The 72089-nt window shown below is 39.6% G+C and overlaps 1 protein-coding gene across 1 annotated transcript; it reads right to left on the bottom strand.

Moving 5' to 3' along the window:
* Nucleotides 1-53568: 53568 nt before the first annotated feature.
* On the bottom strand, nucleotides 53569-71869 carry LOC107805455 (uncharacterized). Its single transcript, XM_075225055.1, has 7 exons — nucleotides 71447-71869; nucleotides 68175-68260; nucleotides 67172-67318; nucleotides 66955-67063; nucleotides 54906-55029; nucleotides 54129-54402; nucleotides 53569-53918 (listed from the first exon to the last, which is right to left on the bottom strand). The coding sequence occupies exons 1-7, from the start codon at nucleotides 71574-71576 to the stop codon at nucleotides 53811-53813; spliced, it is 978 nt and encodes a 325-aa protein (XP_075081156.1). The 5' UTR covers nucleotides 71577-71869; the 3' UTR covers nucleotides 53569-53810.
* Nucleotides 71870-72089: the final 220 nt, after the last annotated feature.

Raw genomic sequence — 72089 nt, 5'->3', positions numbered from 1 at the left:
TGTCGGGGTGATATTATTTGTTGGGGATGATATTCTTGCCGGGGATGGTTTTTCTTTTCTCTTCCTTCCCCGCTCTGTGTTGTCCAATCATTGTGGAACTTGGTCGATAATCTGTCGGAGTTGTTCCTGCATCTCGCAAATTTGCTGGGGATCCTCTTGGAATTCGATCCATAACCTTTCAACCGTTGTTTTTCTGTTTTTCTCCCACTTCCCCTGGAAATTCAGTCCTCTCGGAATCTAAACCCCTTCATCATTTGGTCTTGCGACAAACTTCTTTTGTTGTGTCGCCTTATCTTTGGCTTGTCCTATTCGCATTTTGCTTCGCACCGCTTTGGCAACTGGTAGTAAGCTCTGAAAATCTTTTTCAAAAACAAACTGCTGGGAGGATAAAGTCTTTAGACCAAGAAATGAAAAAGTGATGATTTCAAAAGATAGAAAAAGAGGAAATCTTTCTGAACAAATGCTGGGGAAACGGAAAGAAAAGAACTTATCTGAATGATATAACCGATCCCAACGATCATATCGTGCATTCCGGATTAAACAACCCAGTTATTTGTATCAATCAATCTTTCGGACGGCTTCATCTTGCTGGGGATAAACAAACACTCAACTATTTGCCAAATGCGGATCCTTTCCACAAATCTTGTCTTGTCGCCTCATAGTGCCCTTCGAGGGGTTTTCACTAATAAGACTCTCTCGTTTCTCTCGATTCCTGTCGTCTTATGATGCCTGTGAAGGTTTTCACCGATAAGACTCTCTCATTTTATTTCTCTCATCTTCTGTCGCCTTATGGTTCCTGTGAAGGTTTTCACTGATAAGACTCTCTTATTTTATTTTATTTTTCAGCTGAGGATTGGAGTGCTGCCGATATAACTCTCTCTGCTGGGGATTCTTTTTGGCTATCAATTCATTTCCAGTTCATGATCCTCTTCTCTGCTGGGGATCGGGGTGTTATTCCCGACTTCCGTTTGCATGACTTGGCACTTCTCGGATACTGATCGGGAGGTCTTTTTTGGACATCAATATGGGTTTTCGTGTATGGCTAAAAAAAGGGTATCAATAGTTCAAAATAATTTCGACGGGTAAAACAGTACAACTCTTGGAATCAAACTTTCTTTCCAAAATTACAAACACAAACTTTTGCCCCAGTTTTTCTTGCTTGGGGATTTTTATTTTTTGTTATACTATGACTGAGCCGTAAGGTGCCTACGTATCCTTCTTTGAGGAATCAGGTCAAACGTAGTTCCCAATTCCTTTGTTTCTCTTGTGACTTTTCTTTTGTCTTTATTATCATTATCTTTCTCTTCTCTTTTTCTTTCATTTTCATTACTGATTCCAAAAGAGGGGTATGAAAGAATAAATAAGGCTCAAAAGGGGAAGCAAAGGTTGAAGTGTTTGGATGAAAGAACAAATTGCCTCCGTCATTTCATTCTCTGAAACCATGCCAAGTGCAAACAAACAACAATTACAATCAAAAGAAAGTATACATAATATCTCTTAACTGCGTCAGAATTGATAGCCATGTCGACGCATTTCCCTTCAATATCTGTTAAACATAAAGCGCCATTGGACAACACTCTGGTTATAATGAATGACCCTTGCCAATTCAGGGCGAACTTGCGCTTTGCTTCGGCCTGATGTGGCAAGATTCGTTTCAGCACCTGCTGTCCTACTTCAAATTTCCTGGGACGCACCTTCTTATTATATGCTCTTGTCATCCTCTTCTGATACAACTGGCCATGGCATACTTCTGCCAATCTATTTTCATCAATCAAGTTCAACTGCTCCAATCGGGCTTTGACCCATTCATCGTCATCAATCCCAGCCTCAGCGATAATCCGAAGGGACGGAATTTCAACTTCCGCCGGTATTACTGCTTCAGTTACATATACCAACAAATAAGGAGTTGCCCCTACTGAAGTTCGGACAGTAGTGCGATAACCCAACAATGCAAATGGTAATTTTTCATGCCATTGCCTTGAACCTTCTACCATCTTCCGAAGTATTTTCTTTATGTTTTTGTTGGCTGCCTCAACGGCTCCATTCGCCTTGGGACGAAATGGGGTGGAATTGCGGTGTGTAATCTTAAACTGTTGACATACCTCTTTCATCAAATTGTTGTTAAGATTAGCACCATTATCCGTGATGATCACCTTTGGGATCCCGAATCTACAGATGATATGGGAGTGAACAAAATCTACCACTACCTTCTTGGTTACCGACTTGAAAGTCTTAGCTTCAACCCACTTAGTGAAATAATCAATGGTCACCAGAATGAACCTATGACCGTTGGTAGCTGACGGCTCAATAGGTCCAATGACATCCATGCCCCAGGCAACAAATGGACATGGTGCTAACATTGTATGCAATTCTGATAGTGGAGAATGAATCAGATCTCCGTGTATCTGGCATTGATGACATTTGCGCACAAAACTGATACAATCTCGCTCCATGGTGAGCCAATAATAACCTGCTCGGAGAATTTTCTTTGCCAACACATATCCGCTCAGATGTGGTCCGCAGACTCCTGAATGTACTTCGGACATGACAGCCATAGCCTGTCTAGCATCTATGCATCTTAACAGTCCCAGGTCTGGTGTTCTCTTATACAAAACTCCTCCACTCAAGAAAAATCCACTTGCCAATCGTCGAATTGTTCTCTTTTGATCCCTCGTGGCTTGCACTGGGTATATCCCCATTTTGATGTATTCCTTGATATCGTGAAACCATGGTTCGCCATCCAGTTCTTCTTCAATCATGTTATAATAAGCATGCTGATCTCGGACTTGAATATGCAAAGGATCGACATAAGCTTTGTCCGGATGGTGCAACATCGATGCTAAAGTGGCCAAAGCATCGGCGACCTCATTATGAACTCTTGGGATGTGTCTGAACTCCACTGATCGAAATCGTTTACTCAGATCAAGCAAGCATTGTCGATATGGTATGAGCTTCAAATCCCTTGTTTCCCATTCACCCTGAATCTGATGCACCAGGAGGTCCGAGTCTTCCAAGACCAAGACGTCCTGGACATCCATGTCTGCAGCTAATCTTAAACCCAAAATGCATGCTTCGTACTCAGCCATATTGTTGGTATAATAAAAACGAAGCTGAGCCGTAACAGGGTAGTGATGCCCTGTTTCAGAAATGAGCACAGCTCCTATTCCGACTCCTTTCATGTTAGCATCCCCATCAAAGAAAAGTTTCCAGCTTGGTTTTTTGGCTTGTTCTAGTTCATCAATATGCATCACCTTTTCATCAGGAAAATAAGTCCTTAGTGGCTCATACTCTTCATCGACCGGATTCTCGGCCAAATGATCGGTCAATGCCTGAGCTTTCATCGCAGTCTGAGTCACATAGATTATGTCAAACTCTGTGAGCAAAATCTATCATTTTGCAAGTCTGCCCGTCGGCATAGGCTTTTGAAAGATATACTTCAATGGATCCAAGCGTGAAATGAGGTAAGTAGTGTAGGATGACAAATAATGTTTTAACTTCTGTGCCCCCCAAGTTAAGGCGCAACATGTCCTTTCCAGGTGAGTGTACTTAACCTTATAAGCTGTGAACTTCTTGCTAAGATAATAGATGGCCTGCTCCTTCCTGCCGGTGACGTAATGCTGCCCCAGTACACATCCAAATGAATTTTCCAAAACTATCAAGTAAAGAATCAAAGGTCTCCCTGGTTCTGGCGGAACCAGCACAGGTGGTTTGTCAAGTAACCCTTTATCTTGTCGAATGCTTCTTGGCACTCGTCAGTCCACTTGATCGTAGCGTCCTTCCTTAACAACTTGAAAATAGGCTCACAAGTTGTCGTGAGCTGAGCAATAAACCTGCTGATGTAGTTCAGCCTTCCTAACAGACTCATCACTTCAGTCTTGTTCCTCGGAGGGGGAAAATCTTGTATGGCTTTGATCTTTGATGGGTCCAACTCGATGCCTCGCCGACTGACTATGAATCCTAACAGCTTTCCGGATGGAACACCAAATGCACACTTGGCGGGGTTAAGCTTGAGGTTGTACCTGCGAAGCCTCCGGAAGAATTTCCTCAAATCCTTGACGTGGTCAGCCTGATGCTTTGATTTTATGATCACATCATCTACATATACCTAAATCTCCTTGTGTATCATATCATGAAACACAGTAGTCATTGCCCTCATATAAGTTGCCCCAGTATTCTTTAAACCAAATGGCATTACCCGGTAGCAATAAGTTCCCCAGGGTATGATGAATGTCGTCTTCTTTGCATCCTCTTCATCCATTAGAATCTGATGATACCCGGCATAGCAATCCATAAAAGATCCGATCTCATGCTTGGCACAATTATCGATCATAATGTGGATGTTGGGTAGTGGGAAGTTATCCTTCGGACTTGCTTTGTTGAGATTGCGGTAATCGACGCATACTCTGATCTTGCCATCCTTCTTCGGCACAGGCACAACATTAGCCAACCAAACAGGATATCGGGTGACCCGGATAACCTTTGCATCTAACTGTTTGGTAACCTCTTCTTTAATCTTCACACTCATATCAGTTTTGAATTTCCTCAACTTTTGCTTGACGGGAGGGAATGCTGGATCAGTGGGCAATTTGTGGACCACTAAATCAGTGCTTAACCCTGGCATGTCGTCATATGACCACGCAAAAACATCTTTGTACTCAATGAGTGTTTTGATTAACTCCTCCCGGATTTTTGGCTCGAGGTGGACACTTATTTTAGTCACTCGGACGTTGTCTGTGTCCCCTAAATTGACGGCTTCTGTGTCATTCAAATTGGGTTTGGGTTTTTCTTCGAAGTAAATTAACTCCTTACTAACTTCTTCGAACGCTTCATCCTCATCATCATATTCTGATTCGTAATCGCAATCTACTTCTTGAACTATCATTTCAGAATCAGATTGATTTTTAAGACTGGGCTGAGAATTCCTTATGCACACCATGTCATTAAGACCAGTATAAAGAGAACTGTACAGAAAAAGAAAAGAAGAAAACAAAATTAAAATGAAATAAGGAATGAAGAAGAAACTTTTTATTTTATTGAATTACGGGATAACAAGGTTTCACACTTCGATGAACACAACAAAATGAAAGAAATCTGGACTACAACCCTGGAATAATCCAGAAAACGGGAAGGAAATCAAAGCCAACTACCAAGACTCCCTCCGAATGGGAAAAGGAGTAGCCATCCAATTGTTGATTTTTGCCTTTGGCCCCACAAACTGCACATCCGCCTTGCTGGACCCCTCCCCAACTTCTACCATGTTGATTTAGGTGAATAATCTTTCAAAGCCTTCATTTAAGTCTCCATCTGCACCAATCCAAGGCCCTGTAACTTTGGATAGCAATTGCTTTTTGATGCTTGGCCTGACAAAAGATCTGGACAGGCGCGAGACTGGCTTGGGAAGGACCTAGACTCTTTTCTTCAATTTGCGGGCCCGTCTCACATCCGCCACTGTAGGCTTGAACCCCAAACCAAAGGTATCCAGATTTTTGGGCAAAGAAACCGGTTGAACAATACCTTGAAGATCAGCCCCTAAACCTTTACCTGGCACAAACCCATTTTTCAACATCTCCGAGGCTACCATGACAGTTGCAGCTGCTATTTTGGGAAGTGGGATGCTTTCACCCTCGGGAACTTTGTCCACTAAAACTGTATCGAAAACCTGGTAGACCCACGGCCCCTTGTCATCGTCAGTCTCTATGAAGGGTACGATGGCATCACTCGCGGCGCTTGTATTCTCTTCCCCATGTACTACAATCTCTTGCCTATCCCATTCAAATTTGACCATCTGATGTAATGTAGAAGGCACTGCTTTGGCGGAGTGGATCTAGGGTCGCCCTAACAGAAGATTATATGACACTGCCATGTCCAACACTTGAAACTCCATGGTGAACTCGACCGGACCAATTGTTAGTTCAAGCACGATGTCACCCACTGTGTCTGTACCACCACCATCAAACCCTCGAACATAGATGTTGTTCTTGTGAATTCTGTCACCATCGACCTTCAGTTTGTTCAAGGTGGTCAACGGACAGATATTGGCACTGGAGCCATTATCAATCAGTACTCGAGTGACTACCGAGTCTTCACACTTCACAGTCAAATAGAGGGCCCTATTATGTTCTGTACCTTCCACGGGCAACTCATCGTCTGAAAAAGTGACCCTATTGACCTCAAAAATCTTGTTTGCTATTTTCTCTAGATGGTTCACAGAGATCTTATCTAGAACGTAGGCTTCGTTCAGAATTTTCATCAATACCTGGCGATGCTCATCTGAATTGATCAACAAGGATAATAATGAGATCTGTGCCGGGGTCTTCCTCAACTGCTCCACAATGGAGTAATCTTGCGCCTTCATTTTCTTTAAAAATTCTTCCGCCTCTTCCTTGGTAACTGGATTCTTTGTTGCTAGTGGATTGGCCCTTCTTAACTCTGCGGGAGCAAAACACCTCCCCGATCGAGTTAGACCTTGGGCTTCACACACTTCTCCTTTGACTTCTTTCCCTTTGTATATCACCGTCGCTCGTTCATAATTCCAAGGAACAGCTTTGTTGTTGATCACTAGAAGCTGAGTTACCGGTTTTATAATGACAGGCTCTGTGCGAGCACCCTTCACAACCACAACAGGTTTACTTGCAACCCCTGGCACTACCACTTTAGCTTTCTCTGGTTTCACTGCAACAATGCTTGACGCCCCTCTCTCGACTACCACAGCTGGCTTATCATCTACCCCTCTCAACTGGACCACGGACTTCCAACTGGGTACTTTTTCTTTTGAGCTGGTTTCGCTGGAACGGATCATCATTACCGTCTGTGAGGGCTTCCTGGGTTCCCCCTCTTTGTGTATCAACTCAATCATGTGTGTCTCATAGTGAGCTGGCAGTAGATTCTGATTAATATTTGGTACTTCTGGTGCTTGAACCTCGATCCGATGAGTATCGATAAGCTCTTGCACAGCTGTTTTCAGCTTCCAACATTTCTCTGTATCATGCCCTGGGGCCCCTGAACAGTACTCACAACTCACCGAATGGTCGAGATTTCTAGGATGAGGATTTGGCATTTTGGGCTTAACTGGACTTAACATGCCCAATTGCCTCAATCTGTGGAAAAGACTGGTATATGATTCCCCCAGTGGAGTGAAAGTCTTTTGCTTCTGTAACCTCTCATTCTTGAGGGCTGGGTTTGGTCGAAAACCTATCCTGGGGGGATTTCTTTAGGCCCTTGGGGGTGGATATGTGTTTTGTGGAGCTGAGTATGGATTTTGTGGAACCGGCATACGCCATGGAGCATGTGCTGGAGTTTGGGTATAGGTTTGTGCATGATGGACGGAAAAATGGGGATCTGGCGGTGGGTAGTGATGTTGTGGAGGGCTATATGGAGTATGGGGGTAATTTTGGTGGTAGGGTCGTGGTTGGCTATAGTAGGGTGACGGGCCTCTGGATCCGAACCAGGCTCCGGACTCAACAGTCGTGACATCTTCTTTCCTCTTCTTCCCAAGTACATCCCCAGTGCCGCTTTGGATGGCCTGAGTGGTTTCATTGATCGCTGAATAACTCATGATTTTGTTGGACTTAAGCCCCTCCTCGACCATGCCTCCCATTTTCACAACCTCATTAAAAGATTTGCCAATTGCGGACACCAAATGACCAAAGTAAGTCGGCTCCAGAGCCTGCAAAAAGTAATCGACCATCCCGCTCTCTTTCGTTGGGGGATCTACCCTTGCTGCTTGCTCCCTCCACCGGAAACCATACTCTCTAAAGCTTTCACTGTGCTTCTTTTCCAGTTTGGTCAGGGTCAGTCAGTCCGTAATGATCTCAAGATTATATTGAAAGTGACAAGCGAATGCTTGGGCCAAATCGTCTCATGTGTACCACCTGTTATGATCTTGCTTGGTGTACCATTCTAGCGACGATCCACTCAAACTTTGGCTGATATACACCATTAGTAATTCATCTCTTCCGCCCGCTCCCCTCATCTTGCTACAAAAACCTCTCAGATGAGCCACCGGATCGCCGTGTCCGTTGTACAAGTCGAACTTGGGCATTTTGAACCCTACCGGTAGTTGTACATTCGGGAATAAACACAGATCTTTGTAAGCCACACTTACCTGACCTCCTAGCCCTCTCATGTCCCTGAAGGATTGCTCTATGCTTTTCATTTTTCTGAACATCTCTTCCTGTTCAGGATTTCTGGCCGGTTTCTCTGCTTTCTCCGGTAGGTCAGAATGTGGATCATGTGGATAGGCTCCACGCGCTTTGAAGGTAAGCTCCGAGGGATAATACTGGTTGTCCTGTGCTTGGAACAAAGGTTCACTCGGGGATTTATGGAGTGCAGTTGGTGGAGATGTCACAAAGACAGGGGTGATTGGCGGAGGAGGGTATGGAACTGATTTTAGTGGTGGAGCTTGTGGCGTATGAGAAGTAGTGCCATGGTAGTGTTGATAAATGGGAAAACCTGGATCGGTGGCGGGAGGATCCTAAAACTGAGCTAATGGTGGGGTAAGAGCCGGGTTGGCAGGGTAAGCCGATGGTGATTGCCCTTTGGACCAGGCCTGGTACATCTCGGCCATCTGTTGCTTGAGCTTGAGCATCTCCTCTTTCATTTTGTAGACGTCCAACTCTTCTACTTCAACACTAGTGTCGACATCTGGAATAGACATGATTTCCGGTATTGGTCCCTTCGATCTGGTTTGGTAATAGTAATGTGTCAGTATCCTCTAAATAAACTAACTGCTTGAATTCTCTGGAAATCAACAAACTTGTTAGTTTTCAGAGTTTAACACATATGCGATTACACGTTGGGATGCAATGCATCTAGGCAATTAACCATTTCTATCATGTATTTGCTTCGGTTGCATGCATCATTCCAGCCTCTCATAATTGTGCCCCTTTTTTAGCTTCCTTTATTCTATCCTTCTTTATTCATTTTCATTTTCCCTTCTTTTTCTTTTTTAGTGGTGGTCGAATCCTATAGAGATTGCCTACGTATCATGTCCCCGCATGAATTAGACCGGGCGTAGTTCTGCCCTATAAGTGTGAGAAGCAAAGATAATAACTTCGATTTTTCATTAATAAACATTCTATTACAAACCCGTCGCTTTCTTCTTTTTTATTTTTTTTGGAAAGGAAAATAATAGACTCGAAACCAAACCAAGTACGAACTCGATAACTACTAACAGACTCTGACGCGAAAGAAAGACAGACTCTAACAGACAACAGACTCTAGGAAAGAAAGAAAAATGCAGATTCAAACTATGAACACATTAAAGCTTTAAATTTGGGTGCCCGCGGGGCATCATTCGGCCTCGCCGCGGGTTTAGGGGTGAGGTTCTTTTCCAGCTGTTCCAATTGATACATGATTTGCTTCACAAATATCATCACCGTTGAGAAGAAGGTAGTACGGGTCATATTTTCACATTCCCGACATTTCCGGGTAATAGCACGAGCAATAGTCAGAATCTTGCTCCTGGTTCGGTCCTTTCCTAGGAGTAGGCGTTCTATATGATCCCCTCTAGCCTTCAAAACCCGAGAATCATGCAGATGTTGTTTTCGTAACTGCTGTATTTCATCCTTCATTGAAGCCATCAGATTATAACAGTGTTTACTCTCGGTTTCAAAAGCCTTGGCTTGTTTAGCCGCCTTGCTCTCTAGGGTGATTACCTTTCTTTTTAGACCGGCAATGATCTTTTCATAATCCTTTCTCGTCTGCTGTAAGTACCGTGTGCGCTCTTCGGTTCTTCTTTCCCATTGCGCCTGGAGCTGTTCTATGGTACCATCCGATTGCTTCAAGTCATTCCAGCACTCACTGATTTCTTTTTTCAACCCTTTTATTAATCGCTCATCCGATCGACTCCTTTGTTGGTTGTCGGCATCTATCCTCATTTGTCGGATTTGGGCTTTCAGCACCTCATTTTCTTGGGCCAATTTGTTCTTTTCTCCCTGATCGGCGTCAACTTGCAGACTATTTTCAAATCCCAGGTTTTTAATCTGTTGCTTTAGCTGGCCTATTTCTGCCCTGTAACTCTCTTCTTTTGCCAACCAATCCCACTGTTCTTGCGACGCCTGGACGAACTCCTGGAGATGAGGCCTTTTGGCCGGTCTTCCAAACTCGATTTCTTTCCTAAACCAAGCAAGGTATTCCGGCGAAACTTCACCTTTGGACCAATCACGTACACATGTATTGACCGTTAAGTATTGACACTCGCTCCAAATTTGTCGGACTACTACTTCAGGAAATTGTCCGTTGGGCCCGATCTCGACTACTTGGCCACTAAGATCTTCATCTCTCAGAACTATTTGGCATCTCCCCAACTGTCTCAAGACTCGATACGGGGCATATGGCTAAATACTTCGGAGTCCCATCAAAAGGAAATGGGGCCCAGTGGCTGGCATATATATGATTTCATCCACAGGCAACCACCCTAGTGTCCACTGTATTTGGCTGGCGGTGAGGGTTCAAAAGAATAATGTCCACGCCGTAATTCCCTCGGGTAGACTGACTCCCTTGATTCTTGTGTAGAACTCTTCTATGCAAGTTTTCTTCAAAGAACCATAACTCAAAAGCTGGGAACAGTGGAAGAGATGCTCAGTCATCCATATTTGTAACAACAAGTTACACCCCTCAAAAAAGTTCCCTCTAGCTTTGCAGGCTGTGAGAGCTCGGAAGATATCAGATACTATCATAGGCGCAAGAGAGCTTTTATCTTGAGTGAGCAAGGTACTGACGACCCCGGCTATTTTCAGATCAATATTTCCGTCTTTCCTTGGAAATACCAAAAGGCCCAAAAAGGTTATCATAAACGCCACTCGTCTATGCTCGTACCATTTCTGACGGTTACTTTTGCTGCATAACTTGTTACCCGGGTTGTTGAATCCTCCGACATGACCGTATCTGTCGTATATGAAGCGCGGATTACAAAAACCTGCGGCCAAATCTGAGTTATGGACCGTCCTGGGTATCTTTAACGAATCTAAAAACCGATGCACAGTGACAGCTCTTGGAGCAACCAGGTATTTTTGCCTCACTGGAACTTCAGCATTTCCGATGTACCCGGCTATTTCCTCCAAAGTCGGAGTAAGTTCGAAATCGGAGAAGTGGAAGACATTGTGTGCCGGGTCCCAGCAGGTGACCAAAGCTCTTATGACATCCCCCCGAGGCTGGATTTCCAACAAACCCGTAAGACCTTTTAGATATTTCTTGACCTCATCTTGCCCTTCACCACCTAGATCATCCCACCATAGCCGCAACTTGAAAGGAATTTTAGTCATTATTGAAAAAGGTTCATTTTGCATCGTGCTCATCCTTCACATTTATTAAGGTGATTAAGAAATAAAATTTATTTGACTCAACAAATTAACTATATTTTTTTTATTTTTTTATTTTCACAGATTAAAAGGAAGACCCGGTTCCGCACACGGCTTTTCAGCACTTCGGGAACGAAGAGTTTAAAGCTGGGTGAGTCAACCGGTCAAAAATCAAAAAATGACTAAAAGTGGCCGTTTATGCAAAGTCAGCCTTCCGGCGTCCCTTTCGAGAACATTCGGCTATTCTTGCCAAAAACGGCATCACCCGACTTATTTATGTTGACAATTAACATTTGACATTTTTTGGCTATTTTTGTAAAAGGGGAGGTTGGACCCGATGAGGGTTGCCTATATATCTCGCACTCTGTGAGAATCAAACCGGCGTAGTTCGGGCCGATAAAACAAACTTTTTTTTTTTTGAAAAACAGACTCTTTTCATTGGCAAATAAAACTATATATATTTTTTCTTTTTCTTTTTCTTTTTTCCACTTTCTCAAAAAAAAATCGGTAGAGTTTCGACACTATTTGGACATTGGTTTTCTTTTTCTTTTTCTTTTTTTTCTTTTTTTTTTTCAAAAACAGGCGATTAACCCTCATACTGCTATTTCGCTTTCCTTAAAAAGTCGGTCAGCATGCAAGTCCGAAGCAAATAAATGCATAAGTAGAAGCAAGTAAGATGCATCAAGATGGTCATTTTCATTTTTTGGTACACCTGTCCTAGACAGACCCAACCCCTGTGTTGAGCCTCCAAAGTCAAATGCACGTGATGCAAACAAACGTTCCTACTAGGGATCCGGCATGAAGCTGAGTTATTCTAGATTCATAACCTGGGTATTTGTTCTAGACTGTGTACCCGAGCGGACAACTCGAGTCGAGGAGGGGGCTACGTATCGGGAACCAAAAGGCCATCCGGCTTAGTAACTTGTCCGGCCTCTTTCTTATTTCAGGTATTGACACTAACAGAATAGGGAGCCTCGACCAGCAAGCTCATCCCCGGAGGTAAGAAGAGAAGGGTTTCAGCACAGTTTATATACAGTTAAGATAATATCAAAACGGTAAAAGCATCATTTAGCACATTAGGCCCAAACATGTAACAAAATCAGATAAATCCAAATATAACAATTTATCTAAGCTCGAATTTTGAACCCTGAACCAGAGATTCTGGGTTCCTTTTCCCCAGCAGAGTCGCCAGAGCTGTCACACCTCCTTTTTCACCTACACCCCGCGGGGGGAGTAAAAGGGAGTTTTTCCAATTAAAGGACAATCGAAACGGGATTTTACTTAAAGATTCAGAGTCGCCACTTGGGAGATTTGTGGTGTCCAAAGTCACCGGTTGAATCCCGAATCGAGGAAAAGAATGACTCTGTTTAACAGTATGTGCACCAGAAATCCGGATAAGGAATTCTGTTAACCCGGGAGAAGGTGTTAGGCATTCCCGAGTTCCGTGGTTCTAGCACGGTCGCTCAACTATCATATTCGGCTTATTTATCTGATTTTAATACATGTTGAGCCTATGTGCAGATTTTAACTGTGTAACGCTTTTATTATTATTATTCAAAGAATTGCAACGTCGTGAGAATGCATCTCGAATTGCGCCACATAAATGTACCCGCAATTTTCGATATGTTCCAACTTCGTTGAGATTTGGATTTGGGTCACATAAATGTGCACCCGAGTTTAGGAAGATAACATTATTAAATACGCGCCTAAAGATACTAACGCGTTGTTATTTTGAGAAAAGTCGTAAAGTTCGCTATGCGGCCTGTCTCGAAATCTAAGCATTTGAAATAACTGTCCGTTGAGGGCCCCGCAGTTTGTGTATTCTTGTTTGTCGAGGCTCATCTCATTCATTATTTTTTAAAGGAATTTGCAATGTCATGGAAATGCATCTCAAATCACGTCACAATCAATGTACCAGTGATTAACGACACATTTCGACTGCGTTGAGATTTGGATTTGGGTCACATAAATGTGCACCCGAGTTTAAGAAAGTAAATTATTAAAAGTACGTGCCTAAAGCAATTTCGTGTTTTGCGACTTTGCGAGGGCCATGAAATTCACTAAACGGCACGCCTCGGTTTCTAAGGTTAAACAAAATTAATTGGACGAGGGCCATGCAATTGTCATTTTTGTTTGGCATGGCGCACCTCAGCTTGCTCTAATTGGAGCATTTCTAAATTAATACATGAGGGCCATAAGCTATTCTTGTTTAATATGGCACACCTCCACTAACTAGATTAACCAAATGAAATTTGAAGAAACTATGGCTATTTTTAAGTCAATGCTCAAACCCAACTTATTAATTATAAAGCTATCTACAATCCAACTTTCAAAACTTGGGCCTAGATTGAGGCCCAAGGGTCAATGGAGACAGTAAGAGTCCAGAAAGAGCATACGTTAGGATTGCAAGACGTCCAAACAAGAAAAAGGATGTTCCCTTGCTGGGCTTACTTAAGCCCAGATTTCAGACATACCAAATCGTCAATGGCATAAGCATCATCAGACTGTAAATCTAATCGAGACATGCTATTGTATTAACGATCTCACCTCTAAATTTCAATATTCAAATACAAGTTATTAACATGAACTTGCAATTTTATCTCAGCCTGCATTTTGAATCAAATTTACTAAGTGAAGGGCCTTACGATAACAACCCAAGTTATGGGGCTCATGAGACAAGCCCAAAAACCTCTAACTTATTACCCTCTTTATTGAAACCATGTTGATTCCATAATTAACGAAATGTTCATGCTTGTATTTTAATTTTTCTTAAGCTAACTTCCCACAAACCAACATATGGAATTGGAACTGATCAACCATTAAAAAGACTTTTTAACTAAAGCAATATTGTGATGCTTTTCAAAGTACAAAGCAGGGTCATGGACACCACTCAATACAACAAGCCTCGATGTCAAACCAAAAAAAATAATGACACCTTCAAGCAGTTTTCCCTTACAAAATATTTGATAGTTCATTCACACGAATAGAATTCGAACACTATCCCAATATCCCATACTCTGAAATTACACACTTAATCTAAATGACTAAGCCACCATAAGCTATTAGCATGAACCAACAACCCAACATGAACCAGAAACTGAATTACCACAAAACCAAAGCATTTAATCACACATAATGGTAGTAATTAATAGTAATTACATCAAAATTTTAATGTCTCCATTTAAACTTCGACTTTAGTTTCCAGATCTTCATACATGCTAGTCAATATTCAATTCCATGACAAGTTTTGAAGATATACATCAAGGAAATTCGAAGCATGCACCTGGTATTGACAATACAAGAAGAAGAAGAAGAGAGTCAGCAGCAGCAGTAGTAGCAAACAGAAGTTGCAACAGCAGTGCAGCAACAAATAACCAGTAGCTATAAATTTCCCCAAGTATAGAGCAGAAGTAAAAGGAAGAAAGTTCTAGCTATTTCAGATCCTAAACCAGGCAATAAAAAAAACAGTAGCTATTCTTTTTCAACTTCACAAGCTCTTTTTCCCTTTTTTTATACAGACCTGATTCTACCCTCTTATACAGGCCTGCCCTCCCTTTCCAACTTACTGCCTTACCCCCCTTTTTCCACTAAAAATATGAATTTTTTCACTTTAAATCCCACTAAGGAAAACTTTTCCTTATTTTCAGCCCCCCATTCCCTTTTGTTCCCCAATACCATATTAATTTAAAGACACTAATATCCCACTAATCAAAACACTAACATTAAAATATTATCCTAACTGTTTCATTCCCAAATCACCCCTGAAACCCCTTAATATTACTGCCCCAATACAAACCATTCATCAGCATTAAAACCTTTAACTCTAAAATCTTGTTCAAACTAACAATTATCTAAAACTAATTCTGATTAACAGCTATAACCAATTCTCCTAACAACTGAATGACTAAGGTTGAGTTCCCATTGAAACAAAAATGAACTGAATTTAAATTACAGCACAGAACTCAATAGAATCATTAAAACTGAAATTGGAACTGGATCAAAATCAATCATAAATGCAGGGATTCTAAGTCAAACCTATACAAGAATGCAGGATCAATGTCAGCATATTGACAATGCCTTGAAGCTAAGTGTCTACAGATCAGAATACATAACACGACATTAAACCATTTGATGGACTTACTGGTCTACAAACAGGAACGAACTAATCGACGAAACTATTTATAACCTATGTTATTAATCGACAGAACATAAACTGATGGAGAAGGGGGGAAATAACGAACAAAAGACGAATTACAATGAACCTAATTTAGGTAAACGAAGAATTGACTGAACTACTCAAACAAACATTGGAATATTTAATCCAACCAGAATCAGAAAAAGAAACAGAATATATATACTGGATTAACTTAAACTAAAAACCCTAAAGAAACGACTAGTTACACAGACAAACAAACACATAGAAAAAAAAAAGAAAAAAAAGTTAAGAAGAACTCACTGTTCTCTTCTCGGATTTCAACCATATGCCCTTTCGAACTTGAGTTCCAGTTAGTATTATACATCTATTTCATCAGAAATAGACTTATAATACTAACCAGAAACCGTTCGACCCTGACAGCTTTGAAACAATCTCGAACTGTCGAGCCCTAGATCCGCCATTCGATGAGCTTTTTACTCGGATTCGAACCAATCTGGTTAGGGATTAGCGACGAGGAGGTCAAGGGGATTATTGGGTGTGATTTTGGGGTTAAGTGGACAAGCTAGGGTTTGGGACGGGGTCTTTGATCAAAGATTCGAGAAGCTGGGGTATGATTCGAGGTTAATGGAGTATGGAATCGTGTTGAGGGTGGTTAGGAGGTTCAGGGGTGTTATTTTCACGGCCATCGGAGCCGGTGCCGCCGGGTTTATATTGAAGGGATGGGGTGGCGGCTATTAGGATTCCTCGTCTCTGAAAGAGACGAGGTTTGGGAGAGAATGAGAGGGGAGGCTTGGTTTGGGGGCGGGGTTCGTTTGGAGGCCTTATATACGTACGTGGGGATTGGATCCAAGCTGTTCGATCTGATGAGATCAACGGCCTGGATTGCTTCATTTAAGAGGAACGGCGTCGCTTCGTTTACCCTTGAGACCGGATCGGTCTTGGATGGGAACGGGTCGGGTGACGGAGGAGTTGATCTGGACCGTTGATCAGCTGAGTTCAACGGCCCAAATTGAGCGCTACTAAACGACGTCGTTTGGTTCGTCCCTGAGATGGACTGGATTTGGGGCGGGTATGGGCTGGTTTTTGGCCAGGTTTGGCTGCAAGGATTTGGGCTTGGCCAAATTGGCCCAATTGAATTTTCCTCTTATTATTATTATTATTATTATTATTATTTAAATTTTTTTTCTTTTCAACAATAAAACTAAAAATCCTAATTAAATTATAAAATTGGCAATTAACTAAGAATATTGACATTTAATAATAACTATCACACGAAAAACATCAATAACGATAAAAATCACCCAATTCGGACATTAAATGCAAAAGATGCAAAGTACATATTTTTGTGATTTTTCCATTTTGTAAAACAAACTTGTTAATTCCTAAATTGTAAAATTAAATTCTAAATGCACATGCAACACATATTTTTTGTATTTTTCTTAATTAAAGAAGAAATAAACTTTTCACAGACAAAAATACAAAATAAATCACAAACAACACCAAGCCATTTTATTTTGAATTTTTGGGAGTAGTTTTTATAGGGCAAAAATCACGTGCTCACAAAGTTCTCATATTTATTATGGGGCATTTGTAAACATGTAAAATTTATTGGATTTGAATCCAATAAATAATTTGGATTATATTTTAAATGTACTAGTCCAAATAAATATATGGGCCAATATAATTGGATTAATTATATAAGTTCAATATATATGGATTAAATAAATAAGTCTTAATCCATTGGGCTAGCCCATTTACTTGGGCTAAAGTGATGAGTCCACTTCATTAAGCCCAAGATGTCATCTTCCTAGAGGCCCAGTTTGGTGCCACGTGTCAAATGACGTGGTGCGCCAAGTCAAACGGAAGAGCCAATAGGACCATGCCACGTGTCAACATGACAAGGCATGTCCAGTCACGCTAAAAGGCCAATGAAATCGCGCCACGTGTGCTAGTGACATGTTCTGGCCAATCAAATGCAGTCATGTCATACTTCAATTTGATTGGTCGAAAAGAGTTTGTTCTTATCACAACTCTTCCCTTCCACAACTATAAATAGGGGTCTTCATAACTCAGAAAAGGGACCAGAAGTTACAACAAGAAGCAAGAAAGAGCTCGTGGATCAAACGCTGCAAATTCCTCCACAAGTTTCAAGCTTCAAGTTCAAGTTCAAGAAATCAAGTGCAAGTTCAAGAACGAAGAACAAATCAAGGTCAAGTTCAAGCAATCAAGCTCAAGCTCAAGAACAAGATCATCGTTCGTGGCAACAAACATAGATTCAAGATCAAGCTCAAAGGCCCTTGATTTATTTACTATTGAAAAGAAGAATCAGAGGATTCATAGAGATTGTACACTCAAATATTCGAAATAAAATACTACGATTGTTGCGATATTTTCGGTCTTGATTTTATTTTCTCGACGCAAAATTATTGTCTACAAATTCTGCATTTGTAAACATGTAAAATTTATTGGATTTGAATCCAATAAATAATTTGGATTATATTTTAAATGTACTAGTCCAAATAAATATATGGGCCAATATAATTGGATTAATTATATAAGTTCAATATATATGGATTAAATAAATAAGTCTTAATCCATTGGGCTAGCCCATTTAATTGGGCTAAAGTGATGAGCCCACTTCATTAAGCTCAAGATGTCATTTCCTAGAGGCCCAGTTTGGTGCCACGTGTCAAATGACGTGGCGCGCCAAGTCAAGCGGAAGAGCCAATAGGACCATGCCACGTGTCAACATGACAAGGCATGTCTAGTCACGCTAAAAGGCCAATGAAACCGCGCCACCTGTGCTAGTGACATGTTCTGGCCAATCAAATGCAGTCATATCATACTTCAATTTGATTGGTCGAAAAAAGTTTGTTCTTATCACAACTCTTCCCTTCCACAACTATAAATAGGGGTCTTCATAACTCAGAAAAGATACCAGAAATTACAACAAGAAGCAAGAAAGAGCTCGTGGATCAAACGCTGCAAATTCCTCCACAAGTTTCAAGCTTCAAGTTCAAGTTCAAGAAATCAAGTGCAAGTTCAAGAACGAAGAACAAATCAAGGTCACGTTCAAGCAATCAAGCTCAAGCTCAAGAACAAGATCATCGTTTGTGGCAACAAATATAGATTCAAGATCAACCTCAAAGGCCCTTGATTTATTTACTATTGAAAAGAAGAATCAGAGGATTCATAGAGATTGTACACTCAAATATTCGAAATAAAATACTACAATTGTTGCGATATTTTCGGTCTTGATTTTATTTTCTCGACGCAAAATTATTGTCTACAAATTGGCACGCCCAGTGGGACCAGTTCTGCCCTTTATCTCTTCCTCCTGCAAATCAAAAACTTCAAGTTTCAAGATTATTTGTTGCGATTGTCAGGTACTTCAAGTCTCGTCTTCAAGTTTCAGCAAGCCTACACCTCGACAAACCTTGAAGTATGGGGCATTTGTAGACACTGAAATTTTAACAGATCAAGATAAGTCCTAATTTCAAGACAACTCTTGAAAAATTAGGGGTCTATTAGGGTTACTTGGTGGCTACTTTACCCAAACCCTAATTTATGCCTATAAATAAAGCTACATGTATCCTTCAAAGAAGATCTCGAAATTCCATAAAAAAAATTATGGAATATTCATAGAGAGATCAAAGACATCAAATATTGTCTTTCTCAAAGCCGCCAAAGTGATCAACAGATGTTCTTCCTTTTCATGGAGATCAAATACATCTGAGGAAGGTCAGCATCATCCTACGTTCGAGAAATACGCCGCTAAGACCCTCGAATCATGTAAAATAAATTGGAGGGAAGAATCAAGGGATAAACAGAGTTGTAACCTGCAATGTTTCAATAAAATCCTTTTTTCTTTTAGTTGTTTGTGATTGCAGTTTTATTTTTCTCTGCATAAATTTATTGCAAACAATATGCTAATATTGTAAAAAAAAATCTGCCGTTTTTAGAATAAACAACAAATGATATTATTTTCTTAAATATTTTCTAAAAAATGCATAGCCGTATAACTTTCTCAAAAAATGTTAGGTTTCTGTTTAGAGGATAATTGTGTGCATTGATGGCCTATACAATAAGGAAATTTCAGAAAGTACTACAATTTTATAACTAATTACAATTCTTAATTATTGTTTCAATATTTATTATTCATAGTTGTATTCGTTCTCACAATAAATGCAAGCAAGGAGGAATATAAAAATATAGGGGTGTATATAAGGTTACAAACAACAAAAATACAGAGGTATAAACATAGGTACATAACCACAAAAATACAATCAAACATACATGGTGCAAAAAAAAAAAAGGCATTTCATACTTGAATAAAGTACATGCATGGTGCAAAATATAGAAAGACAAGGATTTCCCGGAAAAATTCCTCCTTCGCAATACAAAATATAGGTGGATTTACTATAAAATTCAAATATAGTTACAAATAATAATTTTGTAAAAGTATAGCTAAGGATGATAAATTCAGTATGAAAATAATTTTATCTAGTAAATCTTTATTAGTAATAAATGATAAATATAATTTTATACAATAATTTAAATGGTTCACTAATAAGTTAAATTAGGAGTGTCAATGAATATTCGAAAACCGACTAAACCGACCGAACCGTACCGCACCGAACCGATTTTTAGGTTTCTTTTTAAGAAATTATAGGTTTTTATATAAATCTATAACTGTGCCGATAATTAGGGTAGGTTTTTTATTTTATAAAAATAAATCGAAAAAATACCAAACCGTACCGAATAAATTTTACATGTGGAAAATATATTTATTTAGTAAGTTTAAAAATAATGCATTAAATTTTCTTTGGGCTTTGGAATTATAAAAACTATTACAAGCCAACAAGTAATTAAACTCAAAATACTAATTCCTAAAACCTATTATGCTACTTCTACTTAAACTAAGTTATTTCAAGTATCTCTATTAGAAAGACACAAAGTATTCTAGCGATTATGAGTAGCAAACTACAATGTATTGAATATGTTTTCTTTCATATAATTTAGATTTATCTTTTTGAATATTTAATCTTCTATAGACTTTATTCTTGAGTCTCAACTTGGTATATCTTTCAACACATATGATTTATATTTTCTTTCCTTTGTTTGGTTTCTTTTACATTGTTGTAGAATAGTTGATGGATCTATATTCTAGCCATCTTTCTTTTTTCTTTTTTAATTCATCACCCTTTAAACAGTAAAAATATCTAGAGAGTTTTGCTAAGTCCTCTAAAAGAACGTATGTTATTGCATTCTACTTCTACTGGTGAATTTTACATGATACTAAAAAAATACCGAAAATTAACCGAACCGTACCGATACCGAAGAGAAACCGACATGATTGAGACGGTTTCAAAAAGTCTAATTTTGGTTATACATAATAGAATAACCAAAAAATTGATATGGTACAAATTTTATAAAATAACCGGCCGAACCGAACCATTGACACCCCTAAGTTAAATTATATTAGTGAAACATTTAAATTAGAGGGGAAAGGTTGGTAATTTGTTAAGGGTGACGGAAATCACGCATCACCGTCACCGACCACGTGATGCACGCAGTATCCTTTATGCGAACAAACGTTTCAGCTATGACATGAACAATAAAGAATTCTAGAAAAGATGATTGAGATTTCCCATAAGTAAGAAAGTTATTTTTTCCCTTTTGATAAAAATATTTTTTTCTTAAATAACATCTACAACAACCAAACACTACAAACGACTAAGCTAGCGTTTGGATATAAATTTGTCGAAACTTGAAAATTTGGAAAAAAATTGACGTTTTGTGAGTTGAAAAAAGAAATTTTCTAATTTTGTGAACTTAAAAAAAGTTCAAAATTTTTCAAAAACTGATTATATTCCATGAACAAACAATGTTTTTAAATTTTATTATGAAAAAAAGTAGGTCAAACGGGAGCTAACTTTTCAAAAAACATTTTCCGGAAAAAAAAATATTACATAGTAACAGAACGTAACGTTTACTATTAAACAAGGTAGTTCCTTGATATCAAATTAAATAGACGTGCAATCAGGTTTGCTAAAGTAAAAGTAGGTTTAAGTAATTCTCTTGTCTTTTAAATTTTCTTCATTTCTCGAAAGAATTTCAAAAAAGAAAAGTTTCATTTCAGTAAGATTGAGAAGGAAATAGCAAAGCATCAACTATTCAGAACTCCACATGAAGCTTTTCTCCCTATAAAAGTCCTTTCTTATTGGGAACAATATCTAAAAATAATACTACTCACACTTATATAACAAAAATACGATATTTAGGTCTCCTATTCTGCTCAGTGACGGAAGGAGGAACTTTACCGAATGGATTCAAAAAATATTATTAAAAATGTTAAGGGGATTCAACGTCTCATATATACGTGAAAGAAAAAAATTGACCTCACTGCCATTGTTCACGTCTTGTATTTTCTCGTATATTAATATGTCCTTCAACAATGATAGACATTTATTGGTTAAAAAAACTGAAGTTTGTCTTTTAATTTAAGAGAAGTTACCTAAACGTGGAGGCCTTTAATGCTATTGGTCGACTGATGTTTCAAGTTTGATATATAAAACAACAACTACACGTAGAAAGAACATCAGCTCCAGCACACTTGTTACATTTTCGCCAAACTTTCCTAACCTACTCTGCACTTATTCTGAAGTTATAAGCTTCCTTTTGATACCTAATTCTTTGTTATATCACTTGTTTTTATAGGAATCACAATGCAATAAGTAAATGCTTCTAACTTATCATTTCATAATTTGTTTTTCTAACATTTTTTTAAGGAATTTTTTTCTATGTATACTATATATGAAACTTATTTACCCCCTCTAATCAAGTTTTAACTTAATTACATTGTTATATACAATTTATCAAACATATATAAATTAGTTTTAAATGAGTCTCTCTTGATTGTAGCCCACTAATTTAGTAAATCCCCCAATCACATTACTTTTTGCCTCCTTCTTTCTTTGAAATCACCCGATTTTCTACACCAATTCTACATGATTTTTTCTTTTAAAGCTCATAATTTTCTTTTACAATAGCAAAGAAAGGAATTAATTTTTTATAAATCTGAATTTTGCCATGGCTGGAGTTTCAATCTTTTCTGGACTTCCCCTTTGCTTATTGGCGTTCTGATGGGGGTAGCATCAAATGGATATTAATTATATGGCTCAATTATTCGAATTGATATTGTCAATCAATAAATTTTGAAGGTGATTGATTCTCCACTATTGACAGCCACTAAAAAAACATCGAAGCCTTGAATTCAAATTCGGATTTTTCAAAAAATATTATTTGTTTGGATTGGGTGTTAATGCAAATGATTGGGGATATTTTATGGAGTTTATATCTCGATTTTGAGGGTATTTGGTGAAGATTAGATTACATTTTGGTTGGATTTTCATATTGAAATTCGAAAAAGAACAAGAAGAAAAACACATGACATACAATATACATATAAAATTATATTAAAGTTATATAATAGTTGTATGAAATTTGTATGGAAACTGTATTTGGTTGTATTTTGTTTGTAGTTATATTTATTTTTTTGAATGTTGTATGAAAGTTGGAAACTAGTTGTATATTATGTGAGGCGTTGTATGAAATTTGTATTTAAGTTATAAATACTACTCCATCTTTTTAAATAAAGTTGTTGATATGTACCAAAATTGTATTAAGAGAGGAAGTTTTGATTGGAATTTCAGAGGGGAGGAAAAACACATTACATACAAAATATGTACAAATCATACACAAAATACATATAAAAGACATATTATATAAAATTTATATTTAAATTATATTTAAGTTGTATGATGTTGTAGTTGTACTTAACTAGGTATGACTGATATATGAAAGTTATAGATAAGTTCTAAATAAGTTATATACTATATAATTAGTTGTATGAAATTTATTTTAGTATGTACGTCGTTATAGATATATCAAATTTTGTATTAAATTTGTATGAATTTTTTTTTAATTTGTATGTTATTGCACCATGCATTATTCTTTTCTTAAAATGGGTAATTATGGCAAAGAGAGAGAAGAGTTGCGCTAATTATGGCTTAAAATAGGTAACACACAACTGGAATGAGTTTTATTTAGATAGAAGGACGATTTGGACTTCGTTCCCTTCAATTACGCCATTTTCCAAGCAAAAAATCTCCTAATTTAAGGCACTAATAATGGATTGTATATAAATCGTATAAAAAACTTGTTTAGGGCGGGTAATATACAAAATTTGAACAATTTTGATAAATAAAATTTAAATATTGTATAGGAAGGAAAAAAATCTTTTTTTAATAATCATTCAGTACTTATAACTCACTAGCCCAACTAATCCAAAATTTCGCTGCACAAGGCCCATATTGTGGTATAACTTCATTACATTAAGTGTGCTAAAATATTTTCCCTCTTGAATAGAGGAATTTTCATAAATCACCATAGTCTAAAGTCTAGTAACTTTAGTTTGCCTGATTACTGTTTGTAACTACTAGTCAATTATTACTAGCTTGTATCACTTGTATTCAAACGCGCAACGAATACAGTATGCGTCATTTGTATTCGTCCGTGCAACGAATACAACCTATATCAACTGTATTCGTTCGTACAATTGTATTCACTCGCGTAACGATTACAACATGTATCAACTATAACCAAGGCAAAATACAAGGGTGTATACTGTTTGACCAAAAAAGTATTAAACCTTTTAGTTAAACTAATTAATGAAGAGAGAGAGGGTAAATCTTAGCCAAACATAACTAACTCTAGATCTGAACATATTGAATATGAGGATTGAAAGAGACTGAGCTTATATAACATTCCTTAAGGTGATTAACAGACATCAAATGTAAATGATAAGCTTACATCTTTGATATATTGTTCCGTACTTGTAAGAGCAAAGAAAGAAAAGAGGAAAAGTTGTTGATGACTTATGAAATCTGTCTTTATTGATTCATCAATGATGATTACAAAAGGTTGTAACCAAAATCTGGGCTTTTGGCTTGTTGTTGGAAGTCCCCTCCTGTTGAGAACCAAAATCTGAGGATTGTGAAATCTCTGTCTGCCCCCTCTCCTTGCTTTCTTTCCTTACATATATATTACCAATTTTCCCCTTTATCCAACTGTCTTTAACCGGCGTACCCTCTCATGGATGTACTCTTCCTTACTCGCCCAAGTATTACGACATAGGTTCTGCTTTGTAAGCTTTCTGATGGCTCGATGTCGGTAGTGGACGAGATGCTCGTTGCTATTATGCCTCGTGGGCACGACTATGGCTTGGTCGACCCCTTATCGTTCCTTTTAATGATAACCATCTTGTGGTCATATTTTAACCCATACAGTTAGTCCTTCCATCTGTCGAGGTCACCTTTTGGCGAGCTCGATGGGCGTATTCTGTTGATTCAAAAGTTAGGAGAAATTTGAACATTGTGCGCGGAACTAGGTCCTTATGAAAAGGTGGCGACGTGACGCTTCAGGGATTTTATTTGATCGTTACGTCAGTTCAGAGTTGGATCGTCACATTGATTCAGGGTACCATGGATACCTATTATGCATTATTATGGCGCACGTTTCCCAAGCACCACATCATTTTTCGTGCCCTTTTAGTTTTTTTTTGATTGGCGACTCTTGGGTTTCCCGCTCAGGACATTTATGTTCCTATAAATAAAGGGAATCCCTTATTTGATTATTGTGCTTTTCAATTTATCTAAGAAAGAACTTTGCGAACTTCCTCCCCCTCTGGTCTTTTGTACTTCTGCTTTCGATAGAATTTGACGTGACCATTATCTTTTTTCCTTCACCGTTCTTTTTACTTCGATCAAGAGAGACAAATAGCTAGTATTTCTTCCCAATACGATAGATCTGTTGGTGCTTTGGTGCCGGAAAGTGATGCATCCCTATTCGAAGAGGGAGTGGAGGTGGTGGAAGATGAGGGATTTCCAACAGTGGATGAGATAGTTCCTCGTCCGGGGAAGGCGAAGACTGATTTTTATAGCCCTTCAGGAAGTGAGCTGGAGCCTGTTCCTTCCACTATGGATGAGGCAACGATCATGGAGCTTAAAGCTAAGTGGGGAATCCCTGCTCATATCGAAATGGTGCCAGCGAGGAAGGATATTGTGCATTTGCACCGCCCGAGGCACTGCGCGTTTTATGCGTACCCCTTCGTTATTGGGTACACGCTTCCCCTCCCTTCTTTGGTGGTGGACTTCTGTCGTTTCTATGAAGGGTGTCCAGCTCAACTCTCTCCATATGCGTACAAGCTCTTTCTTATGCTTATCAAGTACGCGGAGCTAGCCGGCCGAGGAATTTCCCTACGCACATGCTTCACATATTTGCCCTTCATTTTCTTCGGGGTACGATGATCCATATGCGCCATTGAGGAACCAAAATTTTGGTGGTGAAGATGGACAATAAGGTCAATCGACGCTTTTGGGAAAGCTACTTCTACGTGCGGATAGAGCACTTTGTAGCGAACTCGGCAGGGTTTCCAGAGACGTGGAACTTCGCTCGTGAGTTTTCCTTTGTTTACTTTGTAATTTTTCTTAAGACGGTCATCGGTCATCTTCATTTAGGAGACATCGCTGAGTACTTGTTTTGCCTTTGCAGCTGAGATATTACCTCATCCGATGATTGCCGATATCCGCGAGTGGGTGAGCACAACTTTCCCCCACAAGGTGGGAATTCGAGTGGGCACCCTTCCATGAGAAGTTTGGGCGCAAGCCTCTTACTGGTGAGTAGGCTTGTTGTAGCTTTAATTTGTTCCCTGCTTCATATTTTTTTTTTGAACTTTTTCTTTGTATGATATATTCCCTACTTATTGACAGGTCGGGGAGGAGTGAGGAGGACGACGGCTCCTCCGCTCTCATTCCGTCAACTGGCGCCCTCTACTCGTCCTGTGCCGAGGACTGCTGCTTGGCCAGCACCAAGAACTACTGTCCGGCCTACACTTGTGGCCAAAGTTGTGCGCTCGGAGGTTACTCGGCCGGAGATTCCAACTCTCGCAATCCGTTCCACGGGTGAATCTTCCCGCGTAAGTAGTGGGGAGGCCCCATAGAAGAGATGGAGGGTGATGTTGGAAGCGGTTTCCCCGACCGAAACTTCTTTGAGGGGCGTCCTTTCCCCGGCGGTGACCGAAGTCGGAGGTGGTACCAACCCAGTCGTGGAGATGACGCTCGTTATGAGCGTGCAAGGGGTTGATGTGGCGAAGAGACAGAGTTCTGAGGCCGTTGTTGCTGTCTCGGGCGGCCCTTCAATATCGTGGCCGAACCGCGCTCCCTCTTCGGTTAGTGAGAGGGGGAAGGACGTCATGGTTGATGATTATGAATCTGAGTCCGACATTGATCATGAGGACATGAGGATGTTCGAGGAGGGCTTTACCCGAACCATAGTAGAAGCGGGAGGCCCTTGTTGAATACTCGAAATTCCATCTGAACTCAACCTGCTGCAAGATACAGCGGACTTTGTGCCGCAGATTGATCTTCTATTCTACGCTGCTGAAAGTGGAGCTCTTCAGGATGTTAGCAACTCCGACTTGTCACGCGGTGTGGCCGTTTTGGGCCTAAGGGTGAGTTCCTTTTTGTTTCCTTTGCTTAGTGACCTTCATTTTTTGTTTATATTAGTAACTCCTTTCCTCCCTTTCTTCTTTCTTTTAGACCTACATGCTCGAGAATGCTCGTAGGGCCAAGATGCGGGCCGTGATTTTTCTAAAAATGGCCGAGAAGTATCGACGCTACCGTAACAGGTGCCGTGAGATGCACGAGCAGCGCAGAGTGGGCGCTAATACCTAGTCTACCAGGGAGGAGTTGGAGAAAAGAGATGAGGACCTGATGCGGTCAATCCGCAGATGCAGTGAGCTTGAGGAGCTGCTTCATGCCAAGGACTAATAGCTTGAGGTGGGAAAAGGGGTTGCTGCAGAGTGCGAGGATCTTAAGGAGAAGGTGTTGTCTTTGCAAGCCGAACTTGAGCAGAATGCCACAAGAGTCGAAGCTTTGAGCGCAGAATGGATGGGGAAGTTGGCCGAGCTGAAGAAAAAAGTGGCCGAGATGGAGAGTGTCGAGGATGCTTGGACGTCGGCTTTGGTGAGAGCGGCGGCGCTAGAGGACGCCATTCGCGTCCTCAAATCTAAGTAGGAATCTGATAGGGCAACAACCATACTAAGGGAGGCGCGGCTTGAGGAGCATATTGGTGAATTAACTAGGAGGCTTCGAGCCTAGGAGACCGGGTCGTGGCACTCGAGGCAGAGAAGGCAAAACTGTTGACCCAGGTCAGATCTGCCTCTACCGCGGTCCCCCGCCGCTTATACGAGCTATGGGTCCATGCCGAGGCCCAGCGAGACATATTCAAGGGTTTGTGGGAGGCGGGGAATGTTCCAGAGGCCGCCTTCAAAGATGCACGGGCGAAGGCACGCGAGGCTCGTACTGCCTGTGGTTACAACCCTGCGACGCTAGAGGCTGGTAAAGGAGTTGATGTCGAGAATGGGCTCCTTTCTGATGATGGTGATGTTAGGGAGAACGGCGGTGGGGATAATGCCGAATGAATCTTTGTTGCAACCTTTGTACTTAGTTTTTTTTGTTCTTTTGTTGTTTAACTTAGTTTTTTTTGTTGTTTTGTTGTTTATTTTCATCTTTTTTTTTGAGGGCCTGTTTTGGCCATTTGTAAGGTGCGACTGTTACGCACGTATATTTTAATGAAACAGTTGATTCGCCTTTGGTTGTGTATCTTTTGATTTTCTTTTTCTTTCCCTCACGTCTATTATATTTCTCTTTTTGCCGTAGACCTTCGGATTTCTCTATGATGAGTACCTAATCTTTTTAATTGGGAAACTGACCTTGCCCGGATTGAGTAAGATCTCATCATGCGAGTCCGAATGAAGTCACTTCAGGATCTGCAAGTTCGGGCGAGATTGTCTTTTGATTTACCAACTTGAGTGGAATCATCTTTAACTCAAACGAGGTCGAATTGAGACTCACCATCTTACACGAGGTCGGTTTCGACTTATACATTCGAGCAGGATCGAATTTAGACTTACCAATTTAGGCGAAGTCAACTTTTCCATACGTACTCGAGCGAAGTCGAACTCGAAGTTGTTATCTTGGGCGAAAATTTCTTATACATTCGAATGAGGTCAAATTTGGAGTCGCCGTCTTGGGCGAAGTCAATTTCTGACTTATGTTCGAACAGGGTCGAGCTTAGAATTGCCATTTTAGGCGAAGTCAATTTTTGACATACATTCGAACGAGGTCGAAATTTTCTTTTATTTACTGGTGGCCGGTGGCTGCAAAGGTGTTAACTCGAGCGAGGTCAAATTGTAACCTATTTGACGATGGCGAGTAGCCATAGGGGTGTTATTTCGAGCAAGGTCGGAATTGTAACCCATTGTAATTCGAGCGAGGTTGAATTTCTCTTTTGGCGAAGGCCGATGGCCGTAGAGGTGTTATTTCGAGCAAGGTCAGAATTGTAACCCATTGTAATTCGAGCGAGGTTGAACTTCTCTTTTGCCGATGGCCGATGGCCATAGGGGTGTTATTTCGAGCAAGGTCGAAATTGTAACCCATTGTAATTCGAGCGAGGTTGAACTTTTCTTTTGGCGATTGCGATGGCCGTAGGGGTGTTATTTCAAGAAAGGTCGAAAATGTAACCCGTTGTAATTCGAGTGAAGTCAAACTGCTCTTTTGGCAATGGCCGATGGTTGTAGGGGTGTTATTTCGAGCAAGGTCAAAATTGTAACCCGTTGTAATTCGAGCGAGGTTGAACTTATCTTTTGGCGATGGCCGTAGGGGTGTTATTTCGAGCAAGGTCGAAATTGTAACCCATTGTAATTTGAGCGAGGTCGAACTTCTCTTTTGGTGATGGACGATAGCTGTAGGGGTGTTATTTTGAGCAAGGTCAGAATTGTTACTCGTTGTAATTCGAGCGAGGTCGAATTTCTCTTTTGGCAAAGGCCGATGGCCATAGGGGTGTTATTTCGAGCAAGATCGAAATTGTAACCCGTTGTAATTCAAGCGAGGTCGAACTTCTCTTTTGGTGATGGCCGATGGTCGTAGGAGTGTTATTTCGAGCAAGGTCGAAATTGTAACCCGTTGTAATTCGAGCGAGGTCGAACTTCTCTTTTGGCGATGGCCGATGGAGTAGGGGTGTTATTTCGAGCAATGCTGGGCATTTTATGGGTGATTCCCAGTGTTCTTGGTTTTGCTTTTACTAGAGAATACTGGGCATTTTGTGGGCAAGTCCCAGTTCGCTTAACCTTGCTTTCATTGGAGGTTACTGTGTGTTTCATGGGTAAGCCCCTTATTCTAGAGATTTTCTTAATAGTCGACTTGTGCTGAACCGTTTCAGTTATTTGTAATTCGATACGGCTTATAGGTCTTTGCTCGGTCACTGCTTGAGAGGTGGTATGGTGAGAAACCTTTTCATGGGGTGTTTTGGTGGTGCCCATTCCTTGTTCGCATACATGTAAGAGCGCTCGTGTTCCTGTTCTGAACCAACATGAGATCATGGTAAGTGAAACCCAAACGAAATCGCCTGTTACCTTGGCCTAGTAAGTTGGTGAAAGGAGGACTGGCGTCGTAGGGTCGCTCGCTTCGCCCCGTACTCGAATGATGATTTCAGGTTTGGCAGCCGTGTTCGGCTCTGTCGTTAACCGCACCTAGGCTTCTCGTGGGTTGGACTTACATTGCTTATTGGGATGTCAAAATCGAGTCCCGGTCCGACCCCTTCCGATATGCACAAAAAACAAGGGAAACATGTCATACTTTGTTCGTAAATTGTCCAATGTGTGTGGATACGAAGATAGGGCAAAATATGCCCGTTGTTTCAAAAGATCACATAATAGGCTATCGTCCCTTCCCAAGAGGTGGGAGTATGGGTCGGTATATAAGGAGAATACGTCAAGTGAGATTGTGGTCATGCCAAATGCATAGTAACCGCGATTCTACTTTAAACATGCATATGGCGTGTCAAACCCATAATTATAGGTGAGGCATGGGTTTTGCATAGACATCGGTCACAATTTCTATTTTATGTAGAGATCTGACCTAGATTGGTACGGTTATCTCAAAGGCTTACCTACCATTCTTTCGAGTTAGTGTTTATGTTGAAATGGTGAGGCCATGACAGCCTGGTAGTGATACTTGGTTGGTTCTAGATCTAAAGGAAACTAAAATATTTGGCTGAGAAATCCCCACAAACGGCGCCAAATTGTTTGACCAAAAAAGTATTAAACCTTTTATTTAAACTAATTAATGAAGAGAGGGTAGGGTAAATCTTAGTCAAACATAATTAACTCTAGATCTGAACATATTGAATATGAGGATAGAAAGAGACTGAGCTTATATAACATTTCTTAAGGTGATTAACAGATATCAAATGTAAATGATAAGCTTACATCTTTGATATATTGTTCCGTACTTGTAAGAGCAAAGAAAGAAAAGAGGAAAAGTTGTTGATAACTTATGAAATCTATCTTTATTGATTCATCAATGATGATTACAAAAGGTTGTAACCAAAATCTGAGCTTTTGGCTTGTTGTTGGAAGTCCCCTCCTGTTGAGAACCAAAATCTGAGGATTGTGAAATCTCTGTCTGCCCCCTCTCCTTGCTTTCTTTCCTTACATATATATTACCAATTTTCCCCTTTATCCAACTGTCTTTAACCGGCGTACCCTCTCATGGATGTACTCTTCCTTACTCGCCCAAGTATTACGACATAGGTTCTGCTTTGTAAGCTTTCTGATGGCTCGATGTCGGTAGTGGCCGAAATACTCTTTGCTATTACGCCTCGTGGGAACGACTATGGCTTGGTCGACCCATATCATTCGTTTTAATGATAATCATCTTGTGGTCAGATTTTGACCCATACATATACAAAGGATACAACTTATATCGACTGTATACAGGGGTGTATACAAAGGATACAACTTGTATCGATCAGGGGCGGATCCACGTGGAGGGGTATGGGGCATGTGAACCCGTGCACCCCTCTCCAAACTGTGTATCACAGATAAATTACTTAAATATGCATATGGGAACCCATGTTGAAGCGAGCATTTGGTGCAGTGGTGACTTTGTGCACCTTTAGCTCTTAGGTCCCAATTTCGAATCCAATTTCCCTATCTTTCACATTGAAGATCGTTGAGTTTCAAATATTCTAAAAAATAAAATTTTAAGTTAGTTTGAATCTTTTCAATTTCAAGTTCCCTCTTTTTTCATTTACCATTCTCCTTTTGAATAGTTATTGTAAGCACGTAATTTTTGACCCGCGCAAATTTTAAAGTTAGTTTTAGTATTTTAATATTTTTAAAATATTTACTTGACTTTATTTTATTATAATTTTAATATTTTTACTTTTAGTCCTAAGACATAAAAAAAACATAAAATAGTTTTATTTATTGTGTTTATCGCTTTTCTATATTTTTATCTTTAGTTTAAGATCAATTAGTATATTTTTATTCATGGTATCTTAATTTTATCATGACTTTAGACTATTTTCTTTACTTTTTACTTTATTGTTATAACATTTAAAAATACAAAAAAAATAGTTTCATTTTTAAATTTTTTTTTTACTTAACTAAGTTTAATTAATATTTTGGTAGGATTTTTGAGTTTGTCTTTGTCCAACAAGAAAATTTATAGGCCCAAATGTGTGAGTCCATTTTCTTTTAACTTAAACCCAATTATTCTTAGCCCACTCTTCCCAACCCATTAGTCCATTTATGTGCAAGATTTAATCCGAGCCATCTATTTCTTTCTGATCCAATGGTCATCATACCTTCTCACCTTCATATAAAATACCCAAATATAGAAACCCTAACCCAAGGTTTTCCATTCCTAGTCTTGAACTAAAAAAAGAGGAACCAGCCGCATCTCCCTTCCCCCGCAATCCCCTACGCCAACTTCACCATCTCCAAGCATCCAGCGACGACCACCCTTTTCCCTTAACAAAACCGGCAGCGGCTGCTGCTTCTCCGACCACCAAATGACCCATTTTGCTTCGTCTCCAACCTCAGCCACCGTCCCTCACCTCACAGCTGCCGACAGCCACTCCGAACCCAGAACGCCAACCCTTCTCCAAGCTGACCCCGGCCTCTTTCTCTCTCTCGTTTTTGTCTTACTCCCATCACCGGCAAACTCGCCGGAAACGAGAGAGCAAAATCTCCAGCAGCCATCGTACAGAATCTGGAAACGAGAAAGAATGAAAATAACTTGAGATTAGTTCTTAATTCAAGTTTTATTTTCATTTTTAAATCAGAAACAAAACAAAAGAAAAAGAAAATCCTGCTTCTTCATTCATTTTCTTCAGATTTTGGTTTTGAACATGGAATTTGATTGAGCCGTGGTTGTTTCGAGTTTACCGTTGTTGATCGTCGTTCGAGTGTCCCGGTCAGGATTTGCTGTTTTTCGTTTGGAAGTTTGGTCGAGGTTCATTTCTCTTTCTCCTCTTAAATTTGACATTATTTCAGCACTTATTTTAATTAATTTCTCTATTATGCTTAATTGTGCTTAGTTTACTTGCTACTTGAAATTCATGTGATAAATGTTCAGTTATGGATTGTCTGTTTGCTTCATTCCAATTTGTATTTGTGGGGTAAGAATGGAAGTAGGATAAATTCTAATGAAATGAATTATTAAAGCAGATGGGCAGGGAAATATCAAATGGACATAACACATGTTGGTCGTGGTTAATTAAAAAAGGAAAATTATTCTTTTTATGTTGATGAAGCCAAAGAACTTCGGATATTGCATGAATTATACGTTGTTTTATCTCTTTTAGTTAAATTAATCGCTAGGAATATGTCTAGGCCGACCTCACTTGGGTAGGAAAGCCTTAGGATTTTGGTTAGTTTCGAGGCGAGAGGTCGTTCCCTTAGTTAAATTCATCAGGGGAATGCCCCGTAGAGTTTGTATATGTATTTTTGTGTTCTTTTATCAGGGGTATGCCCCAAAGTGAATGTAGTTGAAGGCCGTGACGGACATGGTAGAGTGAACATATTATAGGCTATTATTATTTTCTTGTTTTGTTTAATCTAGATGGGGACGACCTCGAGCCTCTTGTGTGTTTGATTTTTGCTCTTTTTTTGTGTTTTTCGCCCCAATTCGAATATTTTAAAAGCCAACTTGATCATGTACGCAACCGTACTAGCTACGGGACTCGGGGAGTGCTTAACACCTTCTCCCCGAGTCAAATGAATCCCCTTACCCTAATCTCTGGTGCGGACTTAGTTTTAGAGTCTGAAATGTTTTAAAAGGAAAAGTCGTTTTAAAAGAAAAACGGTGACCTGGCACACCGAAATCAAAGTCAGGTGGCGACTCTGAATTATTTCCTTATGAACACAATTTTGTCACTTTTTAATTAAATGCCCTTTTGAGCTTTACTAAATATTTTTATTTATTTAAGAGGGTTTAGTGAAGTTTGGTTAAAAAGGGGTGTGACATCTCTGGCGACTCTGCTGGGGAGCTGCAGATTCGAGCTAGTACTTGATCTTGTTGGTTTTTAGGATATTCAGTTGAGGTTTTTATGTGTTTTGTTTGACTTTTATTTTATTTATATCGTTTTTATTTGCTAGTTGCTTATTTGTTTATAGTTTTTCCTTTATGTGTTACTGCTTTATAAATTGTCATCATGTGCATAACTATGGGTCTTCTTTCTGCAACAAGTCTCGGAGTACGCGTCGCGTGCACGAACTCTTTGTTGAGTCACCCTTAATTTAGGAGGGGGGGCCGTCGGACATATGGAGTGGGAGGAAAGCTTGAGCAGCCACCATCGACCATACGCTCCCCCGAATTGCCTTGTTAGTGAACCCCAAACTTAGGTCAGCCTATAGGTCATTTTTATTTGCATCATGTCATTTAGACCTAACAGGGCTCGGTCCAAGGTACCGTGTCCCTTTGTAGGAAGCCTATCCAAATTTTGTCAAAATAGGCCTGTGGCCCAAAAAGACATTCAATCATCCCTATGTGATACATGTTGCATCTTTGAGGGTAAAAAGGTCATTTGGCGGACCGATGTTTGGGAAAAAGGGTGAAAGACGAAGCAAGTAGGGCCCAGTTATATTTTTCTTTCACTACTTTTTTAAAAAAAAATGAAAATGAAAAATCCAAAAAAGATTTTACATTTTCCCATTATTTTCCAAAAAGAAGGGAAAAAAAAGAAAATCCAAAAGATTTTACATTTTCCATCATTTTCCAAAAATTCAAAAAAAAAAAATCGAAAAGAGTTTACATTTTCCATCATTTCTCAAAAAGACAAAAAATATGGTTTTTCCAAATTAGTTGCATTTTTTTTAAAAAGGCTTTCTCCCATGACCAATCTTCCCGAACTACGGGAACCTGATTCTCGTCTTCTGGGGCGGGATACGTAGGCAACCCACATAGGGTCCGATCTTCCGATTAGGTCCTAGGTTCTTGGCTTCCGGGGTCGTAGCCATATTTGGCCACTTTGGCCGTTTTTGCAAAAATAGAAGTGCTTTCTCAAAGTAGTTTGCTATCTCTTGTCCTATTATCTTGAGTCTACAATAAAGTGTCCTCTTAATTCTAAGGTTCATTCCTGTCAAATTTGCATGTCTAGCCACTTTTGGCCACATCAGTCATTCTTGCAAAATAGGGTTATTTTTGCAAGAGTGGCTCAATTACCCATGTCTTAGGATCTTGATTTATAACTCGGTGTCATATCACTTTAAGGTCCATCCATGTCGTGTTTGCGTCCCTAGCCACATTTGGCCACATCGGCCATTTTTGCAAAAAGGGTCCATTTCTGCAAAATAATTTTTAAGATCATGATTGTCGGGATATTAGAGTCATGTAAGCTTTAAATAGATTTCTCATGCATTAGGGGTCAACTCTGTCAAGTTTGCGCTAATAGCCACTTTCAGCCACTTAGGCCATTTTGCAAATATAGCCAAGTTGTGTCCTGCATTTGTCGACTAGGAAATGTAGTGGGGTCACGTAGTGTCCCGAGTCGCTAACCATGTTTGCTTCATTCAGGTATGGACCCGCTGATTCGATCCAAAGTGCTGATGGTAGTAAAGATTCCTAGGAAGTTGATCAAGTGGTGGAAAATGTTTTCATCGTTAGAGCAGCATGAGTTAATGCAGAAATTGGGCACCCTAACTTCCCTTCTTGATATCACACCCCCCCCCCAGACTTAGTGGAGGTGATGCTGACTTATTGGGATCCGCAAAATTTGATTTTCAGATTTGGAGAGTGTGAGATGACTCCTACCTTGGCGGAAATGTCTGGTCTCACTCGTTTAAACTATATAGGCAAGGACATGATACTTCCCCGAGACCACTCTAGGACAAGATTCCTCAGCGACCTGGGCCTGAAAGATAATAAGCATTTAAAATGTCTCGAGCAGTCCTGGATATCCTTGGATTATTTTTTTGCTAGATTTGGACCACATGATAGTTTTGATGTCTTTTGGGATGAGTTCTGCACAACCAAGGCAAAGTGGCAAAGACGTCGCCTCGAAGCTTTCAGCCTTGCTTTGTTTTAATTATTGATTTTTCCATTATATGAGAGGCACATTAGTACCCGTCTACAGTCAGTGGTAATGGCACTATTTCATGAGAAGCAACGCAAAACCGTTACCGTTGTGCCGATGATCTTAGCAGAGTTGTACCGAGCCCTGAGTGAGGTTAGGGGAGGTGTCAGATATTTTGAGGGAAGTAACCTTTTGCTACAGCTGTGGATGATAGAGCATTTGCACACCGCTTCCTTACTTTGTCCCATCGACCGTGCCTTGAGGGATCAGGTGGTATGCATCGAACGCAGGATGAAATCTCCTAAGTTTACGTACCCAGTAGGCGTCACGGCTTGGATTGAGTTCCTTGGTTTGAGGACAAATGGGAATGTTTTGTGGGCTTACCTTTGGCTACCTTTGGATGATATCTTGGTAGGGTGCCTCATGCAGCCTTTCCTGATGCTGATAGGACTCAAGTGTGTTAGGTCGTACACTCTCATTAGGGTAATGTGGCAATTGGGTAGAAGACAAGAGGAGCCTCCAACTTTGAACCTTCGAAGGCACATCATAAATTTTAGCAAAAAGGCGGCTGATGAAATCAAGTATGTGCAATACTGGAACAATGCAAAGAGGATGAAGAAAAATACATTAGTAGAGGACGTTGGCAGGCCCGAGTGTACTCAGGAGTACTTGATTTGGTTACAGTCCGTCCCGCCAGGGGTCAGCACCCCATTGCCAGCACAACTTAGGGGGCGGGCAATTCAGATAGATGATTTTGGGGAGGCATTGGACCAAGATCCCTGGGATAAGCTTGAGTTGATAAAGTCTCAGTTAGCGGGATTGGCAGCAAATGTGGAGCAGCATAGCCAGTATTTGTTTAGGGTCGGCCTTCAGGATGCAGGGGCACATGCCAGGGCCTTTATTCCCAGCATCGGTGTTTCTTTACGAGGCATGTTACAGAGTTTGAGCATGGCAGACAGCCCAGGACCATCCCGGTCAGGACAGTCGCATTCAGGAGCAGCTTGAGGAGTCATTCTATTTAGGTGTTTTGAGATTGTCTTATGTTGTCTTTTACTTTCGTGTCTTGTCTAGAAGTACCGAGTCCTTTAGGTAATGTTAGAGTCTGTCGTAGTGTAGTTGAGTTTGTCATGTCTTTCACTATCGTATTTCCCTCTGTATTTTAATATCGAAAAGTTTTAAATGAAAAATCCCAAAAAGATTTTGTTTTCAATTTATTTTCCACCACTTCTCCAGAACTACGCTTGGTCTGATTCATGAGGGACATGATACGTAGACAACCTACATCGGGTCCGATCAAATCATTTTTGGTTCAAAATAAAAAGAGAAAGAAAAAGAAAAGAGTGATAAGAGGTGTTGGAAAAGAAAGAGAAGAAAGGATTGAAATGAGCAAATTGGGATGATGCCATATGACCCTGCGACCCTCAAAGCCATTTTAGAACCGTTGATTGTTGCTAGGTGCATTGCACGTAATGTGATATTATTATTTCATAAATGCTCTAACACTAACATGGTGGTTTTGTGTTGTTGTCCTCTATTATCTCTATTAAGTTTCAGGAAGGTGGTTAGTTTGTTGGCATCCTGGCAAGTCATCCATACAACACCCGATCAAAGCGTCAAATAGTTATGGTTAGCAAGGAAACAGACACTGGAGTTGTAGACCCACCAAGGGAGATCGTTGAGTTGGAATCGGAACTGCAAGAGCAGGTCCGAAGGTTGAAGCATATGATGGCAGAAATGTATCAAGCCTGGATTAAGGGACATCATCCACCCTCGTTCCCTACCAACTACACAGAAAACCATGCTTCCATTCCACCACTCTCTCAATCCCAGATGCCCAATACCATTGATCTTTCCCCACAACACGCACCTGGCTTTACCCCTTACCACAACTACCCCGGCACTTTAGCCCAAACTGTTCGTGCTCCGCCAGCCAAAACAACCTCACACCCTGATCCGACATCTGCTCCTATTTTTGTACCCCCTCCACAAGCTACCCTCCATCGATCCTCTAGTGATCCCGCATTCCTTGCTATAGATTCCCACTACTATGCACCGGAGCCCACCCTCAAAGTCCCAGATCCTTACTCTTACAATCCCCAATTTGAGCCTCATGTTGAAACAGACAAACTACCCAAGAACGCAGAGCAAGAAGAGATGTTTAGGAAGGTACAGAGTCTGTAGCAATCATTGAGAAATATGCAAGGGTTGGGAAACCAAGTGAGTGTAGCCTATAAGGATTTGTGTTTGTTCCCCGATGTCCAATTGCCTGCCGGGTTCAAGATGCCCAAGTTTGACTTGTATGACGGACAAGGTGATCCTGTACCTCATCTGAGAGGTTATTGTAGTAAAATGAGAGGCACAGGGGGGAAAGATGAATTACTAATGGCATACTTCAGCCAAAGTCTGAGTGGGGCAACTTTAGAATGGTACACCCGCCAGGACGCTAGCAGGTGGTACATCTGGGACGATATGGCTCAGACTTTTGCCCGGCACTTTCAGTACAATATAGACATTGTTCCAGACCGCCTATCTCTGACCTGAGAGGAAAAGAAACCCAGTGAAAGCTTTAGAGAATATGGGTTCTGATGGAGGGAGCAAGTTGCACGAGTCAATCCTCCGATGGAAGAGGACGAGATGGTTAAATACTTTTTTCAAGCCCTAAAGCCCACTTACTATGGCCACTTGATCTCAGCCATTGATAAGTCTTTCAATGATGTGGTGAAGATGGGAGAAATGGTGGAAGAGGGGCTCAAGTCAAGTAAGATCATGAGCTATTCTGCTATAAAAGCAACCACCCAGGCAATCCAGAGTGGTATCGGAAGTTTGCTAGGCAAGAAGAAGAAGGAAGATGTTGCTATGTTTGTCTCCGGATCATGGCATGGACAGAGGGGTTCACCTCATCAGTACATCCTTCCTCGACCCCGACCCCAAGCCTACGCCCAAGCTCCATATAATCCACCTCAACATTATTTTTCCCCGCAAAACCCCCAATACTCAGCTAGGCCATCCCAATACCTTGTTCACCACGCACAGTCATATGCTCAAACCTCTCCTTACCCACAATGGCGTGCTCCAGCTCCGTAGAATATCTACCCAGCTCCACAAAATACCTATCCACCCCCACAACCCTATCAAAACCCCACTGGTTCAAATTTTTGATCAAGACCAGAGTATAGGAGAGAGAGGCAGCAGCGGAAACAAACTTGTACCCCGCTTGGAGAGTCCTATGCTAGTCTGTTTCAAAGGTTAAGGCAGTTGGACGTCTTGAGGCTGATTGAGTCAAAGATACCAAATCCCACTCCAAAAAACCTCGATTATTCCCGAAGATGCGCCTATTGTTCTGATGCTCCAGGGCATGACATAGAGAAGTGTTGGCATTTGAAACGGGCAATCCAGGAGCTCATTGATACAAACCAAATTGTAGTCCAAAGCCCAGATGCGCCAAACATCAACCAAAACTCTTTACCAGCCCATGCAGAGACGCACATGATTGAAATAGTTCACAAGGATGGGGAGCCCAAAATGTCTTCTAAGTCCGTCATGATGATTCGGGCCAGTGAAAGCAATTTGGTTAAAGCTTCAGACTCTACCAAAGCAACGCCCTTGACAGTTGAAGGGATGACAGGAAAGCTGAGCTCACTCAATTCGAAACCACTAGTGTTGGTCGTGAAAGGGCTGACGAAAGATATCGGGGCAAGGCCGGAAAGTTCAAAAGTGGTAGTACCAGGGATTTCAAGTAAGCCTGTCATAGTTGTGAAGGGGGCTCCTACTACCCCTATCATCATTAAACCAGTAACCTAGCTTCCAGTGGTGGATGCCAAGGTTGTTCCGTGGAATTATAAATAAGTGATAGTGACATACAAAGGAAAAGAAATAGAGGAAGAAGTCAATGAAACTGGAGGATTGACTCGTTCTGGGAGATGTTTCACCCCAGAAGAATTAAGGAAAGCCAAGCCATTCAAGGATAGCCCAATGCTAGTAAAGAAATCGGTCACTGAGGAAGACACTGAGGAGTTCTTGAAAAAGATGAGAGTGCAGGATTATTCCATTGTGGAGTAGTTAAAGAAAACACCAGCTCAGATTTCTCTTTTGTCTTTGTTGATACATTCAGATGAACATCGCAGGGTCTTGATGAAGATTTTTAATGAGGCACATGTTCCTGATAAGATCACAGTGAACCACTTGGAAAAGATAGCTGGCAAGATCTTCGAAGCAAATAGGATCACTTTCTCAGACGATGAACTTCCTATGGAGGGTACAGAACACAACCGAGCTCTTTATCTCACGGTGAAGTGTGAAGATTCTGTTGTCTCAAGGGTTTTGGTTGATAATGGCTCTAGTGCGAATATTTTTCCTTTGTCTACTCTGCAAAAATTGAATATTGGCACCAAAAGAATCCACTTGAACAGTGTGTGTGTTCGAGGCTTTGATAGGGGAGGTAAAGATTCTGTTGGAGATATAATGCTCGAATTGTCAATAGGGCCTGTTGAGTTTACCATGGAATTCCAAGTGTTAGATGTGGCTGTCTCCTACAATCTGTTGTTGGGCAGGCCCTGGATACATGTTGCTAAGGCGGTCCCTTCTCTGCACCAAATGGTGAAGTTTGAATGGGACACACAGGAAATAGTTGTGCACGGTGATGAGGACTTGTCAGCCTGTAATGATAAAATTGTTCCGTTCATCGAAGCTGAAGATAATAAGGGACCTTGGGTCTATCAGACTTTTGAAACAGTGTCTGTTGAGAAATTTTCTGAAGGAAAATGCATTCCGGGTCCTAAGCTATCCTTTACGTCCGTCATGGTTGTGAATGAAATATTGAAGAATGGTTTTGTGTCGGGCAATGGTCTGGGCTCATCTCTGCAGGGTATTGTGCATCTAGTGCGCCCCAGTGGGAATCTTGGTACATTTGGTTTGGGATTCATGCTCACAGAGAAGGACGTAAAAAGGGTTAAAAATCTGAAACAGAAGGTATGGTCGCTCCCCAATCCCATCCCACACATCTCTATGTCTTTTGTCAAGCCAGGGGCCGAAAAGCCTCCAACCTCCTCAATCCCAAAACTTGTGGTCGATGTTGATGAAGAGCTGATCAAGAGGTTCCAAAGTCTGTTCGAAGAGGTCAATATGGTAGAAGTTGGTGAAGGCTTTAGTAAAGCAGATGTGCAGCTCGTTGGCCCAAACGTGAAGCTTAGCAATTGGGAAGCTACTCCTCTCCCCACCAGGAAGGAGTTTTGGTAGTTTGCTTTGTTTTCCTTTCTATTAGCTGGGTTATTCCAGGGTTGTAATCCAGATTTTTAGTTTTTGCTTGTTTTGATGTTCAAACCCTGTTATCCTTTTATTTTCAATGAAATGCAATTTTTCATTTTCCGTTATTCTTAATAGTGTTTTATTTTGTTTTTTTCTTCTTTTGTACAGTTCTTTTTATGCTGGTTGCAGTGACATGACATGCATGAAGAGTTTTCAGCCGAGTCTTAAAAACCAATATAATTCTGAAATAACAATCCAAGAAGTAGAATATGATGATGAAATAAAATATGATGAAGAAGCAGCATTTGAGGAAATCAGTAAAGAGCTAAAACAATTTGAAGAAAAACCAAAGCCTAATTTGAGTGAGACTGAAGCAATCAATTTAGGGGACCAGGATGATGTTAGGGAAAAAAAGATAAGTGTGCATTTAGATCCGCAAGTTAAGGAGGCAATAATCAAAACATTGTTTGAGTACAAAGATGTCTTTGCATGGTCATATGATGATATGCCGGGCCTGAGCACTGATCTGGTAGTTCATAAATTGCCAACCGATCCAGCATTCCCTCCTGTCAAGCAAAAGTTGTGAAAGTTCAAGACTGATATGAGTGTGAAGATCAAAGAAGAAATCACAAAACAACTTACTGCAAAGGTCATTCGGGTCACTCGATATCCCACTTGGTTAGCCAATGTTGTGCCAGTACCAAAGAAGGATGGTAAGACCAGGATCTGTGTTGATTACCGTGATCTTAACAAAGCAAGCCCAAAGGATGATTTTCCATTGCCGAACATTCACATTCTGATCGATAATTGTGTCAAGCATGAGATTGGGTCTTTTGTGGACTGTTATGCGGGATATCACCAGATCTCGATAGATGAGGAAGATGCAGAAAAGACAGCGTTCATCACGCCATGGGGAACATATTGTTATCGGGTAATGCCATTTGGTTTGAAGAATGCTGGGGCAACTTACATGAGGGCGATGACTACCATATTTCATGACATGATACACAGGGAGATTGAGGTTTATGTAGATGATGTGATCATAAAGTCAAAGAAGCAGTCTGACCATGTTAAGGATTTGAGGAAGTTTTTCCAAAGACTCCACGGGTATAACCTCAAGCTCAATCCAGCGAAATGTGCATTTGGTGTCCCGTCGGGGAAGCTGCTAGGATTCGTGGTTAGCAGATGCGGCATTGAGTTAGATCCATCGAAGATCAAATCCATTCAAGAGTTACCGCCACCAAAGAACAAAACAGAGGTGATGAGTTTGCTTGGAAGGTTAAATTACATCAGCAGGTTTATTGCTCAGCTCACGACAACCTGTGAGCCCATCTTTAAGCTGCTGAAGAAGAATGTTGTGGTCAAGTGGACTGACGAATGTCAAGAAGCATTTGATAAGATTAAGAGGTACCTGTCGAATCCACCTGTGTTGGTCCCACCAGAGCTTGGAAGACCTTTAATTCTCTATTTGACAGTCTTGGATAATTCTTTTGGTTGTGTATTGGGTCAACATGACATCACGAAAAAGAAGGAGAAAGCAATCTATTATCTTAGTAAGAAGTTCACTCCCTATGAGGTTAAGTACACTCTGCTTGAGAGGACATGTTGCGCCCTGACTTGGGTTGCACAAAAGTTGAAGCATTATCTGTCGTCCTACACTACTTACCTCATTTCCCGCATGGATCCTCTAAAGTATATCTTTTAGAAGCCTATTCCTACGGGAAGACTGGCGAAGTGGCAGATTTTACTTACTGAGTTTGACATCATCTATGTGACTCGGACCGCGATGAAGGCCCAAGCCTTGGCCGGCCACTTGGCCGAGAATCTGGTGGATGATGAATATGAGACACTGAAGACTTATTTTCCTGATGAAGAGATCATGTCTGTTGACGAGGTTGATCGAGATGAAAAGCCAGGTTTGAAACTCTTCTTTGATGGAGCTGCTAACATGAAGAGTGTCGGAGTAGGGGCTGTACTTATATCTGAAACAGGGCAACACTACCCTGTAACAGCCCAGCTTTGATCATTGCACCAACAATATGGCCGAGTACGAAGCATGCATTCTAGGTTTGAGGTTAGTTGTAGACATGGGAGTCCAGGAAATACTGGTTCTGGGAGATTCAGATTTGTTGGTTCATCAGATTCAAGGAGAATGGGAGACTTGAGATTTGAAGCTCATACCGTACCGACAGTGTCTGCATGATCTTTGTCAACGGTTCAGGTCGGTTGAATTTAGACATATTCCCAGGATTCATAATGAGATTGTTGATGCCTTGGCCACTCTGGCATCAATGTTGCATCATCCGGACAAGGCTTATGTCGACCCCGTGCATATCCAAGTTCGTTATCAACATGCTTATTGTAATGTGGTGGAAGAGGAAATAGATGGCGAACCTTGGTTCCACGATGTCAAGGAATACATCAGGTCGGGGGTATATCCAGTACATGTTACAGGTGACCAAAAGAGAACCATTCGACGTCTGGCTAGTGGATTTTTCTTGAGTGGAGGAATCTTGTACAAGAGGACTCCGGATTTAGGACTGCTGAGGTGCATAGACGCTAAAGAAGCTTCAACTATCATGTCCGAAGTGCATTCTGGAGTTTGCGGGCCGCACATGAACGGGTATGTCTTGGCAAAGAAGATACTTCGAGCGGGTTATTATTGGCTCACCATGGAACGGGATTGTATCAGTTTTGTTCGCAAGTGTCATCAATGCCAGGTACATGGTGATTTGATTCATTCTCCCCCATCTGAGTTACACACAATGTCTACACCTTGGCCCTTTGTTGCTTGGGGCATGGATGTCATTGGACCAATTGAGCCGGCAACGTCAAACGGGCATAGGTTTATTCTGGTGGCCATTGATTACTTTACCAAGTGGGTCGAAGCTGTAACTTTCAAATCCGTGACCAAGAAGGTGGTGGTGGATTTTGTTCATTCAAATATCATTTGTCGGTTCGGAATTCCCAAGGTGATCGTCACAGACAATGCTGCTAATCTCAACAGTCATTTGATGAAAGAGGTATGCCAACAATTCAAGATCATGCATTGGAACTCCACTCTATATCGCCCCAAGGCAAATGGAGCTGTTGAGGCTGCTAACAAGAACATAAAGAAGATACTTTGTAAGATGGTTTAAGGTTCTAGACAGTGGCATGAAAGGTTGCCTTTTGCCTTACTGGGTTATCGCATTACTGTTCGCACTTCAGTAGGTGCAACTCCTTATCTGCTGGTATATGGAACTGAGACAGTTATACCTGCGGAAGTTGAGATTCCATCCCTTCGGATCATTGCAGAAGCTGAAATTGATGATGATGAGTGGGTCAAAACCCGGCTAGAGCGGTTGAGTTTGATTGATGAGAAAAGGTTAGCTGCAGTATGTCATGGTCAATTGTATCAAAAGAGAATGGCAAGAGCATACAACAAAAAGGTGCGTCCTCGGAAATTCGAAGCGGGCCAGATGGTGTTGAAACGCATCCTTCCTCATCAGGCTGAAGCTAAAGGCAAGTTCGCCCCAAACTGGCAGGGGTCGTTCATAGTGACAAGAGTGTTGCTCAATGGCGCTTTGTATTTAACAGACATAGAAGACAAATGTGTAGATATGGCTATCAATTCTGATGCAGTTAAGAGGTACTATGTATGATTTCATTGCTTACCTTCAGTTGTATTTTATACTTGGCATGTTCAAAGTTGAAATGACGAGGACATTTTGTTCCGCTAACCCAAACACTTTCATCCTTTGTTACCCTTTTGAGCTTTATTTATTTTCTTTCATACCCCTCTTTTGGAATCAGTAACAGAACTAGAGAACAAAAAAAATGAATGAATGAATGAAAAATAAGAAGAATGAAAAAGAAAGAAAAAGAAAAAAAGAAAAAAAAAGAAAAAGAAAGAAAGAAAGAAAAAAAAAAGAGAAAAGAAAAAAGAAAAAGAAATAAAGAAAAAAAAAGAAAAAAAAAGAAGAGAAAAGAAAAGAAAAGCAACAAAAACAAACAACGTCCTTTTGAACTACGTTTGACCTAATTCCTTTTAAGGATACGTAGGCAGCCTCACGGTTCGGTCTCATCAAAATAAAAATTAAAATTCCCCAGACTCAAAGAAACTGGGGCAGAAGTTTAGGTTTTTGAAAAGATTTGATTCCAAAAGTTGTAATTTTAACCCCTTTTCATCTTAAATTAGTTTGAGCCTTCATGCCACCCTTTCTTTCTAACCCTGTCCAAAAGTCTACATTACGGTCCAAAGAAAGACCTTCTGATCTCTTTGAGGATGCCAGGTCAAGCGAGACAGAGGTATGATTTACATCATGGGTAACACTTTGATCATGAGCACAAAGGAAAATTGAAGAAATGAGAGAGTCTTATTGGTGAAAACCCTCACGGGCACCGTAAGGCGGTGGTGAGCTGAGAGAAAATTTAAAATGAGAGTCTTATTGGTGAAAACCCTTGCGGGCACCATAAGGCGATGGTGAGTTGAGAGATGAACAAATGAGAGAGGCTTGTTGGTGAAAACCCTTTGGGGCACTACAAGTCGAATGAGGCTCATGACTTTACAGAGAATTTGGATCAGTGAAAGCCCGGTTTTGAAGTATGAAGACAGGACATGAACTGAAAATATGATTGGTTGGACGGATTAGGCTGATCGGTCCTAAATGCATGTCATGATCATTGGAGCTGGCTGCTTCCCTCAGATAAGTCTTCTTTTCTCATTCTTCTTCATATAGTCATCTGTGCTCAAAATTTTCCTTTTTTCCTTGTTGTCAAAAATCATTTCACTTTGCTCTTTGAGTCTATCTTTATGGGTCTCTTTGGAGTCAGCCCTAGTTGAACAAGAAGGAAAGGATTTCAAAGTCTACTACCAACTTCTAAATTGCACAAAGCGGAGTCCGGCCAGGCACATCACAATTGACATGATTTAGAATAAGCAGTATGGTGATAACTGAGGTTCAGGCAATCAAGTGAATCTTGAATTTTGAGTAAATACAAGGATTCAAGAACTTTCAAAATGAAAACACAATGCAACAAGTGAGTGTGAGAGATTCAGGTCATGCAGAGGTTTTGTGGTCCAGTTCTAATCAAAAGGTCAAACAACTTCTTGCTAGCCCGAATTAGCTAATCAGAATGAAGCATGGCAGTGGCGGAAGCAGACACTCAGCAAGGATGCCACAAACTAACCAGCACATTTTCAAACTAACAAGATTCTATTTGTCTGAAACAGGGGCAAGAAAATTTTTAAATCCACAGGGACCTCCCATGGAAAAGCATGGTTCAGGGAGCAAGAAATTCTATTCAGAATCCTCAAAGATGAGAGCATGACTCAGGTAAGTTCGTTTTAAAATTTTCAGGACCCTCCTGGATAATGGGATTTCATTTTAAAATTTTCAGGACCCTCCTGGATAATGGGATTTAGTTTTTAAATTTTCAGGACCCTCCTGGATAATGGGATTTAGTTTTAAATTCTCAGGACCCTCCTGGATAATGGGATTTAGTTTTAAATTCTCAGGACCCTCCTGGATAATGGGATTTAGTTTTAAATTCTCAGGACCCTCCTGGATAATGGGATTTAGCTTTTAAATTTTCAGGACCCTCCTGGAAAATGGGATTTAGTTTTAAATTCTCAGGACCCTCCTGGATAATGGGATTTAGTTTTTAAATTTTCAAGACCCTCCTAGATAATGGGATTTAGTTTTTAAATTCTCAGGATCCTCCTAGATAATGGGATTTAGTTTTTAAAATTCTCAGGACCCTCCTGGATAATGGGATTTAGTTCTTAAAATTTTCAGGACCCTTCTGGATAATGGGATTTAGTTTTAAATTCTCAGGACCCTCTTGGATAATGGGATTTAGTTCTAAAATTTTCAGGACCCTCCTGGATAATGGGATTTAGTTTTTAAATTTTCAGGACCTTCCTGGATAATGGGATTTAGTTTTTAAAATTCTCAGGACCCTCCTGGATAATAGGATTTAATTTAAAATTTTCAGGACCCTCCTGGATAATGGGATCTAGCTTTTAAATTTTAAGGACCCTCCTAGATAATGGGATTTAGTTTTTAAATTTTCAGGACCCTCCTGGATAATGGGATTTAATTTAAAATTTTCAGGACCCTCCTGAATAATGGGATTTAGCTTTTAAATTTTCAGGACCCTCCTGGATAATGGGATTTAGTTTTTAAATTTTCAGGACCCTCCTGGATAATGAGATTTAATTTTAAAAAGTTTTCAGGACCCTCCTGGATAATGGGATTTAGTTTTTAAATCTTTAGGACCCTCCTGGATAATGGGATTTAGTTTTAAATTCTCAGGACCCTCATGGATAATGAGATTTAGTTTTAAGTTTTAGATGAGATTTAATTCGAAGTTTTCAGGGCCCTCCTGGATAATGGGATTTAGTTTTTGAATTCTTATAGCTCTATAGGTAACATGATCCGATTAACATTCACAAATATGCCCAAATCCCAAACTGGGGCAGAAAAATTTCTTTTGTTTTGTCTGTTTTGTTGCAATATCAGGCACCCACTTAGATAACGAGGGAATACAATTTAAGTTGTTGGTAATCATGCACCCACCTGGATAACGAGGGAATACAATTCAAGTTGTTGGTAATCAGGCGCCCACCTGGAGAACAAGGGAATTCATTTCGGACTTACTTCAATTCGCAAATTTAAGAAGCATCAGGAGCCCGCCTGAAGAACAGGGTCCACTTTTCAGTCTCATGTTGAAGATCAAATGGAGATACACAAAGATTAAAGACAAGAAGTAGATAGGATCTTGTATTTTCTTTTACTTTTGTTGTAATTTTTTCCTTTTATTTTTGATGTAATGGTAGGAACCGCGGACCAGAACCTCGACGGCACTTCACTCGACTCTCCACCTCGGTACTCCATCATCCTTCTCACTTCTGAACTACACGTGGCCTGATTCCTTTATAGCCAAGGATATGTAGGCAGCTCAGATACCAGGGCTCGGTCACAATCTTTTTAGCCAACTTTATTTTCTTTTGAATAAGCATCGGGTCATAAATCAATTACGTTGCTTATTGTTCTTTGCTCCGAAAACTCTTCGTGTTTCCAAGCAAAGAGGGGCAGCTGTAAACACGTAATTTTTGACCCGCGCAAATTTTAAAGTTAGTTTTAGTATTTTAATATTTTTAAAATATTTACTTGACTTTATTTTAATATAATTTTAATCTTTTTACTTTTAGTCTTAAGACATAAAAAAACATAAAATAGTTTTATTTATTGTATTTATCGTTTTTCTATATTTTTATCTTTAGTTTAAGATCAATTAGTATATTTTTATTCATGGTATCTTAATTTTATCATGACTTTAGTCTATTTTCTTTACTTTTTACTTTATTGTTATAACATTTAAAAATACAAAAAAAAAGTAGTTTCATTTTTAATTTTTTTTTTTTACTTAACTAAGTTTAATTAATATTTTGGTAGGATTTTTGAGTTTGTCTTTGTCCAACAAGAAAATTTATAGGCCCAAAGGTGTGAGTCCATTTTCTTTTAACTTAAACCCAATTATTCTTAGCCCATTCTTCCCAACCCATTAGCCCATTTATGTGCAAGATTTAATCCTAGCCATCTATTTCCTTCTAATCCAATGGTCATCATCCCTTCCCACCTTCATATAAAATACCCAATTATAGAAACTCAACCCAAGGTTTTCCATTCCTAGTCTTGAACTAAAAAAGGAGGAACCAGCCGCATCTCCCTTCCCCCGCAATCCCCTACGCCAACTTCACCATCTCCAAGAATCCAGCGACGACTACCCTTTTCCCTTAACAAAACCAGCAGCGGCTGCTGCTTCTCCGACCACCAAACAACCCCTTTTGCTTCGTCTCCAACCTCAGCCACCGTCCCTCACCTCAGAGCTGCCGACATCCACTCCGAACCCAGAACGCCAACCCTTCTCCAAGCAGACCCCGGCCTCTTTCTCTCTCTCGTTTCTGTCTCACTCCCATCGCCGGCAAACTCGCCGGAAACGAGAGAGCAAAAGCTCCAGCAGCCATCGGACAGAATCTGGAAACAAGAAAGAATGAAAATAACTTGAGATTAGTTCTTAATTCAAGTTTTATTTTCATTTTTAAATCAGAAACAAAACAAACAAAAAAAAAAGAAAATTCTGCTTCTTCATTCATTTTCTTCAGATTTTGGTTTTGAACATGGAATTTGATTGAGCCGTGGTTGTTTCGAGTTTACCATTGTTGATCGCCGTTCGAGTGTCCCGGTAGGGATTTGCTATTTTTCGTTCGGAAGTTTGGTCGAGGTTCATTTCTCTTTCTCCTCTTAAATTTGACATTATTTCAGCACTTATTTTAATTAATTTCTCTATTATGCTTAATTGTGCTTAGTTTACTTGCTACTTGAAATTCATGTGATAAATGTTCAGTTATGGATTGTCTGTTTGCTTCATTCCTATTTGTATTTGTTGGGTAAGAATGGAAGTAGGATAAATTCTAATGACATGAATTATTAAAGCAGATGGGCAGGGAAATATCAAATGGACATAACACGTGTTGGTCATGGTTAATTAACAAAGGAAAATTATTCTTTTTATGTTGATGAAGCCAAAGAACTTCGGATATTGCATGAATTCTACATTGTTTTATCTCTTTTAGTTAAATTAATCGCTAGGAGTATGTCTAGGCCGACCTCACTTGGGTAGGCAAGCCTTAGGATTTTGGTTAGTTTTGAGGCGAGAGGTCGTTCCCTTAGTTAAATTCATCAGGGGAATGCCCCGTAGAGTTTGTATATGTATTTTTGCGTTCTTTTATCAGGGGTATGCCCCTAAGCGAATGTAATTGAAGGCCGTGACGGACATGGTAGAGTGAATATATTATAGGCTATTATTATTTTCTTGTTTTGTTTAATCTAGATGGGGACGACCTCGAGCCTCTTGTGTGTTTGTTTTTTGCTCTTTTTCTGTGTTTTTCGCCCCAATTCGAATATTTTAAAAGCCAACTTGATCATGTACGCAACCGTACTAGCTACGGGACTCAGGGAGTGCTTAACACCTTCTCCCCGAGTCAAATGAATCCCCTTACCCTAATTTCTGGTGCGGACTTAGTTTTAGAGTTTGAAATGTTTTAAAAGGAAAAGTCATTTTAAAAGAAAAACGGTGACCTGGCACACTGAAATCAAAGTCAGGTGGCGACTCTGAGTTATTTCCTTTTGAACACAATTTTGTCACGTTTTAATTAAAAACCCTTTTGAGCTTTGCTAAATCTTTTTATTTATTTAAGATAGTTTAGTGAAGTTTGGTTAAAAAGGGGTGTGACAGTTATGTCGTTTTACTAATAGAGCTATTGATAGTTCTCCAAGGTAGGAAAATTATTCATAGACATTTGTCAAAGAAATGATACATTTTTGTAGTAATAATATTGATTGTTGTTTACTTGTCACGTTGTTGTCGTGGCAAAATTTTAAAGAATCAACTTAAATGGTAGTGGTGCACCCATCTTGGGGATTTTATATATATACCCGGTTTTGGGGTCACAATTGAACCTATACCCACTTTGCAAAAAAGTTTGCAAGCGTACCCACTTTACGATCAACTTCAGACTTATCGGGTTTGAAGTTAAAAAAATGCCTGAAGTGAAAAAATTGCACTTCAAATGCACTTAAGGCCGAATAGGTCTGAAATGCAATCAATGGTTTCATGAACTTAAGGCTAATAAGTCCTAAGTGAAAAAAATTGCACTTCAGATGCACTTAAAGCCAATAAGTCTGAAGTGAAAAATTGCACTTCAGGTGCACTTAAGGCCAAAAAGTCTGCAGTGCAACAAACGTTTTCATTCACTTAAGGCCAGTAAGTCTGAAGTGAAAACTTGAACTTGAGATGCACTTAAGGCCAAATAGGTCTGAAGTGTAACCAATAGTTTCATGCACTTAAGGCCAATAAATCTGAAGTAAAAAAGTGCACTGCAGATGCACTTAAGGCCAAAAGGTCTGAAGTGCGACCAACGTTTTGCTACACTTAAGGCCAATAAGTCTGAAGTGAAGAATTGCACTTCAGATGCACTTAAGGCCAAAAGGTCTAAAGTGCAACAAATATTTTGCTACATTTACGACCAATAAGTCTGAAATGAAGAATTGCATTTCAGATGCACTTAAGACCAAAAAGTCTGAAGTGCAACAAACATTTTCATTCACTTAAGGTCAATAAGTTTAAAGTGAAAATTGCGTAGAAACAGAAATTTGTTCTTCGAATTATAACAATCGAATATACTATTTAATACATAAATCTACTCCAAATGAGCTCAAATTTGAAACATAACCTCCAAATATCATCAAGAACAAATCTCAATTATCAATTTGTCAAAACAACAATAAATCTAGTGAACCCATTTTGCAATTAAGAAAAATAAGAAGAAGAAACCATATGGAATAGTAAAAAAAAAATAAAGCATCATAACAGTTCACCATTGTAAAACTAAACTATATTAAAATATATTCACAATCACCATATAAAATCATTGTCACCCAAAGAAGAAGAAGAAGAAGAAGAAGAAGAAGAAGAAGAAGACAAAGGAGGAGAGGCAGGAGGAGAAAGAGGCCTGAAGTTGTTTTAAAAGTGGGTACAAGTTAAAAACTTTTTTAAAAAGTGGGTATAGGTTAAATAAGGACGACCAAATAGAGCGCCTCGTGCAACTTTTGCCGCAAAATCCTGGTTACGCCTCTGGTATTGACTGTATTCATTGCGCTAACTAAGCGGGCCCTCTAACCAGTTGAACTGCGAGAGCTTGTTGCTCTCTTGTTTCAGCTCAAACAATTAATCTCTCATTTCATAGATTTGCTATAAAATTCAAATATAGCTATGAATGATAAATTTGCTGAAACTATAGCCACGAATGGTAAATATTGTATAAGGGTTTTGATGTGTCACGTAATTTTCCCTCCTGTATATAGCTGGACATAGAGACTCTTATGATTCACAACAAGATTGTAATTGAAACGCAAACTGATCGACTGGTTGAGTTTGGAAGATGGATAAGGGAGAAATTCAAAAATAGCCAGATTACAAGTGGTCATGCAAAAATAGCCACAGTTTCAAAAGTCATCGAAATTTAGCTACTTTTCATGTAAAGATAAATCTGAACGAAACCATTGTTCAAAATCCGAAAAATACTCCAGTATATTATATTGGAGTTACAGCAAAGTATATTGGAACTCCAACATATTATACTGGAGTTTGGAGTTCCAGTATACTTTGCTGGAACTCCAGTATAATATACTGAAGTTCCAGTAAAGCATACTGGAACTCCAGTATATTATACTGGAGCCAGTAAAGTATACCGGTCCAGTATAATATGCTGAAAGTACATGCACAGGTGCACTGAACTCCAGTTTATTATGTTGGACCGGTCTCTGTTGTAGCAAAATAGTGGCTATTTTTCAATGACTTGGCAAACGCTGGCTATTTTTGAATGACCAATCCGAAAACTAGTTAGACCGATCAATTTTAAAGATGGATAAAGCTTGAGTATCTAGAGAGTGCAGGTAGATTAATCTTTTTTCAGAAGCAGCACTTATACATGACTACATCCCATTTGGATATGCTACACAAATTCAGTATAACCAAAGTCCAAACCAAGTTTGGCTTCATAGTTGGTAGATTAGACAGATCAGACCATACCAATTTTTTATATCAATCAACAAGCAAACATTCACTTCTCTTTTATGAAATTTAAAAAGGACACTCCACATGTTTCCATCTATACGAAGTGCACGTGGAGAGACCACATGGTTTGTCCTGAATTTAGCAAAAGTAATATCTACAAGATCTCTGCAACTACTACGGATCAAGATTTGACAAATAAGCCAATCAGCCAACTGATATTATTAGGGGTAGTTAGGAGTATATCATTAGAACCATTAGTAAAACAATAGAAAGGGAGAAACATTTCCAGCCCAAATACATCCTTCAGGGTAATAATTAGATGCAAAATTATTTTATCCCGAGTTTGGTTCCATTTCTTGAATCAAGGATTAACAATCCCAAAATTAATTAATCCCACCATTGGGTATTATTCTATCTCACATTGAGGATGGGATAATAATCCCGGAATCAATTAATCTCGAGATAGGCTTCTCCAAGACTCTTACCCCAAAGTCTTTTAAACAATCCAAGGTTAAAAATGAAAATAAAAGTTTATCTCAACTTATCTAATATATACCAAACACATGTTTCTATTATACCCGATATATCCCATTTATAGTCCAATGAACCAAACACCTTCCAATAAAAACATATTCATTTATTCAATCTTTTACAATCCCATCATTATCATTATAATTTCGGGATAACTTGTTCCCCCTGCCAAACAACACCTTCAAAACAGAAATAAGTATCAATAGAGAACTTACTACAAGGGGCTGATTGAAAGAAACATATAAACCAACATTGCAGCTGTTACTTCATTTAGATTGTTAACGATCAGTTTTGTCAACAATTACATGTGATCAGTCTCAAACTATGAACATAATTGAACAATATCGGGTTGAATCGCATTTTTCTATTAATCAGGAAGAAGACACTTTTGCAGATCTTGCTTATACTAAAGCACATGATGTGAGCCCCAATATTATGGAGTTTTTCATTCATGTCAAAATCCTCAAAGTTTACAAAAGTCCAAGTGACTTCAGCTGCTGAACATGCTCCGGTGGCAGAGGTGGTGGAGACCAATCGCTACCATTTACCTCACCATCGACATCCTCCACAACATATTCCTTCAAACGAGCAAGAAACATATTGTTAGGTAGCTGCTGATAAACATCTTAAGAGTTGTAGTACTCATCATGCAGCCAGTTATGACTGGTTCCACATTCGCGAGGATTTATTGTATCTAACATTTCAATGAACCACCTCCCAACAAAAAGGGTTCATGAAAACGAACGAGTGTAGAGCAGATAAAAGGAACACGTCTAGGGTTAACTCACCTTTGTTAGCATTCTTTTTGCGAGTATATGGTAGTGCCTCTGCCATATTCTCTGTCCAACCATTGTAGCAACCAATACGCTGTAAAATATGCCGATGACAGTAAATAGTCCTAGCACGATTAAAGCCATTATAAATATCAGTGGCAACCCAGCTTCACCGGCACCTCCTAAGCAACTTCCACATTCACTGGCGGCACCAGCACAACCCTCAAAGCAGGTTGTGCAATCAGTCCACATACAAAGTGTTCCAGGCAAATGACAGTCAGCACACATACTGCAAGCGCATCATAAGATAACAATGATGCACCAGTCATAAAAAACAAGAGTACAATACTAATTGCTTTATGGACAATGCTTAATTACTTTTGAATATATTGCAGTCTATCAAGAGTGCAAAAGTGATGTAAAGAAAAAACTATTTTTTTTTTTTTATAACCGTGGTGTCCGGGCCAGCTTGCGCGCATCTCGACTAATTCCACGAGATACCTGCCACCTCCCACCAGCAACAAGTACCAGGTAACTCTATCCACCAAGGCTTGGATAGATGGGAAGAAATCACCTAGTATTTTTTGTCTCCGCTGGGATTTGAACCTGAGACCTCATAGTTCTCACCCACTTCATTGACCACTAAGCCACACCCTTGGGTGCATGTAAAGAAAAAACTATTCTGCATGGATTAACCTTCATTCTCGATTCTTGGATTGATGGGCGAGAGAAACAAGGAAGAAGAGTGCAGTGTTAAGCTTACTAAGAATAATAAGAGTCGAGATTGTGTACCCAGGATGACAGCAACATAGGCACAACTCCCGGCAAGGCTGAGCCAAATCATTGCGCACTCTTCGATCATAACAGGTTATGAAGCAACCAGATAGGCCTAGCAGTGCGAAAAATAACAGTGCCCCTGCACATTGTCAAATCGATACCTTAAAGTTAGTATCCTTTTTTTAGCCCTGGTTTGGGGGGGAGGGGATACACTAGAAGTTAAAATATCATCGAACATTTGCTTTTAAATTTGTGAACCATCAATGTTCCTTCCAGGCCTCAATGAGCATAAAGAATAGGACGTCTCTTCCCAAGGCAGAAATAGATTAATGCTACTGCACCGAGATGAGCAAGAAACAGACCAGTGTCGCCGCAATGATTAATCTCCTCTTTCTCCATATCGCTTGCTCCTGTTTCTCTTTTTCTCCTGTAAATTTGAGTTGGCTCCAGTATTTTTGTCGCAGAAGCTGATGGTTGCTTTATGCTTTCATCACAAGGAATAGAAAGGTGAAAACCCAGCAATGCTTAGTCTAAGCTGTCCAAGCACATGCAGAGTTTGAACTCCTACAACATAAATACTTTGGGATAGCCATACAAATATTTTGCACAACAAAATACTCTGATAGCTGACTGCAATAAGAGTGTGTAAAACTCATCCACTATTTGGTTGTGTTATAAGACTGACGACTACCTAGCAAAAACAACATACCCAGTATATTCTCACATGTGGGGTCTGGGGAGGGTGGTGTGTACGCAGACCATACCCCTACCCAGTGAAGGTAGAGAGGCTGTTTTAGTCCCTTTCTTTACATATTTAACCTATTTCTATTCCTCAACCTACCGCCTCCATCCTCCAAAACCAAATAACCTAATTTATCCCTATTCCTAACAAAACTAGACTTGTGATAGCAACTCAAGCTCCTCCTACCCCATCATAAGAGGGGACTCAAAATCAAATCAAGATTGACAACTACCTAGATTGCGTAAAATTGTTTGTTTGCAGAGTGGAGTTAGTTAGATTGCGGTTAGCCTTGTATCCCTTCGGAAAAACTTGCAAAATGACATGCTTGGCCCTTTTGTGCTGATTTTTCCCACACCTCGCATACTAACTAGACAAGGGTTAAAACCTTCATTCCTTCCTGAACCCTAGGTCCCACTAACTCATCCTGCCTGATTCAGATTTCACAAGACTGTCCAGTTCCCTCAAATCTGGACAACAAATCTGTTGCGAAAGTATAATTACTTCAGAGAGATTATATGAGTTTTTTTACTTCCCTTACATGTGACTGACTGTAGACCTACCTCGTCCACTTTTCCACCTTCCATACTCAGATCTATGTGTTTTTATCTTCTTTTTCCACCATTTCTCAACTTCCCACTATTTTTGGTTACTTTCTTATTTTGATAGAACCTATTAATGGGTGGAGCTGGTTTTGGGGACCAAAATCAGTGGTTCACTTAGTTTATTTATAATATTCTTGTAAAGAAAACAAAAACACTACGTAAGCACATTTGCTAATAAAACCATAACCTAGTTGCAAAAGAAAAGATGAAAAGGAAAACATAGGACTCCATCATGGTCCCATCATTTATAATTCCGTTGAATGTTAACCAGCCACCCTGCATCACTTTAACGTCCTCTAGAAACAAGGATTACCCCTTAAAGTATATTAGCTACCAAACATACACTTAATGACTTCTAGAAACACAGAAAGCCCGTTGAAATACGTAATCCCAATAAGTCACCATCTTTCATCCTCCCAACGATAACTACTATCATTGACTTCCAAGCTTAAGCACCATCCCATGCATCAGCAGAGCAGGTGCTTCAGCAGATAATTTTGTAGTTCCTAATATCCAATTATAAAGCTATTCATGCACGTGCTTTATTAATCTTTGCTAGTAATCTAAGTGCGACATGTTTCTATTATGCTCTAAGAATGCTGCAAAGTATAAATTCTGAATAACAATTTTTCATCACACCCAGGAGGTAATTTTTCTGTTAAAACCTTTTACACGAGACTCCTCAAAAGGGAGGAGATTGTTCCCTTCCAAAGCAGTTTGGCCTAGCAAAACTCGAAAAGGTGCATAAATCCTATTCATGTGGTGTTATGTACAGTTACACCATCACTTTGAACAACATGACTGGACAGCGTTTGTATGGAGTGCAGCATGGGATTCTATAATGACAACTTGATAATGAGAACACACGTCATCTGGTATTTTATATTTGCTGATACATTGCAAATTGATATCAAACTTCTGTCGTCCACATATTTGGGGTAAATTAGATCATACCAAACAGCATCACAAATCACAGTTAGGTAGCTGACCGTGGTCACAACACTCTGTGGATAAAGGCTTCAGGAAATATTCACTACCTATGGCAAACAGGCAGTGGGTACATGTCAGAATAAGCAGTTGGTAAGGACCCAGAACTTAAGAGTGGTAGAATCGGAGTGGTGCAGTTTATTTCATATATGTATATATTTAGGTGCTAGTATGTGTTGTGGTTTTCAATTTTTTTGCAGATATTCGTTCGCACATACAAATATTATGCGTGTGACAGAGAAAATTGAGCCAAGAGCTATAACCGCCTCTGGCTGGTGTTCCATTTATATTTAGGGATGGCAATGGGGCGGGGCGGGTCGCGGTGGGATTTAATTTGACGTTCCCTGTTGCAACATTCAACATTTCCTTCTGCTCTTTGGCCTTCTGCTCTCAGGTTTGCAACATTCAACATTTCCTTTATTCTCCTAAGTTTAGCCAAAAATAAATAGTACTTAAGAAGAAAACGAATATAAATAATTTTTACATTGTTAGTTTATTTTAACTTATGATATCATGTTAATTATCATTTTTTATCAAGTTATCAATTATTACTATTTATCATACAAAAATTGCTTATAATTACCTCAAAAGTGAACTGATTCTGTAATTATTATTTACATCATATGATATAAATTAACTTAAACTTCTGAGTGCTGTATAGAAGCAGACTTTCTCAAGTCTATTTCATAAGTGGTGAGTGAATTGTTGGTGTTATTGTCGTATGTGATAATTAAAGTTAGGCTCAACCGTTCAAGTTCGATGTAGACACTTTTTCCTGCTGCTTCCACAATTATCAACGGGGAAATACTTTGTGTCTGTCTTTATTTATTTAATGTGTTTTTGCCGTGATTTATGGGATTTGAGGGTGGAGTTTAATTGTTCTATAGGAAAAAACACTAGATTTAGAGGCAAAAGATGGGAATTTAAGAACAATTTGGATATAATTAATTATTTTATTAAAAAAATCAGATTTAAGTCTAGCTTTCTAAAAAAGAAAGAATTTTTTAAAAAACAAATGCGGGTGCGGGGCGGGGCGGGTGAACGTGGGTGGAGTGCAGGGCGGGTGAATGCGGGTTTAACTCCTATGCGGGGCGGGGCGGGTCTAAATTTCGCGGGTTCAGACAGAACCCGCCCCGCGCCGCCTGCCATTCCTATTTATATTGTAAAAAGTTTAGTTCATATTAAAATTCTACGGAAGTGAATAATCATGATGTTGTAATAAAATTAGGTTCCATAAGAAAATACATCGAATTTCTGCAATATCGGAATATTTCCTTGCCATTCCCAGAGGGGGGCAACCTATTGATGCGGTTGGACTTATTGTTGTGATAATATCATCATTCTTATGCTTTGTTGTTATGATAAATCCTATTCATGTGGTGTTATGTACAGTTACACCATCACTTTGGACTTTGAACAACAATGTTGAAGTTCATGCCGGGGCCTAACTTTAAAAGATGGAAAGACGATCTTGAATATACTTTAGGCATGGACGATATAGATCAAGCTTCGTGTGAAAAATGAGCCACCACCTCTAGCACAACTACTAAAAGAGATAATTATGCTAAGTGAGAGAACAGCTTGCTTGATACTGTCAATGCTAAGAAGTTTCTTGCCTAAGTGGAACGAAGATACCTTGTATCCAATAAGGCCGAGACCGGAGATCTAATGAGAAAAACATGTTGGACCGAAGTATGATAACACTGGAGGGGTTGAAGGTTATACATAAGCTGGTTTACATTCAGTCTAAACTGATAGCTCTAGACATAGTTCTTCCGAATGCTTATATTGTTCCCATTGCTCTTAACTCCTTGCTTGTTGAGTTTAGCCAGATTAAACAACCTATAACACTCAATATGAGACTCGAAAAATTAATGACCTCATCTCGAAATGTGTTGTCAAAGAGGAAAAATTAAAAAAGAGATGGGCGAGATTGACTTCCTTGTTTCCCATGATTCCAAAGCAAGCTCTACTAACTTAATAAGTTTCAATGGTCTAGTCATCATACATAAAGAAGTCCAGAACACCAAACGGCATGTAAAATATTTTGACCTTTCTTAAAACTTTGATGATCAAACCTTTGAAATTTCCTAAGTCCTTTACTAGAGCTTGTTTTCGATTCATTGGAAACAAGTAAGGCAGTCTCACCCTTATCTTTTCTAATTTTCTTTTCTTCAACAACACATTTTGAGATGAGTTCATTAATTGACCAAAACTCCTTTCTGAGTATTATAGGCAGTTTTCATCTAGCTAAATCCAGCAAGCAAGGAGTTAAGAGCAGAGTGAACAATAAGCATCCAAAAGAACTATGTTTAAAGCTATGTTTAGAGCTTTTAGTTTAAACTGCAAGTGAACCATCTTAAGTATATAATCCCTAACCCCTTCATTGTTATTATACTTCATCCTGCAAGTTTACTCATTTTCTCCGATCTCAGCGTTGTTGGATACAAGATATCTTTGTTTCACTTGGGCAAGAAATTTCTTAACATTAACAGTATAACGCAAGCCACTCTTGAGATGTTCAGCAATTGACCTTCCAAAGGCGAGGATGCATAGCCTATTAGATCTTTCTCGCATTGTATAATTATCTCTTTCAGCAGTTGTGCTAGAGTTATTGAGAGGTGGTGGCTTATATTCATGCAAAACCTGATCTATATCAACCATGCCTTCAGCAAATTCAAAATCCTCCTTCCTATATCCTAAAGTTGGACCTTGATAGGACCACAACTTCAGCATTGTTGTTGTTCAAAGTAATAGTAATTGTACATAACATAACATGAATGGGAATAGCAAGGTATAAGAATAATGATTTTGTCACAACAATGAGTCCAACAGCATCAACAGGTCGCCCTCCTTTAAGCTAGGCAAAAAAATATTTCAATATTAGAAACCATCCCTTTGGCCAGGGCAAGAAAATTTTTCAATATTAGGAACTTATCACCTTTAGGCGGACAGAACAAATTTACTAAATAAAAATATTATCATATAACGGCCCTCATCAAAAACATCAAATTTAAACACATAATAAACCCCCTTTGGGCAACCTATTATATGTCATAATCTAGTAATATCCCCCGTAGCGGAGTGAAGAAGTCTCATAAATCAATCCGAATAGGACACTTTAGTGTATACTATTTACTCAATTTACAAAACAAATTCAATATCCAAGGATTACATATGCCATTGCTCAACACACATGACAAGTATGTGCACAATCATTATAATATGAGGTACTTTAACATGTACTTATCCTGATTACTGTTATTAATTTATCTAATCCCAGATATTTGAAATCTAAGAAATATGACAATATTTATACTTACAAAATTCATACATGGAACGAAACAGTCTAAATCAATTCACACTTCCTTAGATTAGCATGGATACTTTCAGGAAACAAACCAAACGTAAACTAACTGTGCTACACGTCAAGAAATGGTTTTGAACACTGGTGCAAAGAAACAAACTAAATGCATTTAAGCAGTATTCAACGTGAAATAAGCCCAACTGATTTGATAAACCAAAATTCACGGAGGAGAAAACATTTAGCGTAAAGTATTCATCAATTTTAGAAAATAGTAGAAACTCAAATCATATAAAATTGATACTTAAGTGAAGGCAAGATGGGTGGGCCCATTATCCATTGAGTTTCAAACCTTATGCCATTGCTCGGAATTTCTTGATTATTTAAAAAATTAACAATAAAAAAAGGTGTCCAGTGGCCTTAAGAATAGTTAGGTGGAGGATTCTCCTAAAAATAAAAAAGACTCGTGGAATCTTTCAAGTTCCTCTTAGTACACCCTCCACAGGCTTACTCTAGCTTGTTATCATTTTCAGCAAAGGTACTAATCTGTGAAACCTACTCGCCAACTTGATCTAGATATTTATTCCTCTTTTCAAATTAATCAATTGAAGCAGAAAACACAATCTATGAGATCTCTCCAGCAATGTCCATCATGAGAGAGTAGTTTGCCATTTCGAAACTTCTTTAAATGTATTTTTAAATCCAATTGACATCATCCTTTGTTTAGCATTCTCAATAATAAGAACCACTACTACGCCTCAATCCCAAATAAGTTGGGTCGGCTATATGAATTCTCACTAATAACATTCCACCTTTAAGTTTATCTCGGGCTAACATCATACAAAATAGCCAAAAAAAAGAGAGTTTTTTTAATAATTGACAGAGGCTAAGACGACAGCTTTTGCTCGTCTGTATGAGGAACTAAGGAACAAAGGTGGAGAGAAGAAGTTATTCCGACTCGCTAAGGCGAGAGAGAGGACAACTCGGGATCTGGACCAAGTGAGGTGCATAAAAGATGATGACGGCAAAGTTTTGATGGGAGATGACCAGATTAAGAGGAGGTGGCAGACCTACTTTCATAAACTTCTAATTGAAGAAGGGGACCAGGATATTATACTTGGGGAATTGAGGAATGCCGACAGTCCCATGAATTAAGTAATTGTAGGGACATTGAGATCGATGAAGTCATGGAGGCAATGCGTAAGATGAGAAAGGGCAGAGCTACCGGGCCAGACGAAATTCCGATTGAACTTTGGAGGTGTGTGGGTAGAGCAAGCTTGGAATGGCTTATTGGATTGTTTAGTGTTATATTCAAGACTAATAGGATGTCTGAAGAGTGGAGGTGGAGTACAATGGTTCTGTTGTATAAGAACAAAGATGATGTCCAGAGCTGTAACAACTATAGGGGCATCAAATTACTAAGTCATACCATGAAAGTTTGGGAGAGAGTGGTAGAAATGAGAGTGCGAAGGACGGTGTCTATTTCAGACAACCAGTTTGGGTTCATGCCGGGGCGATCTACCACAGAAGCTATATCCACCTTATTAGGAGGATGGTGGAACAGTACAGGGATAGGAAGAAGGATCTCCACATGGTGTTTATTGATCTGGAGAAAGCGGACGATAGGGTTCCTAGGGAGGTCTTATGGAGCTGCTTAGAGGATAAAGGGGTCCCGGTTGACTATATTAGGGTGATTAAAGACATGTATGCTGGAGCTAAGACTCGGGTTAGGACAGTAGGAGGCGACTCTAAACACTTTCCAGTGGTTACGGGGTTGCACCAGGGTCTGCGCTCAGCCCATTCCTATTTGCCCTGGTGATAGGATGCACTGACTCATCATATTCAAGGGGAGGTGTCATGGTGCATGCTATTTGCTGATGACATTATTCTAATTGACGAGACACGAGGCGGCGTCAATGAGAGGCTAGAGGTTTGGAGACATGCTCTTGAGTCTAAAGGTTTCAAGTTGAGCAGGACGAAGACGGAATACCTCGCGTGCAAATTTGGGGTTGAGCCGACGGAAGCGGGAGTTAAAGTGAGGCTTGACTCTCAAGTCATTCCCAAGAGGGGTAGTTTCAAGTACCTTGGATCGGTTATTCAGGGGATCGGGGAGATTGACGAGGATGTCACACACCGTATAGGGGTGGGGTGGATGATGTGGAGGTTAGCGTCGGGAGTCTTGTGTGACAAGAAAGTGCCACCGTTACTAAAAGGTAAGTTTTATAGAGCAGTGATTAGGCCTGCCATGTTATATGGAACTGAATGTTGGCTGGTAAAGAACTCACACATCCAGAAGATGAAAGTAGCAAAGATGAGGATGTTGAGGTGGATGTGCGGGCATACAAGGATGGATAAGATTAGGAATGAAGATATTCGAGAGAAGGTGGGCGTGGCCCCTATGGAGGACAAGATGCGGGAAGTAAGACTCAGATGGTTCGGGCACATTCAGAGGAGGAGCACTGATGCACCGGTGAGGAGGTGTGAGCGACTGGCTGTAGTGGGCACGCGGAGAGGTAGAGGGCGACCTAAGAAGTATTGGGGAGAGGTGATCAGACAGGACATGCATGGCCCTTGACAGGGAATTATGGAGGTCGAGCATTAAAGTTGTAGGTTAAGGGAAAGTTGTGAATATTTCTACAGCACAATAGAGTGAGACTAGTCAGTTAGGAGTTAGACTAAGAATGTCATTGGTCGTCTATTGATGCAGGGCTTTACCTGCTAGTTTTTACTATACCAGCCATCTATTTCGTATTTCGTATTCTGTATTTCATATCTCTTATATTGCTGTTATTTTATTATGCGTTTTTATGGTACTAATATATCGTCTCTTGTTGCTTTCTTGAGCCGAGGGTCTCCTAGAAATAGCCTCTCTACCCTTCGGGGTAGGGGTAAGGTCTGCGTACATATTACCCTCCCCAGACCCCACTTGTGGGATTATACTGGGTCGTTGTTGTTGTTGTTGTTGTTGTTGTCCGGGACAGCTTGCGAGCACCTCGACTAATTTCACGGGATACCTGCCACCTCCATCAGCAACAGGTACCAGGTAACTCTCCGCCAAGACTTGAAAAAATGGAAAGAAATCACCTAGTGTTTTTGCTTCAGCTGGAATTTAAACCTGAAACCCATGGTTCTCACCCACTTCACTGATCACCAGGCCACACCCTTGGGTACTAGTAAAAAAATGAGTATTAGAAGTTCTCTATATCTCTCACTGGCATAAAAATCTCTAACAGGGACAAAAGACTCCTAAAGTATAGGACCTAAAGTAAATATGTTAACATGCCTATATTCTCAACTAATTGGCATCGCCTACACAAGTCTTTCTCTTCCATTGTGCCTTCACTAAGTCTGCATTATTTCTAAGAGACCATAAATCTTTCGAGACAACTTCCTCCCATGTGAGTTTAGGTCTGCCTCGTCCTTTTAAACATATTCACTCACCCACCTATGGATAGGTGCATCTGGAGATATGCACAAAACATTAACCAAATCATCTCAAGCGACCTTCTCTCATTTTATCCTCGATGTGTGTCACTTGCACCCTTTTAACAAATGGATCATTTTTAATCTTGTCGATTCTTGTTTGACCGCACATCCATCTTAGCATTCGCATCTCTGAGACACTCATCTTGTGGATGTGTTGGACTTTTAGCAGCCCAACATTCAGTGTCACATGGCATTGTTGGTCTTAAATTGTTCTATAGAACTTACCTTTCAGCTTGAGAAGCATCCTGCTATCGTATAACACCCGGTCTTATTTCCCTGCTTCAACCATCCCATTTTGATTCTAGGTGATCATTCCATAGTCCTACAACAACGAGCCTAGATATTTTGAATTGTTTGGATTTAGGCAGCACAATCCCGTCTAATCTCACCTCAACTTCAACTTCTTATGTTAACTGAACTTGCAATGTATATATTTCATCTTACTTCTACTTACCCTAAAAACCTTTACTCTAAAGAGCTCCATAGTCAACGCTTTTGATTAACACCCTCATTGGTTTTATCAATTAGTACAATGCCATCTGCAAATAGCATACATCATGGGAATTCATATTATAATGTGTTGATTAGCTCATCCATAACTAGGGTAAACAATTATGGGCACATAATAGCCTCTTCTTCTTTTTTTTCTTTTTTTGGCGGGGGGGTGATTTGATGCGTTTAGGATTAGAAATTTCTAATAAAATATTATTCTCTCCATCTCAATTTATGTGGCACTCTATCCTTAATAGTCAGTTCCAAAAAGAACGTCGTACTTCCTTATTTAGAAACAATTTAACTTTAAGTGTCCTATTATACCATTAGTGAGATTATTCATAGTCATACAAATATATATGGCTTGTTTTAACACCACAAGTTTCAAAGTTTTCCTTTCTTTATTAAGCTTCGCGAGTCCGCGTCGAGTCAAACATCGCCACAAATTGGGATGGAGGAAATATTTATTATCATTGACCATATGAATCCCTAATTATATTTATGGAGTTTTCAAACACAACCACTATGATGTCGCTTTCCCTCTTCACTTCTTTTATAAAGAATTTGTATGCCCAAAGTAGACCTTAATCTTACATCAGTTAATAGTATTTAAACAATTGAATCAAAATAGATTTATTTAAATTGGCCCTTAAAATTTTATACAAAAAGAAGAATGTATTTTCTTGGTCATTTGGGAAGAATATTTTTAAGTATTAGTGACTGTTTTCGAGGAAGATATACTATTCCCTCAGTTTCATTTTATTATGTCTTAGTTTGACTAGGCACAAAATTCAAAAATGTAAAGCGAACTTTTTAATCTTGTGGCCCTAAACTAAATGTGTATATAGCATATCAAAAGTACCCTCTCAACCTTGTGGTCTTAACCATGCCATGTAATTCTTATGATGGAATCTCCTCAAGGTAAAAAAAAATGTTGTAATGAAAAATTAACTAAATAGAAAGGTGTCATTCTTTTTTAAAAGAAATTATAAAGGAAGACATATAAAGTGAAACAAAGAAATAATTTGCAAGAATATGATTAGGCTTTCAGCGCCTTTTTTTTGTTCTATCTTATTTCGAGTGAATGTCAAGTGAAAGCAAGCCAGAGTTACCTATAGAGAATAAATTTACAGGCCTGCTGGAGGATTTGAAGCTCTTGTAAGAATAAAGATACTGGTATATTATTAAGGAAATAGAATCCACTGTTTCTACAAATTAGAGCATATTGTTGCTTTGTTTACAATTGAACTATTCTTTGTTTTAAGGAGTTGCTCATCAATTTTAGACTGCAAGTACTATAAGTTTATTCAAGTACATACCTTATCAAAAAAAAGTTTATTCAAGTACATTGGAGGTTAGGCTTTCATTCTTCTAGATATGGTTGACTGCCATGAAATGAGATTCTTTAGTATGAGCTTATATGGGGTCAACTAGGAGTGGCAAACGGGCGGGGCGGGGCGGATATGGTTCGGGTTGAAAACGGGTAATGAAGAAACGGGTAAATTATCCGACCCGACCCATATTTAATACGGATAAAAAACGGGTTAACCGACAGATAATATGGATAACCATATTATCCATGACTTCTTACATATGATCACTTTTGGGAGAATTCTTAGTCTCCCTAACTTGAGGAACCCCCAATTGAGGCTTTACAAATGTAAAAGTTAGACCCATTGGTTATCCATTTTCTAAATGGATAATATGGTTCTTATCCATATTTGACCCGTTTTTAAATAGTTCATTATCCAACCCATTTTTTAATGGATAATATGGGTGGTTAACTGTTTTCTTTGAACCATTTTGCCACCCCTAGGGTCAACCATTTCTCAACACTAGGTAATCAGATGATCACTCAGGGTCTCTATATCACTTTTTTCTATTTGGTGATCAGTATACAAAAAAATTCTTATTGGAGCAGCAGGTGATTAAAGGATGTTGATGCATAGAAGAATTTTGCCTACCAATTGAAGCAAAACAAGCATGGTATCTTTAGCTCCTTGAACGATATAATTTCCGTTCCTTGAGAGAAGATATAAAGAGGAGCAAGAACAAAGGCGGTGCCAAGATGTTAAGCTTACGGGCTCGGGATTCTAGTCTTTAAAGTTCCTTATTCAATGGATTAATAATATTTGTTACATATTCAATGGATTTTTTAAGACAGATACAGGGTTTGGACCAAAGCTACTAGTTCGGCCGAACCTATAATCCAAACCCCAAGCAAGATTCCTCAAAACATTCATATCAACTATGTATAACTATTTTCATTTTGTCCGGAAAGAGATTTAGATGAGAGAGAGAAAGAGAGATTAAAGAAGATTGGCACAAAAAAAAAACTTATAGGACAAGACAACAGAAAATACCATGACTTATCAGATTTCTTTCTTTTTTTGATAGATAACATCAAGATTTAACGAATATATAACTAGTGGAAAGCTCGAGATGTCTTACCACATAGATAGTAGAAGCTTAGCTCGCTATCAAACCCCCAAGTCATACGCAACCAAGACTTATGGTGGGTGTCAATCAAGTAAACCAAATATCCCAGTGAGGCTATAACCTGCAACAAAGAGGGTGAGCGCTCAATTGGATATATTCTGCAAAAATTAGGTAAAGAAATATCTAAGAAAATCAAAGAACAACACTGTAAATAGGGCCAACCACCTACAAGCTGAACCGCGAGAAAGATGAACAAAATGTCTCTAGTCACAAAGAATCGGAACTTTAAAGTTCGCCACTTTCTATCAGCAGGAACATGAACTCTCAAGTAATAGGGAGCTTTGCAAGTTGTGCAATGGGAAAATGCAAATCCTTCCTGTAAAAGATAAATAATTTAATCCTTCCTGTAAAAGATAAAATGATTTAACTAACAAAAATAAATTCAATTCTGGTGATTATTGATTACTGTAAATTGCTTGGAACTTATCAGGCAACTTATGCAGTCATTGCTTCTATGAAAGCAAAGCCTCAACTTGATAATTTTGAATCTTACTGTTGAAATGAAAAGACAACAACTACATCCCAATCCAAAACAATCTGGGATTGGTTATATGAATCATCACTGACCATATTTTTTCATTTAAAATTCATCTCCGACAAGCATTACACAAAATAAAAAGTACCAAAAATCTCTATATTTTTTACTGGCGTAAAAATCTCTACTAGGACTAAAGACTCTTAAGAAGCATAGTACCTTTCAACTAAAATGACTAAAATGTATAACCATCCAATTGGTATCGCCTAAATAAATCTTTTTCTTCTAATGTGCCTCATCATTCGCTAAGTCTGCATGGACTCGAAATGATTGTAGATCTTTCGAGATAACTTCCTTCCAAATAATATTAGGTGTACCCCATCCCCTTTTTAATACCTTCACTCATCATGGTATCACACCTACAGACGGTGCATGTTGAAATGAAAAGCACATACAAATAATTGACTATTGTAAGTAAAGTGGCTCGTCCAAAAGCTATACCACCACAATATATGTACACATGATGCTGATCAAAACCTGATCATAAGCTTTAATGCATCAATACAGGTACAAATTAGTTCCAAGTAAGGCATGACTTGATGAATTGCATTTCAAAAACAAAAGCAACAATGCGACTTCGACAATAATAAGGTTAAAACTGCTTAAGTAATACAGATTCAAAAGCTAAAACACATACTTTCACCGCCCGCCAATGATCAAGGCAGTCCCGATGAACAAATTTTGATGTACCCTTGCACTTGCAAGGTGCAATAAAATCCCTACCTGAAAAGGAAAAATAAAACCTAGTGGGTATCCCAATTCTGAAATAGCATAAGTTCAGCATATAACCCAATAATGTGATATGCTATCGAATGAAATAAACAAAAGACGACCTGGATAACAAGCATTCACCAAACGACCAAAAATTCAAGCCACCTCTTCATTAAATGCTTCTTATTATTTTCATTTCTTTGATAAATCCGAACAGATAAAAATGTTGATAAGTACAACAACAATAACAATAACAACATACCCAGTATTATCCCACGGTATTATCCCACACCGTGGGATCTGGGGAGGGTAGTGTGTACGCAGACCTTACCCCTATCTTGTGAGGATAGAGAAGTTGTTTTCAATAGACCCTCGGCTCAGGAAAGCATAAGCACCACATTAATGAAAATATAGACAAGAAGGGACAATAATGAAAATATAGACAAGAAGGAACAAAACCAAAAAGCCATATAAAAGCAGAATAAAAAAACAAGATAGTAAGGTGATCAACAATGAAAGAAAACAACGGTTAGTCATAAAAACCTACTACCAACAGAAAGCGAGACTGCGTGTCAATACTACTGTTATGAACACTTTAGACTACCTACTCTACTACCCTAATCCTCGACCTCCATACCTTCCTATCAAGGGTCATGTCCTCGGTCAGCTGAAGTTGCGACATGTCTTGCCTAATCATTTCTCCCGCCTCTTCTTTGGCCTACCTCTACCTCTCCGTAGGCCCTCCAATGTCAACCTCTCACACCTCCTCATCGGGGCGTCTGTGCTGCTCCTCACATGACCAAACCACCTAAGTCGCGCTTCCCGCATCTTATCCTCAATACCCACCTTGTCGTGAATAACCTCATTTCTGATCCTATCTAACCTGGTGTGTCCGCACATCCATCTCAATATTGTAATCTCTGCTACCTTCATCTTCTAGACATGAGCGGTCTTGACTGGCCAACACTCAGCCTCATACAACATCGTTGGTCTGACCACCACTCTGTAGAACTTACCCTTAAGTTTCGATGGCACCATTTTATCACACAAAACACCGAAAGTGAGTCTCTATTTCATCCATCCCGCCCCAATACAATGTGTGACATCTTCATCAATCTCCCCATCCCCTGAATAATAGACCCAAGGTACTTAAAACTCCCTCTCCGAGGGATGATCTATGAGTCCAGCCTCACCTCCCCTTCCTCTCCTTGAGTCTCGCCACTGAACTTACACTCCAAGTATTCTGTCTTGGTCCTGCTCAACTTGAAACCTTTAGATTCCAGGGTCTGCCTCCATACCTCTAATTGCGCGTTCACACCGTCTCGCGCCCCGTCAATCAATACAATATCATCAGCAAATATCATGCACCACGGCACCTCCCCTTGGATGTGGCGCGTCAGTACGTCCATCACTAGAGCAAACAAAAAAAGGGCTGAGTATCGACCCCCGATGCAACCCCATCATAACCGGAAAATGGTCTGAGTGGGGTCTATCATACATATCCTTAATTAACCTAACGTAGGCAACAGGTACACCTCTAGCCTCCAAACATCTCCACAAAACCTCCATCGAAACTTTATCGTACGCCTTTTCTAAGCCGATGAACATCATATGCAAGTCCTTCTTTCTCTCCCTATACTGCTCCATCAATCTCATAACAAGGTGGATGGCTTATATAGTTGAACGCTCCGGCATAAACACAAACTGGTTGTCGAAAATAGACACACTCCTCCTCACCCTTAGCTCTACCACTTTACTCCCAGACTTTCATAGTACGGCAAGCAGCTTGATACCCCGATAATTATTGCAATTTTGGATATCACCCTTGTTCTTGTATACAGGAACCATCGTGCTCCACCTCCACTCTTCGGGCATCTTTTTCGTTCTAAAAATGACATTAAATAACCTAGTGAGCCACTCCAAGCCTGCCTTGGCCGCACTTTTCCAAAACTCCACCGGAATTTCATCCTGCCCGGTTGCTTTGCCCCTGCTCATCTTACGCATAGCCCCCTTAACTTCATCAACTCTAATCCGCCTACAATACCTAAAGTCACAATAACTCCCGGAGAGTTCCAAATCACCCAATACAATGCTCTTGTCCCCCTCCTCGTTCAAGAGACCATAGGTTTGCCATTTCCGACGGATAAGCCTCTCGTCCAACAAAACTCTACCTTCTTCGTCCTTAATGCACTTCACTTGGTCCAAGTCACGCACTTTCCTTTCTCGCGCCTTGGCTAACCTGAACAAACTCTTATGCCCACCTCAGCCCTCGAGTTCCTCGTACAAACGACTAAAAGCTGCAGTCTTGGCCGTTGTAACTGCTAGCTTTGCCTCTTTCTTAGCCAACTAGAATAGATGCACTATTTGGATAAGTAACAAATCCAAATAGAATAGATGCACTATCACATAGCATTTTCATTTCATTTTCATTTCCCGTGTCATCAGACAATACCCACCACATCTACAAATTTTTCAGCCCAATAAAAACAATGCCTCTCACCAATGCGTAGTAAAATCTAATGTGACTTGCACACTTGGGTTGTACCATTTAAGGGATTTTTTGTAAAGGAAGTTTGGGTTTATGGTAAAAGGAGAAAACCCGGTATTTCAAGATAAATTCACCAAAATTTTCCTTTCCATCACAGGACCTCAAAAGACACCTAAAGAAGCTTCCTTTACAATTACAAACAGCACAAGAATCCTAATGTAATTTGACTTGTACACAAAGGGGAAACCACCACATATTCATGACAAATTCACCACACAAAAAAAGAAAAAGAAAAAAGAAACTCTTTTTTCCACAGCAGAGCCTGAAGAATCACCTAAAGCAGCTAACTTGACAGTTACAAACAACCAAGAATTCCAAATAATACACTCCAACCAACTAATATTCCAATAATAATAGACAAACTGCAAAACCAGAAGAAAAAAATATTAACGGTTATGTTCTTTTAAGGAAAATTTGGGGTTACAGTAAAAGGGAAAAAACCCCATATTTTCCAGACAAATTCACCAAAAATAACTTTCCTTCCCACAGCAGAGCCTCAAGAATCACCTAAAGCAGCTTACTTTACAGTAACAAACAACACAAGAATCCTAAATATTACACTTCAACCAACTGATATTCCAAACAATAATAAACAAACTGCAAAACCAAGAAAAAAAAATATTAAAGGATCAAAGGGAAAAAAAACTGACCATCAGTTTCAAGGCAAATCCTACACTGAATTTGTTCAGAAGAACCAGCTTCAAGATCGATATCGCTAGGGTCAGTAATCAAAGAAGGTGGGACCAAAGGAGAAGATTCGGACTGATCAACCATTTCCATTTTTTCTCCCCAATTTTCAAGAAAGAAAAAAGTTTACAAATTTACAAAGATCAAAAATTTCAATTGACCATCATCAAGAAAGATCAAAAACCCTAAGACCCCTATTTTGTTCTCTTTAAGAAAAGATAAATATTTTACATGTACAAAAATACATACATACACTTTATGAAATGGGTCTCTCCTCTCTTCCCTCGAGTGATATACTTTGTTTGTTTTAGGGAAGAGGTTGTTTTATTATTCTCTTCTGTGTTGTCTGAGTTTTGGATGACAACCAACGAAGAGAAAAGAAGTGTAACATAATTAAAGAAGACATCAAGACATCTATTATTATCACCCCTTCCCAAAATAGCCACGTTTTTACTTTTTCTCGTGATTAATTAATTACCCTATTTTTCATAACTTTTCTTTTGGTTTATTCTCCTACTTGTTGGTTGAAAAACCAAAAAAAAAAAATAAAAAAAAAATCTCATAGATATTTGTAGACCCCCAAGAAGAAAATCAGAGTTGGAGGGA

Source organism: Nicotiana tabacum, chromosome 11 (assembly GCF_000715075.1).
Source record: "Nicotiana tabacum cultivar K326 chromosome 11, ASM71507v2, whole genome shotgun sequence".
NCBI lineage: Eukaryota > Viridiplantae > Streptophyta > Magnoliopsida > Solanales > Solanaceae > Nicotiana > Nicotiana tabacum.
Note: the sequence above shows the minus strand (reverse complement) of the source record. Positions and strands in the feature narration are given on the sequence as shown.

Excerpts from the sequence above, each read along its gene's own strand:
- LOC107805455 (XM_075225055.1), bottom strand. The coding sequence starts at position 71,576 with ATGGAAATGGTTGATCAGTCCGAATCTTCTCCTTTGGTCCCACCTTCT. Across the intron at positions 67,319-68,174 it reads ATCATTGGCGGGCGGTGAAA|GAAGGATTTGCATTTTCCCA; the intron begins GTATGTGTTTTA and ends TATCTTTTACAG. Across the intron at positions 55,030-66,954 it reads AAGCTTCTACTATCTATGTG|GGGCACTGTTATTTTTCGCA; the intron begins GTAAGACATCTC and ends GACAATGTGCAG.